General features: G+C 38.4%; 6 protein-coding genes and 1 pseudogene across 8 annotated transcripts; 2 read left to right on the top strand and 5 right to left on the bottom strand.

Annotated features, from left to right (window-relative positions):
* Positions 1-793: 793 nt before the first annotated feature.
* Positions 794-5,767, top strand: LOC122966947 (annotated as a pseudogene).
* A 24,468-nt stretch (positions 5,768-30,235) lies between these two features.
* On the bottom strand, positions 30,236-37,402 carry LOC122966559 (adhesion G protein-coupled receptor E1-like). Its single transcript, XM_044330792.1, has 13 exons — positions 37,328-37,402; positions 37,116-37,145; positions 36,860-37,022; positions 36,673-36,786; positions 36,420-36,595; positions 36,118-36,312; positions 35,632-35,835; positions 35,232-35,473; positions 35,062-35,128; positions 34,145-34,236; positions 33,524-33,683; positions 33,197-33,259; positions 30,236-32,859 (listed from the first exon to the last, which is right to left on the bottom strand). Exons 1-13 carry the CDS (start codon positions 37,373-37,375, stop codon positions 32,779-32,781), a joined length of 1,635 nt encoding a protein of 544 aa, XP_044186727.1. The 5' UTR covers positions 37,376-37,402; the 3' UTR covers positions 30,236-32,778.
* On the bottom strand, positions 37,193-40,357 carry LOC122966557 (adhesion G protein-coupled receptor E1-like). The gene is made up of 6 exons (XM_044330790.1): positions 40,126-40,357; positions 39,906-40,031; positions 39,579-39,722; positions 37,979-38,125; positions 37,711-37,857; positions 37,193-37,625 (listed from the first exon to the last, which is right to left on the bottom strand). Exons 1-6 carry the CDS (start codon positions 40,355-40,357, stop codon positions 37,507-37,509), a joined length of 915 nt encoding a protein of 304 aa, XP_044186725.1. The 3' UTR covers positions 37,193-37,506.
* A 6,261-nt stretch (positions 40,358-46,618) lies between these two features.
* Positions 46,619-54,303, bottom strand: LOC122966472 (adhesion G protein-coupled receptor E2-like). Its single transcript, XM_044330748.1, has 17 exons — positions 53,999-54,303; positions 53,734-53,859; positions 52,449-52,595; positions 52,299-52,336; positions 51,884-51,964; positions 51,391-51,420; positions 51,132-51,294; positions 50,939-51,052; positions 50,410-50,585; positions 50,117-50,329; positions 49,819-50,022; positions 49,402-49,643; positions 49,224-49,290; positions 48,150-48,241; positions 47,842-48,001; positions 47,560-47,625; positions 46,619-47,441 (listed from the first exon to the last, which is right to left on the bottom strand). The coding sequence occupies exons 2-16, from the start codon at positions 53,816-53,818 to the stop codon at positions 47,575-47,577; spliced, it is 1,863 nt and encodes a 620-aa protein (XP_044186683.1). The 5' UTR covers positions 53,819-53,859; positions 53,999-54,303; the 3' UTR covers positions 46,619-47,441; positions 47,560-47,574.
* Positions 54,304-57,396: 3,093 nt separating this feature from the next.
* On the top strand, positions 57,397-63,002 carry gtf2f1 (general transcription factor IIF, polypeptide 1). 2 transcript variants are annotated; one of them, XM_044330756.1, is made up of 14 exons: positions 57,397-57,503; positions 58,102-58,171; positions 58,454-58,500; positions 59,060-59,132; positions 59,219-59,412; positions 59,683-59,853; positions 60,180-60,385; positions 60,711-60,858; positions 60,975-61,030; positions 61,167-61,298; positions 61,443-61,513; positions 61,740-61,881; positions 62,054-62,192; positions 62,404-63,002. In XM_044330756.1, exons 2-14 carry the CDS (start codon positions 58,160-58,162, stop codon positions 62,606-62,608), a joined length of 1,596 nt encoding a protein of 531 aa, XP_044186691.1. In that variant the 5' UTR covers positions 57,397-57,503; positions 58,102-58,159; the 3' UTR covers positions 62,609-63,002. The 2 variants fall into 2 exon arrangements, with proteins under 2 accessions (XP_044186691.1, XP_044186692.1); XM_044330757.1 differs by lacking the exon at positions 57,397-57,503 and adding an exon at positions 57,524-57,611.
* Positions 63,003-63,638: 636 nt separating this feature from the next.
* Positions 63,639-67,140, bottom strand: LOC122966483 (GDP-L-fucose synthase-like). Of its 2 annotated transcripts, XM_044330765.1 has the most exons (11): positions 66,830-67,140; positions 66,483-66,648; positions 66,243-66,357; positions 65,985-66,113; positions 65,713-65,786; positions 65,080-65,213; positions 64,889-64,953; positions 64,636-64,702; positions 64,478-64,557; positions 63,993-64,092; positions 63,639-63,786 (listed from the first exon to the last, which is right to left on the bottom strand). In XM_044330765.1, the coding sequence occupies exons 2-11, from the start codon at positions 66,614-66,616 to the stop codon at positions 63,731-63,733; spliced, it is 954 nt and encodes a 317-aa protein (XP_044186700.1). In that variant the 5' UTR covers positions 66,617-66,648; positions 66,830-67,140; the 3' UTR covers positions 63,639-63,730. The 2 variants fall into 2 exon arrangements, with proteins under 2 accessions (XP_044186700.1, XP_044186701.1); XM_044330766.1 differs by having other exon boundaries at positions 66,483-67,140.
* Positions 67,141-67,232: 92 nt separating this feature from the next.
* alkbh7 (alkB homolog 7) lies at positions 67,233-70,028 on the bottom strand. The gene is made up of 4 exons (XM_044330775.1): positions 69,579-70,028; positions 68,415-68,588; positions 68,185-68,309; positions 67,233-67,960 (listed from the first exon to the last, which is right to left on the bottom strand). Exons 1-4 carry the CDS (start codon positions 69,852-69,854, stop codon positions 67,840-67,842), a joined length of 696 nt encoding a protein of 231 aa, XP_044186710.1. The 5' UTR covers positions 69,855-70,028; the 3' UTR covers positions 67,233-67,839.
* Positions 70,029-70,642: the final 614 nt, after the last annotated feature.

The raw sequence follows: 70,642 nt of genomic DNA, 5'->3' as shown, positions 1-70,642 counted from the left end.
GCTGAATAAAATATTATAACTTGCACCAGAAGTTTAAAGTTGTCACAACTGCTGTCTGAGTTCCACCTCTGCTCCTGCCACCTTTCTAGCACCCATGACCTTTGGCTGATGTCTACATCTTTTGACAAACTCTGACGCATACCCGACATATTCACTTGAGATTGCAGGTTTGTTTACCAGACGAGGTATCTCAGCTGACTGGTCTCACGACTCAAGCGCTGCAAGTGTGTTTCCATGGCAACCAAGTGTAGCATTGAGAAGAGGAACAAAGAGAGTGAGAGGGGGAGAGACACCGAAGCTTATCCTGAGCGCTGTATTCTCTGGTTTTTGTCGTCTCCCTGCCCCGTTATTTCTTTCAAGGGCGGCCATAGCTCAAATATCATGTCAGAGTCGTGGTGGCGTGATTGACTGTAACATTTATGTTAGACACTTTAAAATGTGTCTTGACAACATTTGTGCTTACGCAACTCTGCTCTCAATCCATTAACATTATTGCCTTTCACAGCTCCAGCCCAGCAAAGATGCACATGTTATTGATTTTTATAACAAATTTGCTGCTCTGTAACCCTTTAGAAGTGCTTTGACACCATTCAGTACCCAGTGAAGGAACAAAGACATGGCTTCTGCAAAGAGACTAAATAAGATTCAGTATAAATCAGCAGTAATTGAAACCCTGGGTTTTAGAATAAGATCCTAACAGAAGTACAGGAAACATTAAGTACTGAGTGAAAAGAAAAAAAGATCCCTCTACTGTCTTTTCCTGTGTATTTAAGGAAGTGAAATGAACTTGGTCATGAATGAGGTTATTTACCAAGTGAGACAGAATTCTCTGAAGTCATTTTCTAAGTTTTTCTAAACTGTCATAATTAATATTGCATAGATGCAGTGTTTAAGACACTCTGAATAAATGTTTGCGGACAGGGTTTTTAGAGTGTGAACGCTGGCCATGTCATCGGCGGCCTCATGCCTCGACAGCCGTATAGAGATGTGGGCATCATCACTAGATTCAACTGGGATGCAATCAGTACTCAAGCAGACAGAACGCAGAGTTCCAGCTGATCCTTACAGACGCTGTGCATCATTAAGCACGAATCTGAATGTACAAAGTTTCTCTTTGCACATTCACATACATGTATGTAAGTACAATCACACACAGAGATATTTATTACAAAAATATTTAAAGGACATTCATAAATCTATAAGATCACATTGTTTAATTCATTCTGATTGCATCATTGCAGATGAATATGTAAACTTTTGTCCCTGCACTGGTTAGCTGCCGAAAAGAGTACCTCTATGCAAATGGAATACACCCCATGGCATAAAATATCATTTGCATATAAGAGGAAGTTCAAGGTGGTGAAATGCAAAGGATATCTCACCATTCACTTGCAGCTTTAATGATTATCCTGTGAATAAAATGACACTGGAATGAAAGCTCCAACTTTCTGTTCTTGGCAGCAGAATTGTAAAGATATAATTTGTCTGGAATTCAGTGATGATGCTATATGGGGGACTGCTTACAATAAAGCCAAAATTAGAGCTGAAAACAGAAGCAGAGAGTAGCACCTATGCTAATAGGTACTGTACAACCACGGCTGTTCAGATCAGGAGCTGTTGTTTGAGGAACATGAGAACCAAAAGCTGTCACAAACCCACTCAGTTAAAGGTACAATTAGTAAAATATGGCTCTTTTATAACATCTAGTGGCAGTCATAGGAAATTACACCAACATCACCAAGTGTGTTTCATGCTTTATTCTACAGTATTTTCAGATTTGACTTAAAATTTCAAGGCCAGCCCAGTGGCAATTTATACAGTTCTTTAAAGACACAAGGCTGCTGAAACACTGTTAATAACACAGTCAGTAACAATTATAATATGCAGCCATACAAAAATGTATACGAGGAAGTATTGAGGCTTTGGTGGAGGTTAGCCATCACAGACATCTCTCTCCAGCAAATAAACAAATTAAAGAAGAACCACAAAAAACCCCCACAATAACACCTTATTCATCATCCTATTGGCATGTCAAATAGCAATAAAAAATAAAAATTATAATCATCTGTGCAAAAATCAACATCATCATACTAATGGAAATAGTCAGTGTATTATATTTTAAGCATAATGTCATCATCCTCAATCTAGATCCACCAATAATAATCTATATAATAATAATAATAATAATAATAATAATCATTGTTGTCTTATAAATTGTGCAATATTGTTAATAGTATTCTATTTAATAATAATAATCCTATCCTAATCCTCATCCTACCAGTCTGTCTTTGTAAAGTTCATAACAATAATGATAACACAACAATAGCAACAACAACAATAATAATAATAAGAGGAAGAATACATAATGATGATAATAATGTATCAGAATCAACATCCTCCTTATTCTTATCGTCATACATAATAGATTGTGACATCTGTAAAATTAAAACAGTAACAATAACAGTCATCATCATTAAAATGATCATCCCAATAAACATCTTCATCAAAACCATTTATATCAAAGTTAATCAATATTTTGGACTAGGATCATGATTAAACTGTTATTTAATTAACCAAAATGATGACATAAAAAAAGATAAGAAAACATGACCTTTTCAACCTTCCTTTCATTTTATATATGTATATATTGTACTTTTAAAACATGACATGAATCAAAGTGTAAGCTGTTGAAAGGTGGGAAATAGCATTTTGATAAGGGTTTATAATATCTGTGTGTGTGTGTGTGTGTGTGTGTGTGTGTGTGTGTGTGTGTGTGTGTGCTGGTGGGGTTAGTTAACTGGCAAGTCTAATGAGATGATAAAGGAGTGTGAGGTTTCAAAAAATGGTCTCTACAATGAATGTCTACTATGGTGACTAACATCACACATGAATACAATTTAGGACTCCCCTCCCCTCCCCAGCCCAACCAATCCTCAATAATTATGAACTATTGCTAATAATCAAACCTGCTCCTAACTGAGTCCCAACAGTTATAATGTTCAGTTTTCATTTAATCTTTTTTAGAGAGGTGTTGATAGATTTTATGGGCATTTTGGAGGTTGTAGTATGTGGTGCTGTTGAACTGTACTGGATTATACTGAGAGGTGCTTCTAATAATTTAGCCTACCCTAATTCATATAAATGGGATGGACAAAATATTAGAAACACCTCTGAGTGTACAATGCAAACAATATTATGATTGCCTGTACGCTCTTGTTTTGAGGATACAGAAAAAAAGAAAAAAAAACATACCCAGCATAGCAACAGTAACCATGGGGGCGGGGCTTAGCAACAGGATTCAAATAAAGCTTTTAGAATGTCCATGCATATCTTGATGTCCCCAATCAGCCTTTTTATGTCTGACTTAATAGAAGACCACCAGTGTTTCCTCTATAAGTGCACAACGAAAACCTGCCGCCAGGCCAAAAAAATATTTTTAATGTCAAAAATAAAGCCAAATATCCATTCATTCAGAAATCAATAGTGTTTGGGAGCCTCTGTGCAGCACTGTTCCGAAATGTGAGTTAACCTCCGTGGCGTTGCCTAGGAAACTCTTGGTAGCGTAACTCCTTTTAAGGAATAGGGCAGTACGTGATATGTGTACGTAGCAGGTGAGTGAGTGGTTGAGTGAGAGAGTGAGCGGCAGAAAAGTGATGGTGAATGTGAGCGGAGCAGAGGGAAAAGTTAGTAGTAAGTTGTCAATCAGGCAGTAAATGTACCGCACAGACTACAGTGTGTGCAGTGTGTTAATAAATGCTGCAGCATATCAAGACCAAGAAAAGACACGTCTGTTGTTTCCCCAACTGCTGGAAAAGTGAAGGTTTAGTTAGCAACAATGGGGTAGCCTAACCTGAAGACACTAAACAGAGAAACAGTGAACGGAGAAATGTGTGGCTGCTGAGTCTCCCAACTTTCTGCTCTCTGACTGAGACCCAGAATTAGAAGGAGGTAAAAGCTCAAGGCTTCACTGTGAAGGCCCCCATGAAGAACACTGTGGTCGAGGCTACAGGGTTTTTCGGGAGCACCCTTCTAAACCAACCAAATTTTTCTCATTCTATGAGTGTGGAGAGCTGCCATTGGCACTGCAGCATAACCCAGGAGGTAACTGCTCTGTATGTAAGGTGGATATTGAGAAACTGGACTATCACCCACAACCTGTCTCTGTTCTTTGATGGCTTATATGAGATGGTTCACTTGTACGAGTTCTTCGCATGCCAGGGAGTTCATGAATTGCTCCAGCATGGAGGCCCCAGGATCTGTCATCCCCCAGCTCATCATCCCCATCAGGAATGTCCTGAACACGAGAAACCATCAGGTGATGGCCACCACAATGAAAGTCCTGCAGCAGCTCCCACCCCCCCCGGGAGTGGCACCACCCCTCGCCACCCATAAACAGTCAACCTAGGGGAAAAAACGCTTGTGCCGTACTACAGACAGATCTTCTCCATTTTCAGAATATTCAGGAACACGAATATAAACTCTCAAGGTAGCATTGAATGCCACCTGGCATCATCTAAAGTGTTTACTGGGACGTCAAGTAAAATCCAGAATGACCTGATCCGTGCCACTGCAGATGCGATGAAGGAAGAGGTGAGGATGAGGGAAGAATGGATTTGATAAACATCAAATACATGGTGCCGACTAGAGGTGTCACAATTGCAATTCTAAATCGAAAATTGATCAAAATGAGCATCTGATTTCGACCTTTGAAATCAATGAATGAACGATTCTCCCACTCCCGCTCACTTGCACGCATGTGGCGGGCGTGTCCAAGAAAAAAAAGACATTTCAAAAACGACAGCATAGCTTACTGGTAGCCTGCATCTGCATTACTTTTCAAGACACCATGGCTGCTGCCAGAGTCAGAGATGACAGAAAAGAACTGTAAAATCCTCCTGCTTCCCTGAAGTCACTGGTGTGGAAACATTTTGCATTCCCTGTGAGTTGTGTACAACGAATGCATCGTTGACAGAAAAACTAGAGTTTGTAGGCTATGCTACGCACTTTGGTAAAGTTGGAAATATATTGACACATTCCAACTTCCTGGATCAATAACTCATAAGCGAAATGTTCTTAAAACACAAACGACACCTCTTTCCTACTGTAGTAAGATAGACAACGAGCTACAACCTAATGTAGAATCAATATCTCTCTGCCAGAAGTAACGGCAGCAATGCCATACAAACAAGTTGAATGTAGATATCAGATGTCTCATACTGACTAGCCTACACCTCATGAGGAGAAATGGGAAAAGGTACAAGCTCTTTGTAAGTTATTATCAGCCATTTAATGGCCTTAATAAAGCCATTTATTGCCGTTTCATGTCCATGGCAATAAAACTGGAGATGCAAATTGTAGGTTTACAGTATACTTCTACAACTTCCTCTGTCCTCTCTTTCTTCCATCATCTGGCAAAGTCTGTTCTGTGTGCGAGCTGCTACTCTTGGCTGTGCTGCTGCAGGTACTCTGGGCTGTGTTGCTGCTGTCATTCTGGGTTGCATTTGAATTAACCAGATAACTTAAACAACACATCATGTACATATTCACTATCTGCTTAAACAAGCTAAAATGAATGACATTACTTATGCAAGCTTTAAGCTAAGCAGTCCTTACCCTTGAGAATAATCTACCATCTTCCTCTTCTATCCTGTCTTTCTTCCATCATCTGGCTAATTCTGTTCTCTGTGTGTGCTGCTATTCTGGGCTGTGCTGGTGCTGCTGCTCTGGTCTGTCCTGCTGTTGTGGCTCTGAGCTGTGCTGGTGCTGCTGCTCTGGTCTGTCCTGCTGTTGTGGTTCTGAGCTGTGCTGGTGCTGCTGCTCTGATGTGTGCTGCTGATGTGGTTCTGGGCTGTGCTGCTGCATTTGAATTAACCAGATAACTTCAACATCACATCATGTTGTACATATCCACCGTCTGATTAAAAACGAATCTAAAACGAATGACATTAATTATTCAAGTTTTAAATGTCTTCTAGTAATAATTTATAGAGGCCTCATAAGAACAGCATATGTCAGCAAAAGGTGCGTAATTTGGAGACAGAATGAAAAGCTCACTGTCATATTCAGCTAAGTAGTCCGACAACTCCAAATAATTCCCCTTGTTTGCAGATTCTCTGCTTTCGTCATGGCCTCTGAACATGTTCCTGTTTCCCCAAAAACACCACAGGGTGGTGGAGATATGGGTCACTAAAAATTGCCCCCTTGGGCATCTGGGACTTTTTTTAAATATATTTTTAAGATGTTTTTTAAACTACAGGTAACATAGATATAATGGTTGGAAATCTACTTAAAGTCGCTTGCAATTTAAGGACAGAAACACTGGATATTTATGACCATGTAATGTGTTGTTATGAGAAAGAAATTTATTCAACATGGTTCTTGAGGCGGGATTGGAAAACAATAAAGGACTCTAGTGTCTAGGGGGGAGGGAGTTCCAGAGCCTGGGAGGTGCTCTAGAGAAAGCTGAGAGGGTTGGTAGGGGGAGAGGAGGTCTGTGAGATATGGGATGGGGGGGGGCAGTTGGTGAAGGGCTTTGAAGGTTATGATCAGGATTTTGTAGTTGATCCAGTGGGAGACAGGAAGCCAGTGGAGCTCTTTTAAGGCTGGGATGATGTGGTGCCAGGTTTTAGTGTGAGTAAGAAATCAGGCAGCTGAGAAAAAAAAAGAAAATATAACCTTATCCCCCTTCCTTTCATTTTATGTATGTACGTGTTTTTTCCCTCCCCTATACTTATAAACATGATGTGATATGAATGACAAGACCAAGCAGACAGACAGACAAACATGACAGGACATGACAAGATATGACAAGACCAAGCAGATGGACAACCAGACAGACAAACAGACTGTTTCAAGAACAAGCATTATATATTAGGGTGTATTAAAATTGATGGGGAAGTTTATGTCCTGATGCAGGACTTATGAGATCAAACTAAGCTGTTGAAACATAGGAAATAGGATTTTGATAAGGGTTTGTAAAGAGTGTGTGTGTGTTGATGTTGGTTAGTTAACAGGCAAGTCTAATGAGATGATAAAGGAACATGAGGTCAAATTTTAAAAAATGGTCTCTATAATGAAATGACTACTATGGTGGCTAACATTATCACACATGAATACAATTGAGGACTCCCCTCCTGGCCCAACCAATCTTCGATAATTATTAACTGCTAATAACCAAACCTGCTCCTAACTGATTCCCAAAAGTTTTATGTTGAGTTTTTATTCCTCCTGGATCTGGTCACCAATGTTCTCTCTCTTGTGCTGGCTGTATTCAATGCCACTTTGAGAGTTTGTATGTTTATATGTTCTTGAAGATTCTGAAAATGGAGTCTGTAGTCTGTAGTACGGCACGAGAGCCTCTCCCACCTTGTCTCCAGACATCACCAGCTGCTGCAGGACTTTCATTGTGGTGGCCATCACCTGATGGTTTCTCGTGTTCAGGGTACTCCTGATGGGGACGATGAGCTGGGGGATGACAGGCAGGATCTTAGGGCCTCCATGCTGCAGTAATTCATGAACTCCCTGGCATGCATAACTCACTCATCCTCTTCAGACAAAACTGCATGTCCCAACTCTTTGCACTGCAGAATGTACAGTACATCTGAGTGTGCAAAGATGGAGTTGAAAGTAGCCAGAAATAAGGTTGACATACCCATGTGCACTGCAAACGCTGTCAGCATAAAAGTCCTTGTGATGATCTACAATCATGCACTGTGTTGACCAAGTGAGATGAATACATCCATTATGTTGGAGCAACTCTGGGTAGTTGGCACTGGCATATGCCATCCAATTATTTCGTTCATTTAGGTGAACGCTGCAAGGCCACTGAGATGGGTAAAAAAAGATTTTGCATTCCCTGATCTTTGAGCACCTTGAGACATGACCAAATTCAGTTTATGCGCATAGCAGTGAACGAACAATGCCTGTGGAACACTAGCAGTTTAACGGATTCAGTTTTTCAATACAATTATTCAAGATGAGCAATTCAAATTCAAATATAAATGATTCAAATTCAGTTTCTAATTACATTTCTGCCCATACTCACCTTCTCCTTGTGTGCGGTGGTCTCTCTCTGGTGTTGCTCACTCAACTGCAGGTTACGTGTCTCAAAACGTTTTCAGAGAGACAGTGGCACACAGGTGTCCGGGGGTAGATTGATGTTTCAGAGCTGCTTTAGTTTAGCAACTCAAATTATTAAATCCTGTGATGGAGCAGAGCCCCGTCAGGATTGAAAAGCAAGCAATCTCAGCAGTACAGCTTGTTGGTGCATGGGCTGTCCATTAGCCACGGATAGCGACTTTATTAGCTCTTAGCTTGAAAATTCCTCTGGTAGCTCTTGCTAGTTTGCACCAATCCTGACAAGGCAGGTAATGGTCGACCTTTATGGATTATTTGTAGTTTCTCCTGAAATGGAATCTTGAAAATGGAGTTTCTATTAATTCAGACACAAGGTCTTCCTCTGTAACTCCTGCAATTTCGCTGCTCACTAAAAATCCTTTGCTGTCATCCCGCTCTCTATTTTTTCCCCTCACTCATTCACTGATGACTTTTACAGGTCACATCTACTAGGTATTCGTTCAACAGCAAAGTTGGTCAGGCCAAGATGGCGGCTTGCTAGGTGCTCATTCTTGAGGTTTCGCGCCGGCAGCATGTTTTTTCTCATTTGTTATTCATTTTTAACTATAACTGCTATATCATTCAACATTTAATTACAAGATATTATCCTTGTTTTTATTTCTTTATTTTAATTTTACCAGTCCAATGGGCGGACCGGAGAGGATGCATATGAGTATTTTCCTCACTGTCGATTTTAATGTATTTAACATTTCTCAACACAAAACACGAAGGTGTCCTTGATAACTCAACAATACGAAAGATTATGGCCATCCGTTTTAATTATTATTATTATTTAATTATTTCACCTTTGATTCTGAGAAATCAAGTATTTTTGTCAGACATTAGCCTACCCATGATCCTGAGCGACCATGTATGTTGGCGGCTTTTCTTCCAGCCCTGGAAAATTATTTATAACGGTAAGGCGAACAATGTTGTGGCAAAACAGTATTTAAAGTGGTTTTATGTTTCTTAACATAATTTCAGAAGGTTTTGACTTCCCATTTAAGCTTGCTAATAATATTATATCGGCAACAGCTAGCTTTTTAGCCGGGCTAGCTTACTTAACTAGCTAAGTTAGTTAGAATTAATAATGAATAAACAACTCTGTGTTTGTTATTAGTGATGTTACAACCAATGTTGCCCACAACTTGCTTTTCATCCGCATCTTACTATCTGTTGACGTTACGTTAGCTGCTCATAGTAATGTAGCCAGTAGCATATAGGCTAACGGCTAACCTTAAGGCTAACTGCTAACATTAGTTTGAAACAGCACCATTTGACAGCACAACCGGTCTCTATTTCAGGTTCAGGTTCCCCCAGAGTGCGGCGGATCAGTAGTAAGTTTTTTGTTTGTTTGTTTTTTTTCCTGCTTTGATTTCCCCATCATTACAGTAATTTTCAAATCCAGGCTATAAGTTAGTTAAAGTTTTGCAGTCTTATTGGATAAGTAATGTAAAGAAGTTAAAAATTTCATCTTAAATTGACTGTAATTCATTGTCTGATCGCTGTGTAATAAGTTGCGTAATGCGCTGCAATATGTATTACCATTGAAAAGCATATTGTATTTGGTTGTTCATTTAGTTGTTGTGACTAGCTAAGAGAGAGGTTCACTCACCTCTGTACTTGTAACGTTAGTCGGTTTGTTTGTGGTGTTGTGTTAAATTGCTCTGGCACAGACTGAATAAAAATTTAGCACCATTAACATACAAACATTTTAAGTAATGACAGTACACATAGCCTTTTGTTTTTCCCACAGCACACACTTTATTTTTTGACAGTTTGCTAATTTGTATGCACACATTTTGGTTAACATTCTGTCATTTCTTGCTTGCTTTAAATTATGTTCTAACTTTTTGTTTTTCATGGATCCAGCAAAAGAAGTGGCATGAGGAAGTGGAAGTGACAGCAGGCAGTGGGAGAACCCGGTTGAGTTCATTATGCTGTTTTACTTTTCTCTAGTGATCTTTGTATTTTGAATTTGAATTTTAAGATTAAATTAAATTGTAAATAAATAACAATGTTTTATGCTACACACCTGGTGTTCTTGAGCCTTACTGCTTGGTCCCTGACAATTACATTAGTTCTTCCCAGTGTGCTTTGGTGTGTCAAAGGTCTAGAACTATATCTAGTTCTAGAAATTTATATCCAGAGATACTTTTTTTTAGTTTGAATTTAGTAATGGAAAAGATAAAGGTTAGCCCAGAACTAATTCAGATACAGCAAATATTTGAACAAAATGGCTAGAGAGTGATCCAATCTGGAGCTAGCCGAGTACCAGCCCAGATAAGAATTTTACAGATTTTACAGATCTGGCCCAGAAATTATGGAAGCTCTGGGCCGGATCCAGTACAGAACTGAACCAGATCTGGCCCACCTTCGGACAAATGACTACAAAATAATCTCATCCGTTCTGGAGCTGGCCCAGTGCCGGCCCAGAAGCGAAAAAACGGATCCGCACCATTATTAAGGACACCAGCCCGGGTCCATTTTACAGATCTGGCCCAAAACTTATGGAGGCTCTGGACTGGATCTGGGCCATATCATTTTTGATATCTGGGAACTTATATTCCACGCTATAGTCAGTATAACATTATATAGTACTGCAGGATGGTGGTAACAATCATCATCAACGTACTGTACTGTACATTGAACTGTAAAGAAAATAATGTGTGTATGTATAATAAACTCGATCAGCCATAAACTGTGCAGTAAACAGAATTTGAAGCTTTGCAATTGGCTGACCGGAATACCCGCCAGTCGGAAGTATTTTCCACACTGTCACCATGTTAAGGTTTTCTCTTAATGATATCTTTAACATTTCTCAAAACACAAAAACACCGTGTCTTTAGTATCTGAACAATATGATATGTTTATCTTAAGGCCATCAGTTGTAATTATTTCTCCTTCAATTCTGAGAAATACAGTTTTTTTGTCAGGTTTTAATAACAGAAGGCTAAGGAAGAGCATTGTGTTGTGGTGGATGTGGTGCGTTTGACTACTGTTTTGGGCTGTCTACTGTCAGTGGGCTTCCTTCCATTTCAAATGGCTGCCTGTCCACCGCAACCTGACTCCAAATGCCACTATCTGTGTTAAGAAAAGGCGTTTTATAGCCTGTGATTGTAAAATGTTAAGTTGCTCATTTAATTATATTTTCCCAAGAATATGTGGCTGAGGATATTTAATATAAAACCATGAACAGGTCAACTGGTTATGGGGCGGGAGGTTTATTATAGTCTACAGCCATTGTTGCTTCAGTACTGATCAGCTCACGAAAACCTAAATCTGCACATTTTACAGAAAACTGCGTCTTTACACTCTATTCTATCAAAGTATTTAAACCACTGTAATGGTTGATTTTTCATTCTTGGTCATGCAGGGAAATACATACAAATTTGGTTGTGAATGTGTTTCATAAAGAAATCAGTGGGTGAATCCATAGCACATGATCCAGTTGGAGTTGCAGGGGATGCTGACTATTAAATACCCCCTCTCCAAAAAACATCTGAGTTTATTTAATACCTGCAGAGATGCGACCGCAGCGGAAACGATAAGTGCGTCTGTTTTTGATTGGTTTTTCGTTATTTGAGAGGTTGAATCAAATAACATATTTACTGTTTTTTGGTTTTTGAATTGCAAATGAATTACGGATTATCCAGTGATACCCAGACCTGAGTCTAACAATGGCATAGCTGTCAATTCTAAAAAAAATGGTTAAATCAAAAATTCGATTCGAATTTTGAACTTAAATTTAAAAGTCAAATCAAATTGTGGATGTGGAGAATTGTGACACCCCTAGTGCTGATCTATGAGTCCTGCATACTGAGCTAAGGAAACTGTTAGATCAATGATACACCTACTTTTATATTTAAACAATTTCTGTTCTATGCATTATTTATTAATTTAATAACAGCTTCATTTAGGCTGTCTGAAAGCCTTCTCCTTACATTGATTCAGTTCCTGCAGCCATCTGAAGTCAGCAGGACAGATAACAAGCAGTTTGTTACATTACGCTTACAATTAAACAGTAAACCAGGTTAAAGTTCTGACTTTCAGCTGTAAACTGGTTGAGCAGTGAGGGGTAGTAGCCCTTATACATTCATTTTAATCACACTCGCAGCCTGGCAACAGCAGTTGCTCAGTTGGTTCACCACTTTGGTCCAGACTGAAATACCTCAACAAATATTTGCAGGATTTCTATGAAATTTTGCTTTCTCCCTCATAAAAAATTCAGAATCTTTGAATATGCAAATATGATTAATATAAAAGGTTTAACTGCTGGACACAAGATGTACCATACTTCACTTTAAAGTTTGTTCTAAGTGTATGTGCACTAAAGGATTCAAGTTTCCACATCACTTTTATAAGTTGTATACAGCATTATACAGAAATTATACCACAAAATATTTGCTGTAAATATTGGAAAGGTGAGTCTTATGCATTTTAGAGATACAACTTTTATGATAATGTATAGAATCTTTGGAGAGATTTTTCAAAATGTGCATGTCCATCAGTCAGTAGTCACCAACTCAGCTAATTACAAATGTGTAATACACAGATAAAGTTTATATGGCCGTGTGTCCTTTGTAGTCTTGTGTTTATACAACATACGTTGAGGGTTGCACCGATAGTATCTGTGGTATCAGTATGCAAGGCATTAAACCAAACTGGACAATTATGACCTAAACAAATGGACATATGCAATTGATAAGTGGGTTGAATATAGTAACAAGTAGTTGTATCATGTTATTGAGTTTGACAGTATTGGCCCAGTTTCTGATACCTTCATTGTGTGTGAACTGTGCAGTGTGTAATATGAGACCTGTTTTCTGCTTCTTTCCACATCCTCCCTATCCAGCTCTGCCCTGGACAACTTGACAAGCCAGCACGTAGCCATCAAGAAAATCAGCCCGTTTGAGCATCAGACGTACTGCCAGAGCACGCTGAGGGAAATCAAGATCCTGCTGCGTTTCCACCATGAGAATATCATCGGCATCAACGACATTCTCAGGGCACGGCACATTGACAACATGAGGGATGTGTATCCTTTCATGCTTTACAGGAAGCGGCCCACTGCATTTGTCCATGTTAATGCATGTGCCACTTGGTTTGAAAGAATTTTATATAAAAATTATAGTCTGTGCTTAGTCTTTGACACTTGAAAGCATTTCACTCTGTCAGGTTGTGTCACTACTTCTGACAGACACAACTGTAGTGCTGCCTCGAATTCTGTAGGTTTCATGAAACTGTAATTTTCCCACAAATCCTCTCAAGTCTTTTGAAAGAGAAAAAGCATTGAAATATCACGAAGCTGCTTTTGTAGTACTGCACTTAATGTAAGTGTGGCACTCAGAAAGTGTCAATTTAAGTGGCTTGGGAGGCTACGTAAACAAACAGTAGTAGTCAGATTTTGCTTCTTTTCCTTGTTCTCTATTCGAAATATAAACTTTTCAAATACTTAATCTTAGCAACAAAGGCTGCAAATCGGACCCCATCATGAGGAGGAAGTAGAGGTAACATTATAAACAGCGTTCCAAGCAGACTGAAGCCCTGGCATCTTCACATCACCACAAGTTTTGGAAGTTTTGACCATGTTTAACATAGACATACAACATTATAACAGCATATTAATGACAGAAATTCACAAAAAGCATGATATGTCCCTTTTTTAAGAACTATAGATATATAGATAGATAGATAGATATTAGAGATTTAAATATCTTGTCTCAATTGAACTGGCTGTACTGTTTACTGTTTCTTATTTTAGCAGATAATTGGCCGAATGTGAAGTGGCCACTTGTGAAATATTCCTGGAACATTTACAACGGAGCTTTTTTAATAAGGATCTAAATGAATCACATTTCTTGTCCTGTTAGGTATCATTACCTAAAAATTGAACAGCCAGGGTTTTTTTCTAATGGCACCTATGTGAGGGTTGTGACTCTGGCTTCTTCTATAGATAGATAATAAAACAATACTACATACAATGTAGTGCATCAGGACTGATGTTCAGATATACAGTGCAATCATATGTCAACATAATTGGGCTCTAAAGCAACAAGGTAAGAGTCAAAGTAGTTCCCTGTCTTGGACAAACTCAATTTCTCTCCATCTCACACTTTTCAGCAACATGTGAACACCTTTTCTTCTAAGGATTAGTATCCTTGAAACACTATATTTTAACAGAGCTTCTTTCTCAAGCTACCACTTTGCAATTGCAGTGTGAAATTTGGAAATGTGGTACTGCCTCAACTTGTGGAAGTTGCTGACAACAGAAGCTTTTCATCTATAACATAACCCACTGAAATGTCAAAATATAGCTATTAATGTGACTCAGCCTGGTCTGAAGTATGTTAGATTGATGTCTGAATTTTACAATAATGCTCAGGTGTCACTGAATGTATCCAGGATTTCACAGAAACATCGGTCTGTTCTGTTTGTTGCCCACAGCTGGTGTGTGACAGCTGGCTGCAGCATCACACAGCAGATGAAACGATAAGTGCGTCTCCAAATTGCACAGCAGCGGTAACTTCATTAACACCGGATCAGTTAGGATCTGATGATAATTAATGTTCTGTGTTCTGCTACACATCTACACAGGTCAGCTGTTACAAACACATTCCAGGTTTATACAGTGGACTTGTTTGTAAAAAAGCAGCCCTTATGGATGAATCCTGAGGGCTGTCAGGACATTTTTAAGCCTATCGCCCCATACCCACTTGATCCCCCCATATGGCGCAGTAAAAATATGACGATGTATTTGTGCAAATGTTTGTATTTATTTACAAATAATGATATTTAAGTTGTAGATTAGAGGCTTTTTTTAAGACTGTTGATGCATATTTTCAAGTTAATTTACATTTATTCAAATGATGGGTTACAGATACAAATCATTCTGCATTTAATTGTGTATTGTGTTTTACGAGACACAAGTCGTGACATTTTACAAGACACATGCTCCCTGCATTTGTGGATTTTGTGTGAAAAAGCAAAGTAGCACAGTCTCAAAAGAATCCACACAAGTAGGTGGAGATTCAGAAATATATTTCCATTTAAAAATGCTAAGTTGAGGTACAAATGATGATATATGAGTGGTAAATTAGTGGCACAGATAGAGATATAGATTTACAGATACAAATCACTGCATTTATTTGTGCATTGTGTTTCACGAGTCGTGATATTTTACAAATCACGTGCTCCCTGCATTTGTGGATTTTGTGTTAAAGGGCACGGTAGAACAGTCTCAAAATAATCCAAACAAATAGATGGATATTCACAAATATATTTCCGTTTAAAAATGCTAATTTGACATACAAATGATGATATACAAGTTACAAATGAAGATATACGAGTTACAGATACAGATTTACTGATAAAAATTACTATGCATTTATTTGTGCTTTGTGTTTTACAAGTTACGTAACCTGACATTTATCTGAAAACAGTTGTGAGACGCAACAACGCATCAGCCAGAACATTATCCCTGCCATGGATATGTCTGACTTCCACATTGAAGGCCTGCAGTCGCAAACTCCAACTTATCGGACACCTATTCATGTTCCGCATTCTATGCACAAATACGAGTGGATTATGACCTGTATACACAACCACAGCAGCACTAGACGAGCCGACATAAACCTCGAAATGTTCTAGAGCCATGACAAGTGCCGATGCTTCTTTTTCAATGGTCGAGTACCATTTCTGATGGGAAATCAGAAATGGTACATCATTTTTGACCCTCACACCTTTCCATCTATAAATATATTTATTTTTACACATAGTCTAGATTAATCTAAAAAATAAGAAATTGGGTGCTGTACCCCATCAGAACCATGAGACTACAGTAGAGAAATTTTTATAGAATCCATAGCTAAATAACGGCGAAGCTCAGTGCAGGTGGTTGGAACAGGAAATGCCATAATACACTCCACCTGACCTCCCCCCACCACCTCTCCAAGATAGGTCACTGTGTCCTGCCCAAACTCACATTTAGACAGGTTCACAGTCAAACCCACCTCCTTCAGACTGCAAAACACTGCACACAGATGCTCCAGATGTTCAACCTATAACTCAGAACAGACAACCAATTATTGACAGAAAGACAGACAAGTGAGAACGACATTCACCAAACGCTAAAAAGTGGCTGGCACATTACGCATGCCAAATGCCATAACTGTATATTAGAGAAAGTCATCAAATGTAACAAACGCAAAGATCTCCTTCGCCCCCTCAGTCAGTGGGGACTTGCCAATATCCCATCATTAGGTCTAACTGAGTAACAAACCTGGCTCCCCCCTAACATGATCTACACAATCTTCCATCCTTGGAAGAGTATCACAGTCCGGTTTTGTTACCCCATTCACTTTTCGAAAATCCGTACGGAAGCAATCTTCACTATGAGCCTTATCAGCAACAGCTTTTTTGATCATAATTCTTCCGTTCTCCTTCAATTATTCCCTTCCATGATCACCGGTGGTTTGAGGGACACCAGCAGCGCTCCTGTTACTTCTCTCTTTTAAAAATAAAAACCACTTGATAAAGTGAAACTAAAATACATAGAATGCACACTGAATAATAATCAAAACATAAAATATAACAAGTTAATATAAAAACAAATTAAAGCATACAATACGTAGATTGTATAAAATAAAATAAAATATGACATTTTAAAAGAAGCGCAGTTGAGTATAAGTGCAAGGCTGACTACATTAAACAGTGCAGTAGAGGGCAAGTGCAAAGCGTTAAATGCCTGGGTAAAGAGACGGGTTTTAAGCTTTCTTTTTAAAGAATCTAGTGAGCTGGCTTCCCTGACATCTATGGGCAGAGTATTGATAGTTTGGGGGTGTAACTGACAAAGGCGGTGTCACCGATCTTCTTTCGGCTGTTGCTTGGAACCTCTAATAACTAAACGAATTATGATTGCTAATTTAAGAGTGTCGAATATACCTAGCCAGTATGTGTTTGGAATGTGGGAGGAAACCTGAATACCATGAGTAAACCCACAAATGGGATGAAAAAGCACTCCTCAATGTAAGTAAATGAAAGTAGGGTGGGGTGGAAAGGAAAAAGGGAGAAGGTCAATGTCCATAGATATTGAACCTCTATCTTGCATTTCGAATTGGTGGTAAGCGAGGGATGGTGGATAATACTCTAGAGCCCCGCTGGAGTTTAGGGAGGACAGGTGTAGAAGATAAACCGGTCTGTCTAAGATCTATTATTGTGGTCTGCTCATATTTAACATTACTCCTGTAGCATTCCTGTCGCTGTTTAATTGTCTGAGCACCGGAGTATCTGTGCAATGGCCCCCTGATATCTGCAGGGAGGTAGTTAGGCCCCTCCCTTCTAAAAATTGGACTAAACCCTCCTCTCTCTGCATTTTGTGCAGCTAAGGTGTGCTGAACTGCACTGGAAATGGGAGGGAGGCGGTCTGATCCCATGCTAACTTTATCAATCTCTCTATAACCCAGCTGCAACTTGTTCCGCTCCTGACACAGTTTAACAAACTTGGTTTTAGCAGTACCCAGTTTGGGTAATGCCTCACCGTTGTTCGCTGTAATACAACCAGGCACCTCTCTATTAAACAAACCTAGCCCTCCTTTTCTCACAGCTGGCAAGACCGGCTTGCTCTGAAGAGTAAGGAGTTCCCGCTGAATGTATTGCTGATGTTTCTTTTCCCTCTCAGCAATCTGTTCAGTGTTTTTCACTGCATTGTCATGTTCCTCCTTTTTCTGCTGCTGATACCGGGAACGTTGTTCAGCTGCTAAAGAGGCATTGAAACTCTGTAATTTGATATTTTCCTCTCTTATCCTCTGAGTCTTCAATTGTTCGCGTTTAATAAGCAACCTGTCAGACTGTTTCTGAACCTGAAGCCAGTCCCGGCTGCTCTGGAGCTCTGCATTCTTGCGCTGCTCTCTCTCCTTGATCTGCTCCTTACGGTGAGCTGAGATGGACTCCAGTAAAGCAGCCTTCTTCTCCCTCTCTTTCTGCTGCCTTTCCAGTTCAGCGCGTCGCCTAGCCTCATCTGATTTACACCTCTGCTCCTCCCTCAGAGCTGCAGAGAGAGCCTGCTCCCTGTTAATAGCTGTCAGTCTCTCCCTAACTATCTCCTGTTGGTTTTGGAGCCTCCTAAACCTATACTGCTCAGGTTTTCTCTGCTGCAGCTTGTTCTCAATTTCTAAATTCCCAATTTTATCCCTCCGTCTCTGTGTCTCATGATCCCACTGTAAATGGGTCCTGATATCACTGCTGAGACACTCCTCTTTGGCCCGCTGACTGTTTTTTGCCTCCTGCGCCCTCTGCCATCGGACCTTGAGGAGTTTACCCTCCCCTGTATATCTTTTTTGCAGACCATGTCTGTCTGCCTCTCCACATCCGTACTGTTCGGCTGCCTGCAGTGAGTATTGAATCCCAACCCACTCAGCCCTGGACGAAATACCGACTTTTCTCGAAGCCATTCTATCTGTCTATCTGTCTCGCACTTTGGTTGTGTCACGTTAGCTGTGTGAGTTCGAATTCTCCCTCCGGTCTCTAACCTGTTAAGAGATTCCAGACTTGCTGGCACAACCATCAAAAGAACACTGAAACATCAAAGCCTTCTAAAAACTTTGGTCTTTATGACATCATCACATTCTGCTCCTTTGATCTTGAGTTTGTATTAGTGACATCATCAATCTTCACACACTTATTTGTGACATCACATGTAAGCTGTTTTTTTCCACAAACTTTAATTTTAAAAAAACTTTATTAACAAAACAGATTTACAATCTGACATCTTAGCTTGAAAAAACATTTCAAGATTCAGACTGAGACCTGTTTGCCATTTGCACAAGCGCAGGATACATGCACAGTGGAATTCTTGTGCAGTTCACTCAGTCAGGTTAAAAAAGAAACAATTTTACAATAAATTAAATTTAGATTAAATTAAAAAAAATAAAAGTTACTTTTTTTTTTAATTAAAAGAATAGCAAGGTCTGTGAGATATTACGTCATTTACAACAGTTTTTACAGCACTCAAACAATTATTTACAGAACTTCCAGTGAAGTACAGAACAGCAGTTGGAAGGCGGTATTGCACAAACCTCTTCCACTGATATTGTTGTCTTTCAGAGGCTATAGTGGGCTTACATGTTCAAATGATGTTTCTTTTCTTCTTCTTGTCTCGTGCAATTAGTTGCTGAACAAACCACACACACACAAACGGGTCAGTGACGTGACGCACTGATTTTTTGTTCCAGGAGAAATTACTATTACACACTTGGATTAAATAAGGTTGATATTGTATATATTCATTAATCTCACGTCACATTTCCTCCTCACTATTCATATTTGCATGAAAAATACAAAATTGACTGACTTTTATACCATTAAAGTGGAAAAATGTCATACGGTAAAACGGCAGTCACTTGATGTCAAAGAAGACAACTTCATTTAAAATGATTAAAAATATGTAAAAATCATCCACTTTTGTCTGTAGCATATTTTTTAAAATGTACAGAAAAGCACTGTTAAGTATTAATAGGATAAATCTTGAAGAAATGTCTTTAATATCTAAAACACTTTGTTCCGCAAGGACAGATTTCCCTCAGTGTCATTCGGTAAAACAAATTTTGGAAGCCATTTTGAATTGTAGATAAATGACTCGTGTCATGTGACATGTGATGACATCACTCAGAAGACCCCTGAAGACCACCAGAGTTGGAGGTAAGTTCAAAAATGTACTCCTTTTCCATGTGTTGTACAAAGTGTCACAGATTTCAGCGTCATTTGGTCAAACGTTAAAAAAGTGATGATAAAGTTATAGATTTAAAAATTATTGATTTACCCATGAAATTTAAAGTTCATAGGTCAAGGTCATTGTTAGCAATAGATGGCCATGCAACTGCCTGTACAGAATGAAAATATTGAAATCCGTCATGCGGAAAAACAAAATATGTCATTTGGACAAACGGTTTTACTAAATGACATGTTGTCATCCCAAATGACACAGAGGATTTAACTAAATTATCTGTTTGTTTTTTAATTATTTTAACTATTTGTTAAGTCTGAACAATTGTTCTTAATTACATTTAACATGTAATATGTTTCTGTATGTTTTAAACATTATTTTACATTTTTACAGATGCCTCTTTCCAGTAAAGAGAGGGGTGCATGTTTTCGTGCAAAGATCAGGGCAGATCCTGTTGCTAGAGAGGAGAGACTAGAAAAGAGAAGGGAAAGGTATTACTGTGAAAGTGTATGATGGTAATAATGTCAGTGTATGTCAGTTGTGTCAGTACAGGCAGCAATCTATAAGCCTGATTTATAGTCCTTAACAGAGGCACAACTATAAAGTGCCTTTGTTGACGTGCAATAAGTAAATGAAGGAATAAATAAATAAATAAACGAATGAATTAATATGATATTTAGCTATATTATTCATATATTAAATTCATATTATTAATATATAAACATATTTATTTCAATTCTTGCAGGTATCGACAAATGAAGCAAGCTGGGCAATATGATTATCAACCCATCAAACACTTGACCACATCTGCAGCCACAAAAAGAACAGTGGAGGCTCAACCAGAGGAAATGTAGGGAAAGACAGCGACAGGCAGAAGCTGTGATGAACCTCACGCCACTATCAGTGGATTTGCTTGCAGAGCCTTTTCAAGTTGACCATCCTGGAACTCCTCAGCATTCCTCATCACCACAGTCACCGCAACACTCTGCACCACGAGGGCCATTGCAACACTCTGCACCACTAGGGCCGTCACAACACTCTGCACCACTAGGGCCGTCACAACACTCTGCACCTGATGAGACAGCATTATCTTGGGAGGGACCATCTTCATCTTCCACCCCTTCACATGGAAGCAAGAAAAATAGCTCCCGTCACAAATCAGAAAATCGTGTTAGGAAATGGAGAGAAGAAATTGGGCAGTTAAAAAAGGACATTTTGAGAGAAAAAAGAAGAGCTGACAGGTTCCGCAAGAGCTTAAAGAAACTTAAGAATACAAACTTCAAGGCAGCTAGAAAAAAGAAAGTGGAAAAAGTTTTCAGGAAAGGTACACAAAGATCATTATCATTTGGGGGGAAGTCGAAGACAAGCAACAGTCCACACATGTAGGGTCTACACTGCAGAAAGATCAAAAGCTTATGCTACCATTTCCACTTCTCTCAGACATGATGAGCGGGCAGTATGGGCACACTTGAAGCCTGTGTTGGATGAAATACAGTCAAATGCACCAATATCTACAGTGCACTTCATGAGTGATGGCCCTCTGACACAATATAGAAATAAGACAAATTTCTTCTTGATGTCAACCTTACCTTTCATGCGTGGTATTGAGGCTGTCACATGGAACTTCTCAGAGAAGTCCCATGGAAAGGGTGCACCAGATGGTATTGGTGGTTCATTAAAGAGAAAAACAGATGCATTTGTCCAGCAAGGAGGGGATATTCAGCACCCAGAGGAATTGTTTTCCTTTCTGGAAAAGTCCAATTCTGACATAAAACTCTACTGGGTAACAGAAGAGGGCATTGCTAGGGTGGATGAGGCTGTGCCCACCGCCTTGCCAATAGTCAAAGGTATCTTGGGCATTCACCAAGTGATTACAGACACCCCTGGAAAGATCTCTCACAGAGAGCTGTCCTGTTTTTGCAAGCGTTTTGGAGTTACCTGCGAATGTGAGCCACCCATGGTCTTCCCTGAGCCACCCATTTTAACTCCGAAAAAGCATCCTGCACCACCAATAAAGAACAGGAAGACATGGCTGGAAAGATGGTCATTGTGTCTTATGATGACAAGCCTTTCGTGGGGCAGGTACTGAAGATTGTTGATGAAGAAATTGAGGTCTCTTGTATGCAACAGTCTGGGGGGAAGAATTGCTTTGTGTGGCCCCAAATTCCAGATGTGATCTTTTACTTTCAATCAGATGTGAAAGCTGTTATCTCAGAACTAGAGCCATCAATCAGTCAAAGCTCAAGATTGTCAGCTGAGGACTGGGAAAGATTCTTATCTGTCTGAAGAAAACAGCAGTGACCAGCCACAGGGGGAGGGCGTTAGAAGACAGATATTTTATGCACACTGTACTGATTTCAGGTTACCCTGACAGATTTGTTTTAATCATTGTTCAAGTGATAGATTACAGTTATAGGGGTTAGACAGAGTGTTACGTTTTTTTCTATGACTAAACTAATTCTGAGAATTAGTATTAGAGATTAGAACTGTTCGTAAGGTTTAGATATAAATGTTACTGTGCTGTTTTTAACTGACTGTTGTGTTTGGAATCAAACTGTAAATATGTTTTACCAAATAAGAAAGTTAGTGCTCTTTTTAAATTGACTAGTGGTAAAAATCTAATTTTAAATTGGATTTACATGTTCATATATTGTATAAGACCTCAAACTGACAATGCATTCATTCTTGTATGAAACAAGAAAACTGTTGCAAGACATTTTAATGTCATTAAAAGGTTTACTTTGGAGGCTCTGTGTATCTTTTGCATTATTCAGAAGTAGCCAACTTAACTTATTAGGTATATTGTATGTGCCATGGTATTTTGCAGTTGTGCTATGTCATGCGGTAAAACAAAATGTCATATGGTAAAACACTTAATTTTGAAATAAGTATACAAAATACTCTATTAAATGAGTTTATGAATGAGCATAATGAAGAAGAGCTAATAAAATATAAAAGTATGCCTGATTTTAAAGTAGTTTTGCCTTTCTACTTGAAAAAAAATGTAACAAATATTGACAAATGACATGATGTCGTCTTTAAAGGCAAAATATCCAAAATTTGTAATTCTAGTGTTGACATGCTGCAACTGTGTATAACATACTTGTGGATCAATAATTGCATTTTGATTGTTTGTAACAGTGTCATTAACATTAATTTTAATATAATATTGAAAATTAGTTCGTTTTACCGAATGACATTTTTCAGGGATCTTTACAGATAAATGCATTAAAATGTCATATATCGTAGCCTTTTACAAGGGGCAGTAAAAAAAATGAAAAATACACTTGCAGATTCACACATAAAAAGCTGAAACTAACACATTACTTCAATTTTATTTTTTTGCTATTTTGATATTCTAAAATGTCACTGACCCAAACACACTGTTAATAGTTTACACAATATAAAATTACAGTATGATTAATCAATTAACATTATCTTATAAATTATTAGATTTAAGTTACATGTTAAATGATGTTGATTTAAGGCTTCTTGTTGTCTGGTTGAATTGGTTGCTGAATTTGTTGAATTTGTTGTTTAAGTTATGCGGGGAAATGTTTACAATGATTTACATTGTTTTCAAATCAATTAAATTTAGCTTTCTACAAATTTACCAGAGTTGTGTCTATCAATCCTCATGTGTTTTAACATTTCAGTTGTGCACAGCCATTTTGGACCCCTGCCAAGTCACTTAATATACGCAATTATCGATTAAAAAATGTAGAAATGCTTAAAAATGATAAATAGTAAATAAATAATAATAATTGATGGTCATTCATCAATAATGTGTGTTTTTATAATAATAGAAAAGACTCTTTCTTGCCTGTCCAGGATACCGTGGGTAGAAAAGCGCAGCCATCCGAATATCCGTGAGTCCTCATTGTAATCCGGATATCGAATGTACCCACTATTTTATCCAAAAATTTCTCCCAAACAATTGGCCCAAACTGTGTCAATCAAACTTTGGTATGCATGTAAGACCTTCCTCCAGAGACTTATCTAGCTGCACATTGATATCTTATGGGACTTTTTACTGTGCTTAGTGTGTTTAGTTTCCGGAACACTGTGAATCTACGTTATATTTTGGTGAGGGAAAAACTGGCATGGCCATTTTCAAAGGGGTCTCTTGACTTCTCACCTCAAGATATCAGAATGAAAACGGGTTCTATGGGCACCTACGAGTCTCCCCTTTACAGACATGCCCACTTTATGCTAATCCCATGCAGTTTTGGGCAAAAACTATGCAATTGTTTGCATGCAGTATAATGTGTTATTTTCGTGTTTTATTTCATGGATTCAATGAGCCCAGTTGTATTAATGTGATGATGTTAGTCCCCATAGTAGCCATTTCATTGTAGTGAGACCATTTTTTCAAACATGAGCTCACGATAAAATGATCTATTGTGACCTCTAGGATAATCACAGCCTCATAAAACTTTACAACCACAAACTAGAGACCTAGGGTATTCAGACAATGTATGGCTTTGCTAGGTGTATTGACAATAAGGGGGTTTCTGAGCAATTTCCAGAACGTAAGTGTTCACCATCTAATCACTGTAAAAAAGCCATTTTTACAGAAATCTCCAAATGTCAAAAGTTTTTGATGTTGCTGCAGCAAATTTGCTGCAACAAAATTAGTTTATTAAGAGAAAAACTTGACACACAGTGCTGAGCTGCATCTCATATTACATCTTCACGTTCCCTGACGTATACCACTTCTATGTGACATATACTGTTGACATGCTAGGGTTATGTTATTTGCAATATGATGAAGTTCAGGATGGGATGTTGAAGCCAGGACTGTTTAAGGCTGATAGCTAGTGCGGTTTCTCTGGTAAACACAGCTGCCTCATCAGCTCTGGCTCCAGCAGCAGCTCAGCACTGACCGGACAGATTCAGCTCAACAAAGACATGAACTGTTCTGTTAAATTCTTGTTTCTAATGTTTTTAACTTCCAAATCTCGAAACCTTGAATTGAAAAGTAACGTCTGACGAGTGTTTATCGTTCGTTAGGCAGCACAACTAACCTGTAAAACTACTAGCTGACAACAGATAATGCTAACGTTAGTTAGCTAACACTGTTGGCATCCTGTTTTAGAAACGCAGTTACTGTTTGAAACAGCATGACGTTAAGTAAGTTGTTACGTAACGCAAGATCCATGTATCTAGTTGTATAACTTTGTGACTTTCTGTTTGCTCAGGTAAAACATTTATATTTTTTATTCTCGGTGTTGTTATGTAGCTGTTATTTTTATTTATGTATTATTTAATGTGATCTAAATATTTTTATCTCCCCCTGCATATGCATCAACCCTGATGGAATCTTTGAAGGAGGACTACTCGAGGTCAACATTGACTCTACAAGACAGCGATGCTGCCCTGTCCTCCACTCGCAACAGAGTCGCTTTCCAGATCCTGCCACCAGATCACCAAACACGATGCAGTTGGCCTGTAACCTGCACAGCTTTGACAATTTAACACAGTACTGAGTGTAAAACCCAGCATGATGTTGCGGTTCTCAGTTAGCAGTTTGACACTAATACAAGTCAGATTAATTCTACAATTCATATTTATACATAATATAACTAATAACATAATATAGCTTTGGTGGTATCCACTCTCTGCTTTCTAGTGGTTTTAAAAGTGGTAAATTGGTATTTTTTCATTTGACCATATGTTTGAGATGCATCCAGCTACATCATTTAAAAACTTACACTCAGTATGTTTGTGTGTTTTGTGATTATAGTCAAAAATAGATGTAGTATATTTCATACCAGTGTTTTATAGATTTGTGGTTTTCTACTGTGTTAACAGACTTATTGATCAGTTTGATGGTGATAGTAACTTACAAGTTAGTGTTTTGAGTTTTGTTGGTGGGATTAAACCTTGGTTTACATATGTATTACATGCATAAATGCTTTAGTTTAGTCGATGCAGTTGGAGAATATTACAATGCACTAATAATTTTATTTATATAGGTTTGTTAGTATTAGCTGCTGATGCCTGCAGGCCTTAGCAAGCAATGCAGCATCTATTTGTTATACATGAAGCTGCTCTTAAGTGCATCAAATGTTTAAATACATCCAAACACTTGGTTGTTCTTATGATTACTTTTATTAATTGTCACCTCAATGAGGCCATTTAAACCTTTTGTAATGTCTTCTGTTGTTCCATTAAAAGCTTAGATTAGAAACATCTCTCTTTATCTACCTCTCTCAACTTTCTTTATCTGTCTCTCTCTCCTGTGCGGTAGCGCTGTAAACGTCGTGAGGAGTTAAATCAGACACCGCAACATGTAACTGACCTAACAAGCTGATCTTTGTGCATCAGTGTCTGTTGTGGGTAGGTATCTTGCTATCAGACAGTCACTACTGATGCTGGTACTGTCTGAGTGTGAGATGAAACAACACTGTGTTACGTGCTGCACTGGTTCTCACGCTGTAAGTTATGGTATAACTGAATTTCTGGCCAATGACCATTATTTCTCTTAATCCTTGTTTGTTTCTGATCCTTTTTGACATTTTAGCAGGATCAAAATTGTGCATTTGTAGTCAGTCATATGCGTATGAATAAAGATTTACAACCTCTTCAGTGTCAAAGCCAGCCCTGAGATCCATTCCTTTCTTACTCAACTTGACAGTGCTCCCTCCTGTTATGTCACTTCCAGTTTAGCCTTTTTAGATGTGGAAGTAAAACTCTCACAAAAACAACTCCAGAAGTTGCTGTAATGTGTATAAATAAATGTAGTCCCTACATTATTTTCCTACACAGTGATTCACTGGGGTCTCCAACCTGCAATCTGCTCTTTAACTTTTCTTTTCATGCTACTGTTAGCTAGCTAGCTAATTTTAACAAGCCTAACTTAGGATACATTAGCTAGCTACATTTATGGTTTGTTGCTAGATAGGCTAGACTCTTTTTAGCTATTTCAGAATGATTTGGTCTTTTAATCAAGTAACTTAAATTTTGTGACAGAATACTTTTTATTTCAGAGTGATTTAATCAAGTTGCTAACTGCAGTGTAGCAGAGTTGGAATGCTTCCACTTGCCATCACCATTATACCCCATTTTATTTTATTTTATTTTTTACAAAGTATTTTTACTGTTTCATTCAACATTCTTTGCTATTATAAACTGGGATTTGTTTTTCTGTATTTATTAATTTTATGCATTGGCGCTCCCTCATGGAGCCCATACGGACTTGAGTCTTGCAACCCAGGGGTAGATCCCATGGATGTATAAAGAGAACTGGATACAGAGACGGGGGCCCCGTTCATTCCTATGAAAGTTGCTCAGTGGTGCATGAAGCCAAAAAAGTTCGACTTCAGTATAAAATTACCCGGATCTTCTGGGATAATTGGGCCCATAGAGCAAGCACGCTAGTGATTTTTGCTAGCCGAGTTGGCTACTTCCGGTTTAGTCCTCTGGCTAACTTGAATAGGGATAAAACAATTCAATCGTGCGGCTCTTCTAGACTATCGACATGTGATTGGACCGAACAGATCAAATTCTGATAGTGAGAAGAGTTATTTCGCGGGGGTTGTGATGCTCAAAAAAATTATCCACTGATTTACAGACGTCTCTTTCACAATGTAAGTCTATGGGAAAAAGTCTTTTTGGGCCTACTAGCATCGCATGACATTGTAATTACAGTTTGGCTGCTTGGTAGCTCTTACTATTGTATTTAAATGTCCTTTTATGTGTTTCTTTTGCACTTTGTCTTAATGCTTTCAATGTTTAATGTTAAGCACTTAGAATTGCCTTGTTGAAATCTGATATAAAAATACACTTGCCTTCTCATGTGGGTGAACATTTATTTTTTAACAACTTGAACAGACAGAGCAGAGCATTTTTTAAATTAACTATTTATACATAAAATTCATTTTTTTGCTAGGAGGCGCTCCAACCCTAGCAGCCATCTCTCTGTCTCTCCTCTCCTCCCTCTCCCTTATCTCTTTAAAAAAACACTCCCCCCTCTCCACAGCCTCTCTGTGTCTCCTCTCCTCCCTTTCTAGATCTTCACGCCTTCTCCTTTCCTCCCTGTCCGCTGCCTCTCTGGCTCTGGCCTCCTCTCTCTTCGCCTCCATCTCTCTCATCTCCATCTCATATATCTCCTCCTTCTCCTGAAGCTCCTTCAATGCCTCCACAACATCCACCCGCCACCTTTTTGGGGTGGATGTTGTCGAGATGTCCTGTTCTGGGGTCACCACAGTTGTGGTTCAACCACCACCGCATCCTGGGAGGATGAGGCAATGAGGACAGGCAGTGTTACTGACGGCCTGCCCCCATTTGCCTCATCCATCAAAGTGTACCACTTCCAAGATGCGGCAGTGGTCTCATCCCCCTCTGTGCTGACCCCAGTTTTGGGACACTTCAGATCCTATGGAGGAAGGACAGCAAAAAAACAGAAAAACACTACGGTTTTAAAGCAAACATTTAAAATGTCATTCCTTGCACATTCCTTACAGTATTTAGCGTTTCCCCTATGTTTTTTGTTCAACAGCAGTGCTGTTGTGTTTTATAGAAATAGTAAGTAGGATAAAATGTATGACAAAAATGTAAAATGTAGGCTAAGTGATATAAAATCATCCTCTGTTGATTTGTGTTATGAGCACTGTATACTGAGTGTGCACCAAACATCATGAATAATGATGTGAAATTTCAACAGTATTGGTGGTCCACCACTGCTGTTGAATGCATAACAGGGAAACACGGGTATTACATTTTCTGGGGTTATTAACTACTTGCACCAGCAAAAACTAAAATAATAATATAGAGTAAATGCTAGACTAAGTGCTTGCTCATAGGGGAATCGTTGGGTCTCTCTAAATTAAAGAGTACGGTCTAGACCTGCTCTATGTGAAAAGTGCCCTGAGATGACTTTTGTTATGATTTGGCGCTAAATAAATAAAATTTAATTGAATATGAAATTTTAAAAATTAAATATGAAAGTCTACACATAGCTGGAGTAAGATGAATGCACTGACATATTTTAAAGTTACCTCTTCATCAACTCAAAGAATAATTGACAACTTTTCGCATCCTGATTATCTCACTTGGATAGTGACGTGTGAAATAGTGAGAAGACAGCCAACCAACCTTATATTTATCCTTTTTTCGCAATGAACGCCCTGATTGAAACACAATTTCACAATGTAGGAAAGGTTTCATACAGTGTATAATGTATTACTCGTATCCATTCACTGCTGCGTTACGCCTCCCCGTGAACAGGGAGGCGTTGGCAACCCACCACAAGATCAGGGACCTCGTGTCTTCATCCATCCCTAGTGAGACCAGAATATATATAGACATCAAATCAAAACAGAAACACAAAATTTGAAATATACTGCCGATACACCGTGTCCATAGCTGACACTGGCTCTCACTGGCTATCTGCGGAGCTAATGCTAGCTTCCGCATTTTGCAAATATTTACAACTTACCAAGCCTCTGACCAGACATCAAATACTAGAATCCTCTATATGAGTGAAAACTACAATTTATCACACATATACAATACACACACAAAATGTGCAGCTGTTAGCTAGTTAGCAAGCTAGTATTAGCATTCGCATTATCGTTTGCGGTATTAAATCATTACAGACTGCTAAATTAAGCCAATAAACATTTACTTACATTTGTATAATACATAGAGATCCCTCACTATTGCTTGTATATATGAGTGAAGGAATATTCTTGGTAATCCATTAGATTTTTTTTTTTTTTTTGTCATTTATGCAAGTCACTGTAATGTTTACCTCAGCATTCATTGACGGAATGATTTTGAGAAAACTGTGAAGGGTGAAATTTAAAATATAAAAGCACGCTGGCATGTAGGTAGAATGAATAGAATAGTTTTGAATTACAGAGTGCCTCCATGGAGCCTAACACAAAAAGGGCTTCATTTGTCAGATTACAATTTAAAAGTATGTAGCTATGACATGAAACTACAAAAAACACTATTGTGATCATTTATCCATTAACCAGCATACTTAGTCCAGTGGATTTGGTCTACAGGAAATGTTAGCAGGATAACCATTTCAGGTACAGTGAGCAGCCCCCTCTGTCTATGAGGATAAAATCATCAGTGCCTGAGAATTCTTATTAAAACACAACTCCGAGAGCTTTGTTCCGAAATAAAAAAGGAAAATTATTCTTATTTTCAATTAAATGAAAAAAAATGTGGGTGGGGTGGGGGGTTCCTTTATGGGGATCTTATTACACATGACATCACTGTGTGTATCATAGAGGTTAGACAACAATAGCCAGAACATTTGAAATCGTAACATTTTTTTCTCTTTTTATTCCTCACAGTAATGGCAGACAGCTATTCAAAAAGCAGTCATTATGCACAAAACATCAGATGTCAGTAGAGATACAAGAAAAAAAATAGTCACAGAATAATAATAATAATAATACTTTAATAATAGTAATAAGACTAGAGAATGATTGTTTGAATTAATAACATCTCTGCAAGTGGTCAAAGAAAGTAAAGATATGATGATTAGAAATATATTTGTAAATCATCACAAAGAAATGTAATCCAGGACAAAATACGTTTCCGTCGAAACATATTTGAGAATGCTGTTTAGTTGTGTGGGAATTTAATTTTGAGGAGACAGGGTTGCTTTTATATCTACTCCACTCAAAAGTGGACTTGTGCATAGCCAAGTGTGGTTAAGCGTGTGGATTAAGGCCAAGTTGCAGTTGATGAAGCAGTGGAAGAGAAGAGAGGACATTATTATTTCCTCTCTTTGCTCAAATTTCCACAGGGGATTTCAGCAGCTTCTGTAATCTGCGACCTCAGCCACTCCACTGTAGTTCTATTTGATAATTGGTCAGTCCTCGTTATCTTCTAAAGTGGGTAAGACTGAGAAGTGTCATACAGGCTTTTCAGCCACCAGCTATTTCCCATGATTACTCCTCTATTTTGTCAACTGTGCCACAGGCCATCCTGAAATTGTACAAGAACTTATAATAGATAATGAGGATGCAGCAACTGTCCTGATGAAATATCTTCTCCACCCTTCTTAGACATTTCCTCTTTATCATCATTACTGCAAAAAAATCACTCTATACCACAACTAGCATGGCTACAAATTATAATACATTTTTACCATCACAAAGAATTTCAGAGGGACATAAGGGTACAGGTCAAAAGGAAACACTGGATTTCACACTTACCCCAATATTATTTGAATTATCTTTAAAAAATCACACTGCTTCCTATCTGTGGCATTGTATGTGATTACACGCTGCAGCCTTGAAGTAGACCTATGCATTGCAACAGCTTCAGATCATGCAAGCTTTAGCACTGCAAAAAAGTGTTGTCTGTATCTGAAATATAAACACACTTTACAGACAAATTGAAATATGACGTTACAATTCTAAGAATAAACAATGATGCACATTTATTTGTGTTGTTCCACATTTCTGATGTGCAGTTGGTAATCCCACTTAAATAATCAATACATTTTTTCACTCAGATCAAATTCTGTTTTGACTCTATACATATTGTCTAATCCCACCACGATTCCATCAATAATATTACATTTGCTGTTCTTAACCTCTGGTGCAAACAATACCATGAGCAGAGATATCTATCTTTTTTTTTTAATAATTTATGAGAACAGGCAAAGAACAACAGAAATGCAGATGTCAGCAATAGAAATTCCAGAGAAAAACTTTTCAATTTGCCAATACTGCCACAGTGATATAGAGAAATGTGCTTCATCCCTGTAAAAATAAACTCTTAAAGTAAACAGATCTATGATTCCAAGGACAAAATGATGCTAAAAAGGAAAGTGACTCTGTCAGGAGTGGAGTGCACATCAGTGTTGTCTTGTAAAGATGATAAATAACCCCACATTACAGGAAGGGAATGAGGAGTGATGCAGATATAACATCTAACATTTCATACAGTACATTGCATTCATGTCTGAAAACAACCTCTTTGAAGTACAGAGAGACTCCTGGCTGTTTTTTTTCTGCCACCAATTCAAGTTTTATACACTTTTGTGCCCCCTGTTTGTTTCTCTGAATTATTGTTTGAGGAAAACGTAGCATAAATACACACAATGTAAATGAGAGAAAGTATGCTTGACATTTCCCCGTCCTTAAAATTTGTCTTGTAAAGTTAGACACACCTTCAAGTGCCCTAACTCTCATGTAAATAGAATACAAATGGAAAGATAGAAGAAACAACTTGACATGAATGTTTTACCTTGTGGTAAGTTTGTTGTTTTAGACAGTGACTGACTGAGGATGTGAACAGTGACATGTTTGTAGAAGCTCCCACACCCAAACAAATGAATTAGATGGTAAGATGGTGACAATTTCCACAAGTCTTCCTTGTGTTTCATAACACTGTGAAGACTTCTAATATTATGGGCCTCGTTGTATAAATATTCCGGATGATACTGTGTAAAAAAATAGTTTTGAACTGTTAATGTCTTGTGTAAGCCCTGATGTGTGCTACATTAATCCGTTATTAATAAGTAATTTACTGAAGGTTACAAGGACAGTGTAGAGATTATGAGAAACCACCAGATTTTTAAAAGCTTTCAAATACACTAGTAAGAGTTTCTAACTTGTGAAATGCTACAGCTACATCAGCTGTATCTCAAATGTATTCAGCAAAATAATATGAATTAATGGCATTAATACAACATGAATTGTATTATATTACAAGTAAAACCTAAATAAACTTGACTACTAGTTAATTTAAAACATTTTAGTTTATAACGTTACAAGTCTTTGGCCAACTATAACAATAAGAGAGATATAATGATACATTTTAAGTGTAGACATTTATATTTGAAATACAGGTCACCTTTTGCATTCATGTAACTGGAATTTATGAACATAAATCATAGATTGAAGTAGATGATTTGTCTCTGGTCTGTCTCTCTTCTCCCTTGTTCTCTGTTCACTTCATCATGATTACTCATCATCCTTTCTCCCCTGATCCGTTTGTTCCTCAGGCTTGTCCAAGTCCTCAGAGACTGATGGCACATCTTTCTCCTGAAATAAATGATTATAAACAGTATATGTGTTGTTGAAATGGATATACAGGGTTAAGACAAACAATAACATATAAAACAGGACCCTGAATTAAAATTGTATTCAATAAATCATGAATACATTAATATATGTGTGTTGTGGTTAAATTCCGCACTGTTTACATCAGTCTGTAGCGTTGGGGATAGCTCCTCCATATCACATACAAAATCAGTTGAAAGAGTTATTTGAGATGTACAGTAAGAGATGAAACTCTTCAGTAATACAGTCTTTCTTTAATGACTGAACTTGAGATGTATAATATTTATTGAGATAATTTGTTGTATATCCTGGGACTCACCACCACCACAGCGCTGTCCTTTCCACAAGAGCATGTCAGCCATCTTTTGTACTCCTCTCGCACCTGGAACACACAAATCAACAATTCAGGAGGAAGAGGAGATGTAATTGTAGGCATTTTTAATAAGGTAATTGAACTTTCTTGTGGAAAAAAACTCTATCACACAAATTATTATTCATAGCCAAGTAAACATGTCTGGAGGGGATCTTGGATCTTTATTGTTCCGTTCATATTCCCCTCATATTTAGTTGTTGATACTAGGCTAGTTATTGGACTTTTGCAATAGGGCAAGATATAGAAAAGAGGAGTGATGGAGCTAAAGATTACCTCTTTGTTGAGCAGACAGTGTACAATGAAAAGGAAGGTTCCCTGCTGGGAATTCATGAGAATGAAGAGGACGTGGAAGAAAAGGTTCGTCTTGTACAGGCCTATAATCCAGGTACAACCCAGTATGACAAACTGGGCCAGGATTTTGAACACAATCAACCTGTAAACAATGATAATTTTATGTGTTTTTATCTTAAGAATATATAACTTTTTAAACATAGATATCTATTCAGCACAGTCTCCTTTTAACACTTATTAACACTCAAAAACAACGTGACAAAAAATTTAACAAATAACGCTATATAGTATTAGTAGTATAGAATAAGTAGTATACACTACTTTTCACTTTTGGTGTCAGTTTGAAGAGGATCAAAACTATGTATCTGTATGTAGAATATAATATGACCAATATCATATGCATTCAAATGAACATTATGTAGTAAACTCAGTGATATACAGCACATGTATTGTTATATGTGCATTATAAATTGTCACCTTCAACTTTCCACCAAGCAATTAGTAGGAAATACATCACTGCTATTGGAAGAATCAAACTGGATAATCCAAACACAAATTTCATATTTTTCATTTAAATGCAAAGACAATCTTGAGCACTCATACCTGGTGTCTTTGGATTGAGAAATATCACTTTTCATATTGGCCAAAGTGGGTCTCAGACTCCATAATGTTGCACAGAACACCATCCAATTAAGCTTTAAGAAAATAAAAGACACAGAGGCAGAGCTGAGATGGAAAAGAATATTTCATAAATTACATATTTCATAAAACATAATTTTGTTCTAGTTGTATGAGGTGTTTATAACTGATGTAAGACCAGAGAGTATAATGTGTCTTCATGTGAACTTTTTTGATATGAGTTGAAGCTAAGGATGAAGACCCACTGGAAGGGAGCTAATCCCACAAAAGAGCCTTTGGGCACGTCAATACTCTGGAAGAGTGCTGGTTAGCAAACATTGTGTAAATAAGCGATTTTATTCAATAATTCACATGACTTTGTGCCATGCAGCATACCAATTTTGTCTGTATTGCAATGTTGGCATTGTGAGTACAAAAGAGGAATTTCAGAAACTACATTTCTCCTGTACAGAATTGTATCCACTGCTGGTAAGAACTAAACTAAACACACCACTGCAGCGCTTCCAGGTGATTTTTCACCCTAATTTGCATAACGTTTCCTTTTTTTCAACCCCTCCCTTTTTTAGTGTCTCTGGTCAGTTCCCCCATCTCCTGCTATCCCACAATGCTTTGACAGGTGAATAGAATAGAAAATTAGGGGCAAACTTGCAATGCACCATGTTCAGTGGGTCGTCATGGTAAAGCATTACACATTGTATCGTCTTCAACATGCCCAACAAAGATCTTTTGGAAAAAGTTAGTCTCAAAGTCCATGTTGGATTGTATTTCTGGGTTTTGTGTTGGCTAAAAATTGTTCAGACAAGCTAAAGTTTAAGAAAATCCATCTGCTCTAATTGTACTGAAAAATATAGCATGCAATTAACAATATGCAATATACTCACTCCAATGACAACAATCACAGGGCCTGTTAAAGCCCAATTGAAATTGCGACGTCTCGAAAGCAAGCACCTGCAACATAATCAAAATAATAAGCAATAATTTCAAGCTAGTTGCAAATCAGACATACAGAGGAATATGAATGAGAGCATGTATTACTGTTTGTCCTACTCACACCCCTGCCTCAGTGGCACCATATCCATCAGAGTACACCAATGCAGAAATACCCACAATCACAAATGGAACACCGTAGCCAATCAAATAGAGAAGCGGTTTGGGGAGACCATCTCTCTGGATGACCTGCACCTTGGAGAGCCTTCGGACCAGCAGATAAAGCTGTACAGCCTCCAGCTGCATCCACACAAAACTTGCAATAAGTAAGAAGTGGAGAAGTCCTGCCATGACAGTGCAGGCCAGCTGTGGAGATACATAAGGAGTATCTTAAAAATACTATCAAATGTTTCCTCCTTGCTTTTAAGTTTTTTGTTCCATGCAGAGAATGGTTAACTTCCTTTTTGTCACTTTTAAAACATGTTATGGCCCATGTGGTATTCTGCATCTTAGTGTTACTGTACCTCATGTTCAACATATCTGTCACTCCACAGCAGCAGCAGATGGGACAAGGAGAGGCTGAGGCAGAGGTGAAGACGGGCTGTGTTGTTGATCTTGGCGTTCCAGCTACAAAGGAGGAAGGTGAGGATGGCCAAAGCAAAGAAGAAAAGTCCGACAATCACACACATTCGGTTTAGCCATTCCAAGAAAGGTTCCTCTGGTGGAGGCTGAGAAAGCAAAAGACAAAAGAGAGCAACGTGTAGATTGGACACAGACACTAGAAGATTTGAATGCTCATTTAAACCAGATGTTTAATCTGACATCTTATTTTAAGTCCATCCTACCTTAGCCCCACTTTTCAAATCATGTGATGTTAGCATAATGAAATCTGACAGGCAAACATATGCAAATATGTGAAGTCCAGTATGCATCATGTAACTCATCCTCAAATCAGTGTGTCCCTGACCTCAGAAACACACTTTTACCAAATACATAGAAATCTGATATACCTCCCCGATCTGCATGATGAGGGCAAAGGTAGAAAGGTGAGAGCAGCTGCACACTGTGTAGTTTTCATCAGAGTATGCAACCCAACAGCCCTCTACTGACCAACGCATTGCCTCTCCCTCTTTTCCTGCCTCTCCATTGTTCTCGCATTTGTCTTCCCAGTACACACAAGTCACTATTCCAGATTCAGGAACTTTCTGAGAAACCAAGAGAAACCGAAAATTTACATTTAATACATTTAAAGTTAGCTTCTTTATGGATTGATGGATGGATAGGTGTACAATCTTTGTTGATGCTGCTGCACCTTCTTGTGTTGGATGGTGAAGTTGACAGGCTCGGTGAGGTTGGTGTTGTGTATTGAGGGTAATATTACAGTGAAAACATCAGAGTACATCTCTGTCTTGTTTTCTGTTTTAAAGTATTGATGACTAAGAAGACTCTCCATCCCATTTAGTATCATAAAGGCAGCAGCTGCAGAACCTAAAATCAACAAACATGAATAAATAAAATTATTTATGTTTGTAATCACATTTTCTTTATAATCTAATCTCTCTCACCATTGTTGTTCTTGGCCAGAGACTGCAAGTTGATATCCATGGTCTGTCCTTTGGCAGACAGGGCGACACTGATGTCATCATGACTCCCTGGACCAATGGCATGTAGACTCAAATCTTGGAGATAGAAATTAAAGTAAGTTTACTTTGATATTCACTGAGAATCCAAATGTAGGGGAACTTCTCTTACCCACTATTGAAGTCTGCATTGCTTTTGTGGTTTGGTTCTGAGTTGGTGACACCATTGCAGAAACTAGACGGTCTGAGATGCCCAGGATCACACTGCCAGTCTCCCCGTCTCCTTTACTACTAACTCTGATTGACTTGGCTATTGGTCCAGCACCAGACACTTGCTGCAAGAATTGAAGTCATTATAATGGATAAATAAACAGGCTATAAAAACTACACATCAGAAGGGTTAAAGAATTTTGTTGGGTGTTAAGTACCATAGATGCAGAAAAGCTGTTGGTCACCGTCTGCAAAACACCAAGAAGGACAGAGTGAAAAGCAAATGTAACTGCAGTGCCCTTAGCACAAGTCATTACATCACTAAAACAGCAAAAAAAAAATGGTGTGATCTGTCTCTATGTTTAATAACATGAATATTAGATATTACTGAGAGTAAGTCATGATTTTAAAAAACAAAAGTTCTACATACTGCTTCTGGTAAGACAACACCTGTGTTGTTCTTAAGTTGTTGATCCATATTGTCAAGGAACGCTCTCTCTTTTGTCTGACCCTGCAATAAATGTGTATGTTGTATATTTGGTTATATTACTGCACTGTATGCTGATGATTTTTCACTTCTGTGTTGACAGCAAGGTACAGTCCAACTTTCTATAATCTGAAAAAATCACATTGTTTTGATTGCACAATAGAGAGATGACAGTTTAAATGGAATGTGTCAGCGGGGCTTACCTCTGTGGGTACTATTGCATCTAGAATGTCTTGAACACCTAATAGAATATCAGCAAATATATTACATTAATCCATTTAAATTGTCATTTTTCTTTAATTAATGTTTATAATTGATTTACTCACTTTGACAAAATGAGACACCCATCTTCCACAAGATTCCAGTTGAAGGGTAAAATCCATCAGGACAAGAGCAATAGAAGGTCCCCAGTACATTAGTACACACAGTCATTTTACCACATAAACCCGGTGTTTCGCTGCACTCGTCTATATCTGTAGAGGAGAGAGCACACACAGGCCAATGATTTTTATATTGGCCTATCTGTTCTTCCACATATATGTAAATATATTAGAACCACTGTATGTCACACAGATGCCGAGCAAGAGCAGGCACCTGTGCATGGGTTAGCAAGGCTGGCTATCACATGTGGGTTGTTCAACTGAAAACCGAGGAAGCAGGTACAGATGTAAGAGCCGAATGAATTTGTGCAGTTGGCATTAGGTCCACAAATGGTAGCATCTTCGACACACTCATCAACATCTGTAGAAATCCATAAATGAAAATTAGTCATAGACACTTTTTCAAAACATCACAAAAGTATGTTTGACCCCACTACCTGTGATACTTCCTCTCACAGTGCACCTTTTAATCTGAGCTAGTTTTCCTTTGTTTTATGCTGCAGCCTGCCTTCTATTCAGCACCCTTTTCTATTCAAACTGCTAGCAGTGTGCATTTGGTGCACTCCATTTTGCCTTGTGAACATGCCATACTGGAGAGTGGATGACCTTTTTTAATAAAATGCAGGCGTTACATTAAATTTCCATTAGCTGAGGATCAAACAGTGGCATGTTGTGAGGCTGAAGATGTGGTAACACTACTTTTAGAAGGTGTATTGGACTAAGTAGCAGTGGAGCCGAATCCGAATACAGTATTCGGAAAAGCACAAATAGTGGGTTTTTATGAATATTTATTTCATACAAATATTATTTATATTAAATTACAAAAATAACAAAAATTATTTCTTTTTGGGAAGAAAAAAAAAACATGCCAAATAACAGCATGCAGGCTGGGACTTGTAGTGTAGCGAGGTTACATTGCTGTCTGTCCCTGTGTAACGTTTGTATAAATGGTTGCAAATCTGTCTGTTTAGCAAAGCTTAGGTTTAGTGAGTGGTCAGCGCAGACGTCTGTGGTGTGGGAGACTGGGGTTTGAGACCTGGTGTGGGAACCCATCTCTCAAAATAATTTACTGAAGAGCAATTACTTTAATATCCTAAAATTAGAAGTTTAGTAAAAACAAAAACTGGATTTTTTTTTTTCTTTTATTCTAATACAAATATAAATACAAATATTTTTACTGCATCAACAAATACAGATACAATACAAATACTCGGCTCTCTGCATATCTTTAGTACTAAGACCTAGGAGGGTAAATAATATAACACATTAAACATTAATCACTGTCTATTAGATGATACAATATGTAACCATAATTCTGTTTTAAGTTCATCTTTGCACAACTTCAAAGTCTTTCCAGTACAATAACTTTTAGGTATTTGGATTTAGCCATGCCATGCCATGAATATATATTAACTTTGTTTACTTCTAGCACAAGCCACAGAACTGAACTGGCACATGTACCATTTTCAGATGTGTCCACCCGGTACAAACCAGCACTGTGGAGGTTAGGTTTTGGAGTGCACCCTGTGATTCCTCTGACAGCCTCTCACTTCATCTAACGTAACTCTCTCCTGGTGTAACATAGATCGGAGCTTCCAATACCAGTCAAGACAGTGAAATTGTAGTTTTTCATTGTCTACTGGATACCTAAAACAATATTTCCTGCAAAGAATGTTGGCTATTTTGCTTAGATGTTTCCCTCTAAAATGTTTATTTGCTTCTCTCTCTCATACTGAATAAAATGTACCCAAAATGTCCAATGGTAAGAGACATTTCAACCTGCAGATTTGCTATGCTGTTGTGTTTGCAAATACCAATACAGATGTTGGTCTCGCTGGGGTCTTTGGCTGGTACAGTTGGTGTGAAACCCAGTTGACATGCACAGCTATACACTCCAGGTGTATTGGTGCAGACAGAATCAGGACCACAGACAGTTGAGTTGAAACACTCATCGATATCTAAGGAGGGAACAGTTACTATAAATGACAATTTTCTGATTACACTAAAAATTGGTCTTTTAGCTATTAGTACAGGTTTTGAATGTTAGATTATATTCAAATTCCGTCAAATTCCCACTTTGACACAAATATATACCCAAAATTCAACCTGCTCATGGGAACCCAATTTGGTATAGTACAGACCTTGGCAAACAGAGGTTACATCAGGTACAAGGTGGTAGCCTTCATGGCATTCACACGTATAACTTCCTTTGTTGTTGTGACAGGTTGCATGATTACCACAGACATCGTCAATGCACTCATCAATATCTGTAAAGAGCAATTAACAACAGACTCATGTAAACACCTGCATAAATGTGATTACAACAAAGACAGAGAGAGACAGACATCTTTTAAGTGGTACCTGTACATTGGTTGGAATTTCCAGGCGGTAATGCTGGATTTGTTGCATTGTATCCAACCAGACAGGAACAGATGTATGATCCATTTGTGTTGGTACAACTGGAGTAAGAACCGCAAAGTCCTCCAGACTTCTGACACTCATCTATGTCTGTCAAGTGATAGGCAGGGCAGGATTTTAAAGAAGACAGTCCACTTTGAACAAACTGTGAAGGCTTGTAGCATATGCTATACATTTCTCCACAAAGTCCCTACTGTAATGCAGGTGTCTAGATGCCATAGATCTATTCTTATTTTGTTGAAAAACTATCTATGTCTTCTTTCTCCATAAAATACTGAAATTTAATTTTGTAAACTTCTGTAGCTTCCTAGACATTCTTGCTATTCTGATTGTTTGAAATTTACCATATCCCTGTTTGCAAGTTTTAAGAGTCTTACCTACAAATCGTTTATAAATATTTGCAAACTTCTTGTCTTGTTTTTTAGCTTGAAAGTCTAAAGCCAGCAACTGTCTCATATTGTTTGTTCAGCATTTAAAAGATTGTAATTGATACTAGCCACCACAACATGCCCAGTAGTGACTAATAATTCCCATTACACTACTTTGACTTTAATTCACACATTTTACTACTTAGTTTTAAGATGAAATAAAATGTACTTACCAATACAACCATATGAGTCTGCTGTGGGTAGGTGTTTTGGAGGGATTTCATACCCAGAAACACAAGTGCAGCCTCCATCAGTGTTACACTGTGCAAGTGGTCCACAGGAGTCTGATTTACACTTATGATGATCTAAACAGAGATAAAAATTATGACAATGTAATTTTAAAAATGAGTTGTGCAATTCTCCAAGTACTGTTGTCATGTTTAAGTATGAGAAGTTAAAACAACTTTGGTATTGTATCATATGTGGGCCCAGATATGAGACATTTTATTTATCAGTTCTTTCCACCTATTCAAAGTAAAGCAATTATAATGACACATCTCATAGAATGGTTGTGAAGGTGTTTAAAGTCACTGTCTGTATGTAAGAAAGTATTAACGACTGATCAGGTGACATGAATACAAAAATATTATTTATTGTAGCCATAGACAGTTGAAAATGCAGTTTAAATAACCCAGAAAAACTTTTTCATATACAAAACCATTAGAAATGAAATAGCTGTAAAATAAAAAAGAAAATTCACTGAGTGTCACACACACTGAGAAAACTACTTTTTGTATTATCACTAATTGAGCCATTAGATCCACTGAAAAATAAAAGCTACAAAGAGTCAAAGTTGAGGTGCATTTGCATTGCATTATATTACATGTATTTTACACTCTTTCTATAATAACTGCAAGCATTAGAGTAAGATTAAACTAAACAGTACAGCAATAATAATCACATTGACAAAATACTTGGTATGTGTACTTTGGTTAATTATCGTCTTAAAATTTCTGTTGAAACCAGAGCAGAAAACAGCCAAATAACTTCCTTACTAAACCCATACTAGCTTATCCCTGTTGTCTTCTGCCAACCACCGCAGCTGTAAAACCTTGACTGGTGTCTTCACTAGTCTCACTGGGAGCTGTGGTCCTGAATCCGCTCTGATTCTCTGGTTCTAATATCTGTTGTCTTTAGCGCCAAATGCATTAACTAGCTATTTTGAAGCATTTGGTTGCTCCTGTTTTGGGGGATTTTAACTTCTTTTTCCTGAGCTTTTCAGCCCTAGCTTTGCCCCTCTGGCAGTGAAATTTCAAGTAACTTGCAGCATCTTCCAGGATGACGGGATGAGGTAAACACCATTGCCTGGGCCCCAACTATTGTGAAGGGTTTATCAGCTTAATTTGGGTAAGATACAATTTTAACAAGTTAGTGCACAAGATTACAACAGTTTAGGATTACAAGAGCTGGCTGCTACTCACAGGTCAAGTAACCCAGAGGAGTATATGGGTGATCTAATGGTTTGTACACATAGAATCCTCCAGGACACAGAGCCACACTCACTGAAAAACCTCTGTCAGCACAGTAACTAACATAAGCGTATGCAGTCCCTGTTGTTGGGGTCACCGACTCAGTAGATGGATATGAAAATGGAATATAAATCGAATAATGTGTGCCACCATGATTATTTGATATACAGCTTGAAACAACTCTGTCTCCACCGATCCCTGTGAAGCGCCACCAATGGTTAACAAGATTTGTGTCATCTTTAGGAAAGCCAGTGAAGGAAGTTGATGTAAAGTCTCGGTTGCGCCATGGTTCAGTTATGTTGGTGTATCCATCACAAGAACCTGCAATGAACACGGAAACAATAACATTAAATATAATTTGATGGTGATTTCACCCATTGCTAGTTTTTTGTTTGTTTGTTTGTTTGTTTTGTTTCTAGCTGTTTTTTTGTTGTTGTCTGTATATAAGTGGAAGTCATCCGTACCAGGAGGAAAATCACAAGTGACAGGGATGAAGAGTAAACCTAATGAAAAGAGACACAATGAAGCGTCAAGGAGATGTTGTCAGTGCCCTGAAAAACTTTGGAACTTTGCAAAACTTTGGTGATGTATTTTTCAACCCCAAATGAGAAGAATAGATTAATCATCTCAAAATATCAATTTAAAAAATTGTAGATTTAGAATAAATTTGAGAGGAACCTGCCAAGTTATATTACTTTTAAAGGTTCCTTGAAATATCAGTGATGTCTTTCTAAAATGAATATTAACACATTAATCATAAGAATATAATTTATTGATTGGAATTAAATCTTGTCAGAACTAACAAACTAACTATACTACTTAACACAGTTAATACTTTTGGGGATACTTACATCTATATGAAAACATGAATTCACTCACCCAGGAGAAGTGACGAGGCACAGTAGTTCATCATGACGCGTCAAATCAGTTGTGACTCTCTCAGGTCTACATCGTCTAATTTGCACAGCATCCAAAAATTGTTTTTAAAAGCGCTAATGCAAATGAAAAAACAAACCCAATGCAAATTCACTGGTTCGTGGTGTTTAAGGCCTCTTTAATAACAGAGAAAAAGGAAATAGGAGAGGAGGAAAAAGAAACTGGCGGTTACTAAGCACCTCTATTATCAGCACTGCAATTGTGGTACAAAAGTTTAATAAACTGATGATGCTTCCTTTATTTTTGCGTAATTTTTTTGATTGTGTCACATCTGTATTGTACAAATAATGTTGGTACAGGTCTATTTTCTATGTAGTATCATGTAGTATCTTTTGGCATGTGTTCAAATGAATCAACTTCAAAGTTTTACTTTTTTACCACATTACTGCTTGTGGCATTCAGTTTATCCAAGTTGTTTTTTCATACTAGTTTGAGCATTGACCGTTCGGTCTTCATTTATGGCCACTCACCTGAGATGCAATCAACATACATTTTTGCACACGTTTACAATGTTTGCTATTTATTTTAAAGATATTTCCGCCCCATAATCTTAAAGTTGATAACAGCCTGTCAGCTCCTAACTGGTGGGAATGAATGAAATTCATCTACATCCATCCATCTACAGTGTAGCAACAATAAAATGGATCAGTAATGACGCTCACAGCCAACAACGCCAAATATAGCAACTCTCACAATTAGATTTAAACACATATCTGACTTTCTACTTTCAGTGTTCTCTAAGACTTGATTGATGAGGACACAAAACCATTTTCATACACAGTTTGTTGCACTTCAGTCTTACTGGGTAATCAATATACCCAATTTCCACAGATACAAACTGCCAAATCAGACACATAATGTCTGAAAGGTACAATGTTAAGACCTTTAATTAACATCATTGACATCCATATGGCCCTTAGTGTAAGTAAGGAATTGAATTGAGGTTGTCAGAATTGTACTGACCCATCCATCACACCAAACACATACTTTACACCACATTATTTCACATGGCTTTCACTGTATTCAGTGCAACACCTGGGATGTCACTTTTGAAGATTATTGCATATGAATACATCATGCTTATTTCTCAAATTTTCATTAAATCGAGATTTATATGTTGAAAGGGAAATTAAAAACACAGGATTACAACAATTAATAACTACTCACAAGTCACGTATCCCATGTTGCTAGCTGGGTGACCTAATGGTTTGTGCACATAGAATCCTCCAGGACACAGAGCCAAACTCACTAAAAAAGTATTACCAGAACACCCATGACAATGACGATATGCAGTCTCTGTTGTTGGGATCACCGACTCTGTAGTTGGATATGAAAATGGAATATAAATCATGTAGTTTGTGCCACCACGATTGTTTGATAAATAGCTTGAAACAACTCTGTCTCCACCGATCCCTATGAAGCGCCACCACTTTTTAAGAAGATTCTTATCATCTTTAGGAAAGCCAGTGAAGGAAGTTGATGTAAAGTCTCGGTTGCGCCATGGTTCAGTTATGTTGGTATATCCATTACAAGAACCTGCATGAAGGCAAATAATGGTAACAATTAATGGTTATTTCACCCTCAGTTACAAGCTTTTTGTGTGTTATCTGCAAGTAAGCATCTTTCATACCAGGAGGGAAAGCACTAGTTACAGGGATGATGAGTGAACCTAAAAAACAAAACAGAGCCAATGGAGAGTTGTGGAAAATAAGAATAGCGTAGAAGTTAGCAATATCCTGAAAACAATTGCATCTCTACTTTTTTTAAATTTATACAGCTTACATTCTTTCTCCTCTAAAAATATCAGCAAAAGACAAACTTTTAAAAAATGTTGAGTAATAAATACTTAATTTTTAAGGTGCTAGTAGTAATGTCTGTCTAAAATGAACAAAACATGACTCGTGTAATAAAAGCTGATTCTAATGATTTACCTACGTGACATATATCTCTTTAGAAGCTAAAAAAGACTTTGATAAAACACGTCTAAATGATGTTGCTTCTCCTGTCAAAAACTTATTACAAACTGAAAATTGATAGTACCTTTTGAATTGAAATTTTTGATTTTCTGGGAACTAGTCTAATAAAGTACTCTCAGCTAATAAGTTTGGAAATACTAGCACATCAATTATATGAAAATATTAATTCACTCACCCAAAAGAAGTGAGGCACAGCAGTTCATTGTGTCAGATCCCACGTCAAATCTGCAGATCAGTTCTGAGTATCCGAGATTTAGATTGTAAAATTTGCACCAAAATTTGGTTATAAAAGGTTTGGTTAAAAAAAACAATGCAAATTAATAAACACGTGGTATTAAAGGCCTCCTCATTAACAAAGCAAAAGACAAGATCAGAGGAGGCATGAACAGGTTCCACTTAAATTGTGAAGGACGCCAGTCCTCACTGTGGTATACCTATACATTTTATGAGCACAGCAATCAAAACTTGCTTTTAAAAAGGAATAGTACAAGTGCGAAGAATGCAAACTTGCTGTCTCATAATATGAAAAAAAGTGAGCCAAGCTGAGGGAAGAGAAATCTGCAGCCACCAAACAGCTCTTTTAATAACATATGCTAACAGTGGAAAAAACATTGATGTGTTGTGATGCATGACGGTGCATCCATTTTAGGCTTGAAAGGTTGGGAAAGGGTGTGTAATTGATGTATGTAGGTTCCACATGACCCCCATGCCATGTTGTGTTACAGCATTGCTTCAGTGTCCTTTTCTGATTCTACTTTCAGCCTGTTTGTCAATTCGGATTCAAGTTTGTCAGAGTCGTACTCTCTTACCATTTAACACTTCGATAAGTTCTCTCTCCCTAACTCTTCCAGCTTTCCTTGTGACAAGTCATCTGGAATGCATTCAATTTTTTTACTGATTCACAATTTTGCTATTGTTTTTATATTGGAAACAATGGAGGTGGAGGCTGCACCAGCTCCCTGTCTGCAAGTAGCTTATGGAAATTTACATATATCTGGTATACCATAAAAAAGGAAATAGTGATTAGAAAGGGGCATCTACACACTATATATGGCCTCACACCACACAGTTTATATAAATTTCTGATTAAAGCCATGTTCACATTTTAACAGAAAAACAAGACTCTCGCACTGCAAGTGCTGTTTGCTTGGCTCAGTACAGGATTCTTGGGGAGATTGAGGCAGCCTTACCATTAGTTTCTAACTATTTGCAAGTTTTCTAACCTTTTGATCTGTTTTGCGAATGAAATGACATTTTCAAAGACTCACAGGCTGCAATAAACACAGTAGTGAGATCTAAGAGTGAGGGCTGATATTTTACCCACCAGCTGTTTTTTTAGTTTGGTTAGTTATGAGTGAACATGAAAGTTATTTTTCTGCAATAATATGAACACAGCTTGAGTTGCATCTTTCAGGTCAGGTCAAAAACATCTGAAATTATTGCCACACATTTATATACAGAATACCACAGAACTCATAGCTGAAGTATAGGATACATATACTATATACACATAAAGTATATACATGGTACATAAAGTATATACATACTACATGAGAAAAGGTGCGATGCCTATTTATTAATGTTGGATACATTTCTATTAATAACTGGAAGAACTCAAAAGTTTAATTTTGACTCAAAACAACACAATAGACAAATCATACAAACTATACAAATGAGTTCACAAAAATACTGTGGGTTTTCATAGCACAGATCTGGAGCATTTATTCAGAGATATGAGAAAACACTCCTGCACTCTGTCTGGGAAACATGGGAATTGCCTACCAGATCACAGTATGTTCATATGAATGCAAAGCAACCCACTTGTGCTACGCAGAGTAAAAACAAGTAACTTTCCTTTACACTGATGTTAGCGAAAGCATTTCAATTCCATGTGTAACAGATGAAACAGTTGTAGTCGGAAAGGATGGACATCTGATTTTAGCTATTTGAAAGAACATCATGGAAGTAGCTATTAGCCTTGTCAAAAACATGCATCTATGCAATGTAAAGATCAGTAGTTGATATTTTTCTTGCTGTTGTCCAAAAAGCAACATACTGACATGCCTATGCAGTTCACATTCCTGGATGATGGAAAAAGTGGTTTATACAATGGAAATAATGATGACTTTGTATAGTAGTATAGTATAGTATGTATAGTATTTTCTGCATTGTTAAAAGCTTTTTCTGTTGTCTCCAAGTGAACATCAGAAAATGGCACAATAATTAATAGTACAAAGAAGCAGTCATACACATATACATTTAATGACAACAACAATAATAAAATAATGACATATGATGGTTCAGAGTGGACATGGCTTTCATTCATCTTCATTGTCTTCTATCTCTCTTCTGTCATAGTCATTTCATCATCATTAACCATCTTTGTTTTTCCCACTGTGTGTCTCTTCCTCAGCTTTGTCCAGGTCCTCAGAGAATGATGGTACATCTTTCTGTTGAAATACATTGATCATATTCTTTTCATACGCCATTAAAATAGGGGGGTGGAGTTGCATGCAACATTACACAAATCATTAACTTAATTTTTTTCACTGTCTTCTAAAAACTCACCACAGATCCTTCTTCTCAGTTCTTATTGAAAGAACAGGTCAACCATTTCGCATACTCCGCTCTGACCTAGAAAATACAATGAAATAGAACCACTTTAGAGTTAGGTTGTACTTTTTTGCAGACATAGTGACACTCTCTTTCTACTAAACACACAAGAAAACACTATCTCAAAGACAGAGAGCTGTTGTTGTTATCAGTAGTAGTGACAACAGTGGTAGTGGCAGTACTATATGAATTCAACATGTATAAGAGAGCAGCTTAAGGAGAGCGGAGTGAGTCTACCTCCTTGTTGAGCAGACAGTGGACGATGTAGAGGAAAGTGCCCTGCTGAGTGTTGAGAACTATGAAGAGGACGTGGAAGACAAGGTTAAACTGGAACAGGCCTAGAATCCAGCTACAACCCACTATGACAGACTGGGCCAGGATCTTGAACATAATCAACCTGCAAACAAAAAGACAGAAGGATTTTTTTTCTGTTTCTATCATTAATGTATATTAATTTATACAATTGTCAATTAAAATCACTTACAATTAGTATCATTTATTAACTATTTATTAAGAGAGAAATAAACCAGAGAGCACACACTCACTTTGTGTCTTTGGACTGCGAGACCTCACTCCTCATGTTGGCCAAAGTGGGTCTCAGAGTCCATAAAGTAGCACAGAACAAGATGCAGTTAAGCTGATAGAAGAGACATAATTAGAGTGAGTTTGACCCATTTATTCCACTAAGAAAACAATTTGAACATTAACACTCTGGGATAGTGATGCACGGAGCAGCTCTGATGTCATCTGAATCTGCATGTATGCATAAATCATCCACCCACCACCCACCTGAATGAATTATTTTCTCCGATTTAGAGACTCGCACCATCACACATTACCATTATTTCTCAGTGGGAAATATGTAAGTGTGATGATATGCTAACATATTACACTGGCTGTAAATAAACATTTATTTAAAGTTGAAGTTCCTCCCTACACTTTACATGATGTGCTGTCTCTGTGTTATGGGTGTATAAATATGTAGAGGTCTGTCTGCAATGAGGCAATGAGTAAAGTTTTAGCTCAGTAATCAGCGCAGTCGTCTATGATCCGAGAGAGACTCCAGTTCAAGACTCGGTGTGGGGACCTCCTTCATAAGGTATTTTATTCATGAACACTTATTGTAACAACAAAAAAGTATTTTTGTAAGCCTCTTCCCACTTTTATCCGTATATGACATAATGCACCCAGCATTTGACTCGTCATGGTTGAATATTTCACTAAATTGCTCCCACACTGAACTTTTCTGCCCTTCCTTTTTTTTGTTTTTAATTCCTTTTTTAATTTTGTCTTGGATCTTTTCTTTGCCTCCATTGCTGCTTAAGACAAATAGACCCCACAATTGGCGTTGTAAGGGTCTAGTCTGCTAATTCATGCCTGACAAAAAAATGAAGCTTTAAATATGTTCACGTTTTAGTGAATGTAATTAATATTTTCCTCATTAATGATGTATTATTTCATCCACCTGCAACCCATCTGCTATTAAACATAATGTTAATTTTTATGACTCGGCCCCAACCGATCCGCCAATTAATCATTGTGCCCGCAGATATGACTGTGATCTGCGCATCACTGCTGTGGGATAAAGATTCCACAGTATGAAACACTAATATACTCACAGCCAGCAAAGTAATCACTGGTCCTGTTAAAGCCCATTTGAAGTTAAGTTTTTGTGGTAGCCAGCACCTGAAATTTAATCACACATTACACACCATTATCCAGTCTTATTATTAAGTAATATTCCATTTAAATAGATATACATTGATCATTCTGTGTATCACTGTTTGTCCTACTCACACCCCTGCCTCAGTGGCACCATATCCATCAGAGTACACCAATGCAGAAATACCCACAATCACAAATGGAACACCGTAGCCAATCAGATAAAGAAGCGGCCAGGGGAGGCCTTCGCTCTGGATGACCTGCATCTTGGAGAGCCTTCGGACCAGCAGGTAAATTTGTAGGGCCTCCAGCTTCATCCACACAAAACTTGCAATAACTAAGAAGTGGAGTAACCCTGTCACAACAGTGCAGACAAGCTGTGGAGACACATAAGGAGAAACTAATAAAAGGCTTCTTTCTTTCATTCAAGCCCGAAACACCCCCAGCTGAGAATGGTTAGCTTCCTTTTGGTCACGTTTAATACACATGTCATGGTTCATGAGGTATTTTTTTAAAGCAAAAACAAAAATCTGCATCTTAGTGTTACTGTACCTCATGTTCAACATATCTGTCATTCCACAGCAGCAGCAGATGAGATAAGAAGAGGCAGAGGCAGAGGTGAAGACGGGCTGTGTTGTTGATCTTGGGGTTCCAGCTAAACAGGAGGAAGGTGAGGATGGCCAAAGCAAAGAAGAAAAGTCCGACAATCACACAAATTCGGTTCAGCCATTCCAAGAAAGGTTCCTCTGATGGAGGCTGAGAAGATACGACACACGGGCAATGATCAACCTAAGTTCAAGTATGGGAACCTGAAGTGGCAAATGCACATTCACATACAAATCTATAATACCTCCCCTATCTGCAGGATGAGGGCAAATGAAGAGAGATGGGAGCAGCTGCACACTGTGACGTTTTCACTAGAGTATGCAACCAAGCAGCCCTCTTCTGACCAGCGCATTGTAGTAATATTTTCTCCTTTTTTTTCACCTCCTTCTCCCATTCCTGTCTCCTCTCTTTTGTCCTCCCAGTACACACAGGTCACCAAACCAGACTTGGGTAATATCTGATGAAAAGCAAGGCATGTGTTATCTTAAAATGTATTTGTCTCAAAAAGTAGAGATGGATAGATGGATTGAGTAGCACCTTCTTGTGTCGGATGGTGAAGTTGACAGGCTTGGTCAGGTTGGTGTTGTTCATTAAGGGTAAGATTGCGGTGATAACATCTGAGTACATCTCTGTCCTGTTCTCTGTTTCAAAGTATTTATTACTCAGAAGAATCTCCATGCCGTTTATTGTCATGAGGGCAGCAGCTGCAAAACCTGGAAATGTCCACAGGGAGGCGATAAACACTGCTTTACAGTAAAAGGCCATATGAGTGTTTTGCATGTTTTAGCCCATATCACATCACTTTCCACAGTCCTGTGTTTATATGTGAATGTGTATGTCCTAACCTCTAGGCAGATGCTGATTTTCTGATCATTATGCCCCTCAGCACACAATGATAATGTACATTTTGGCAACATAAAAGTAGGTTAAGTCTGTACAGGTTGATTTTCCTACCATAGTGAAATGAAAGAAACCAACTGCAGTGCGAAAGGTGGGAAAGACACAGTGAAAATGTACATGATTTGTAGAATATGAGTAAGCAAAAAAAAATTGAGCTCTCCCTTACCGTTGTTGTTTTTTGCCAGACTTTCCAGGTTGATTTCCATGATGTTTCCTTTGGCTGAGAGAAGAGAGTTGTTTGCATTGTTGCTCCCAGGCCCAACAGTTTCAAGAGTTAAATCTAGCACACATATGAGAGTTACAATATCATTATTTGGTATTTACCCATGTAAACATACAGTAAGATGAGCATCTCTTACCCACTGTTGAAGTCTTCACAGTTTTCCTGGTTTGGTTCTGACCTGGCTGAATCATCGCAGAAACTAGACGGTTTGAGATGCTCAGAATCAGACTGCCAAGCTCCCCGTCTCCTTCACTACTGACCGTGATTGAGCTGGCCTGTGGTCCAACACCTGCCATTTGCTTTAAGAGCAAATATATGTGTAATGAGCAGCTGACCTGGCTGATCGTGCAAACACAAAGTAGTATAAAAACTTCCAACAAAAAGTGCACAAGTACCATAGATACTGAGAGGAAGTTTGCCACAGTCTGAAAGAAAAAGGTAGGGGAAAGAATTATGTAAATGCAGTCGTAATGTCATCCACACTTAAAGTGCATCAAAGTTGATGTAAAACCAGTGCTGTACACTTTAAGAGACTAATGTAAGCGGGAGAGTATAGAGTTCTCCATCTTAATGAAACAAGTTAAAGCTGGCAGATTTTAGCAGTGGCTGGTGCCCTTCTCTAAAATTTCAACTGCATATATTTAAACTGACCAAAGCATCGGATGGATTGCCATGAAATTTTGTACAGATATTCATGGTCCCCAGAGGATGAACCCTAATTTCTTTGGTGATTCCTTGACTTTTCCTTTAGCTTAAGAGAATCCAACTATGCATAATGGCTGAGTCAAATATATGTAGTTGCACTCTAGATCTGTCATAGAAGGAATTACATTTTGTGTTTTGTAAATGTTTCTAAAGCAGAAGCACTTTTCTGTTTTCTATACTGACCTGTTCTGATATAATGATGCCTGCACTGTCTTTAAGTTGTTGGTCCATTTTGTGAAGGAAAGCGATCCCTTTTGTCTGGCCCTACAACAAATTCACAAACTTCAACTTAAATGTTAGTAGCTGAAATTTGAATAGTGTGTAATATCCAAACTATGGCATATGTTGACAAATTATAGTAACATTTGGTCAACAAGACATAAAGCAAGATGCCTACTCACATTACAGGTGTAGTGGTTTAGTGCATATGTGTGGAGAATGGCACAGGCAAGATTTGTACTCATCTTTGGCTTGTTTAATTTTTCAGGCTAATTAACTAATTAACTTAAAATAAGAGTGATATATTGTAGATATAATGTTATTAGCATTTGTAAAATTGTCCTGTCCTTGACAATTCCACCCAGCAGGCAATACATACCTCTAGGGGTTCTATCACATCTAGAATATCCTGAAGTCCTGTTGAATTATTGTAGAATAAAATAAAATTAAAACACATGTAAAGGTCATTGACCACATCAAGATATGACAGCATACTCTTTATAATGTATATATTGCATCCTAAGCTTACCTTGACAAAATGAGACCCCTAATGTCCACAAGATTCCAGTTGAAGGGTAAAATCCATCTAGACAAGAACAAGAGAAGGTCCCCGGTACATTTGTGCACACAGTTTGGTTACCACATACACCCGGTTTCTCATTGCACTCATCTATATCTGTAGAGTGAGAAAACATATTAGTTAAACACATAGTAAAATGTATGATAGTAAAGTCAGACTAATAGTGAACAGTTGTACGCATTTTGACATCAAAGTACACTGATACGATTTGTCAATGTAAACTACGTAAAAAGCTGGTGACGCCTGTGAGTTCAATTGTGCACGTGCAGTACTCAAGCATCAGCGTCTAGCCTGCCAAATAGCAAAAGAAGAAGAGTTCGACCAATCATAGCACCAGATTCATCCCCCCCACTCCGTGTGTGTAAAAGGAGGAATGGGCCTGTGGACAGCTGGGTGTGTGTGTCTGTGTGTTGGCACTCTAGTCTATAACTTTGCCTACTCTAAGAAAATTTCAAGGAAAGGAAATACCCCCATTGCAAATTTAGTCCAATATGTAAAGAGGGATGTGATTACTTCTACAGTTTCAACAGCCATGTTCATATTCAGCCTGCATTGTTATTAGGTCATCATACCATTAAGCCTACCTATAATGACAACTGTTGTATTAACCAGCTCTTAAATATTTATTTCACCATAGCCACAAAATAGTCTGTTCAGGCTGGTTAGGGTTTTACAGCTACAATGTCATCATCTTTTCAAATTAGCTGAAAATCTAATTTTCAGTCAAAGTCAAAGTCAAATTGGCTTAAAGTTTGATTATTGTGGAAGTGTAAATAGTAACTGTATAAATGCAGCAGTAGTGGTAGCTTAGTGTGTAGCCTGAGTGAAATCGTAGGCGATGTTTAGAGAAGTGATAAATGGACTTTGCTGCATGAATGCAAATGATGCACTGTTGTGCGAATGAATGCAAATTGTGTATAGTAGTTCACTGTGTGGACAGCAGCAATTTGCATCTGATGCATCTAGGTTGGGGCAGTAGTACTCAAAAAATTCGTCCAGGCTTGGCAGGTCTGGTAAAGTTACAGATTTCAGCTATAACTGTGAGACTTTTGTGCACATTTTAAATACACTGGTTTAGATTTTCTCCAAGAAAAACATGCTTTCAGGCAAAGAACTCTGAAGTAAAAATTAGAACTGCATTTAGTAATAGCTTAGAGAACATGTAAAAAAAAAAAAAAAAATTACAGCTAGTCCTGATTATGTGGTGATGTGAAACATTACTATTGTAACAGACCTTGGCAAACAGGAGTTGCATCGGGTACAGTGTGGTAACCTTCACGGCATTCACACGTGTAATTTCCAAGGTTGTTGTAACACATCCCATCATCACCACAGACATTGTCAAGACACTCGTTAATATCTTAGAGGAAAAAAGAAAACACTGTAGTGTAAACCTCTACATACGCCTGGTACCTAAACAAATTGCAGCTCATCAGAAAGACACAAGTTTGAGATTGACAATGAAACACTGAGAGCAGCACATTTTTTTTAAATGTTACCTTCGCATTGGTTGGACTTTCTAGGTGGTAATGCTGGATTTGTTGCATTGAATCCATTCAGACAGGTGCAGATGTATGATCCAATAGTGTTGGTACAATTGGAGTAACGACCGCAGATTCCTGCAGTCCTTTGACACTCATCAATGTCTGCCAAGAGATGTCACAGACATGATTTTAAGGTGGGAAATACAGTACATGCTCACAAAATGCAGACCTTAAGTGTGCATGAAGCATCTTAATGTATCTCCAGCTGAAAAAGATAATTAGTGTCACACAATCCTATTGTAATTTACAACAATTACGATGAAATTAATGTACTTACCAACACAACCATATGAATCTCCTGTGGGTAGGTATGTTAGAGGGATTTCATACCCAGAAATGCAAATGCAGCCTCCTTTCTTACACTGAGCAAGTGGTCCACAGGAGCCTGGTTTACAACCACTGTGATCTAAATAGAGATAACACACACACACACAAACAAACACACAAGTGATATTCACGGTGAAAATATAAAAATAGGTCTCTATAACTGCAGTTTGCAGCATATCATTGAGTGGGACTTGTCTACACTTAAGTATAAAGAGAAGGATGACAATGAGTAATCATGCCTTACAGGTCACAAAACCCATACTGCTGAGTAGTGGACTTGATGGTTTGTAGACATAGAATCCTCCGGGACAAAGGGCCAGGCTCATTTTAATAGTGTGTTTCTCGCACGCTCCAACAAAACCATGAGCAATCCCTGTTGTTGGAGTTTCAGATTCAGTTTTTGGATATTCAAATGCAACACGGATGGTATATTTGGTACCACCACGAGGGCCTTTATAGCAACCCCAAAGGACTGTGTCTCCACCAATCCCTGTGAAGCGCCACCACGACCCAACAAGATGTTTATCATCCTTGGGGTAGCCTGGGAAGGACGTTGATTTAAATTCTAGGTTGCGCCATGGTACAGTTATGTTTGTGTATCCATCACAAGAACCTGCATGAAACAGCAAAATCAATAATAATGAACAAAAATGTTATTTCAAATATAGCCAGAATTTATATCTGAGGTTTTAAACATCGTCCATACCAGGAGGAAAAACACAATGGCCAGGGATGAAGAGTGATCCTATAAAGCACAGAGTCAAAGAAGAGTTATTGCTTCTAAGAAGAGCAGTCAACTGTTGAAAACAGTTCTTCTCAAGATAATGTGTACAATGAATCTGCACAGAAGCACGATTTCAAAGTCTAAAAAGAATTTAATTAAAAATTCTGTGTGATTCATATGCAAAACTATAATGAAAAATAGTTCACTGCTGAACTGGTAATGATGATGTTGATGACGAAATAGACATACCCTTAAAATCGTGAAAAAGCCTTAATTATAACAGAATTTGTTAGAAAAACACTGTACATTATAAAGTTTCAGTCTATTTGGTTAAAAAACATCTCAAAAGCACAGGTACCCTGTTAGATAGTAAAATAAGAGGGCAGAGGGATTTAGCAGGGCTATACTAAGTGGAGGTATATGCTCTCTGAGTGTTCTCTTGTTTAATTCAGTGTAATAATTAATTATCGGTTATATGAAACATTAACTTACCCAGGAGAAGTGAAAAGGCACAGCAGTTCAACATGACAGGTCTCACTCCACAAAATATCAGTTATCACTGTTTAAGCTATGTGCAGGTACAGTACCTTCAGAAAATTTGCAAAGCATCCCAAAACATTTTTCATACTTGGCACTGTTACGAAACACAATGCAAATTCACTCCTTTGTGATGGAAAGGCTTTAAGAGTAACACAGTTCATGAAAAGACACAAGGAAGGAAGAGTGAGACACTGTAATACATTTACATGACTCTGAATAAAATGGGTTAATAAAAACCATGTTACATGTTACAAAATGTACTACTGAGCTTTACAAAGTCAAAAATAAATATATTGTTTACAGAGAGAAGGTGTTCTTCATAACCATAATGGAGACACAATTAGCTTTAAAATTCTGTACATTTCATTTTCATATTTAGAATTTTTTTTTTTTTTTTGTTATGTTGAAGTTTTATTTTATATTAGATAGGTTTTTGTCAAACCAAATCATAACTGGTAAATGTCAAATATGTGGTTAGGGAAATTCATTCAAAAAGTAATGTTATTGGACAAAGTAAACATGTTTCAGTGGCTGTGTGTGGCTGAAAATGTGTTTTGCTCAGTTGAGGCTGAAAAATAAACTGTAAAAAATGTGGAATCACATGCACAAATCTGTTATAGTTACTGTGGATACACAGAGTGAAACACCTCAGGAGAGAAAGTGTGTGCTTCGGCAGGACATAATTTTGGCAAATCACTGTAAAAAATAGTTGCAGTTTATGGTGTCACAACACTGGGGTTAAGATCTGGTTAGGTTTAGGCACAAAAACCACTTGGTTACAGTTAGGGAAAAATCATAGTTTGGGTTAATGTCAGAAGGCATACAGCAGTAAGATGATGGACCTCAAAGGAGTGAGATGAAAGAGATTATTTCTTGAAAACATATCATCTAGAGAGGACCTAATGTGGCTATCACCATGTAATTATGTAATTTATATTCAGAATAGACTAATTAATATAGCAGCAAAGTGTCACAGGATATTACCAAATAAATACAGAAGGGAACATCAGAACAGAAGGGAGAAAACTAAACATATTTCAAATTACTAATTTCAATGGAGAGTTATTGATTTTTTTTTTTTTTTTTAATTCTAGCAAATCACAGATAGACTGAAATAACGGACAAAATTTGATAAGAGTTGTATATTAAGGGGACTTTGTAGTATACATGTTGTTTTCAAATGAACTTTTCACCATGCAATGCCTTCCAGTAATCACACCTGCAATAAATACTACCTCTGTGAATGTCTTTTCTCACCTAAATTTACACTTCAATGGACAGAATATAAGATACAGCACATCTGTTTTGTTTATTTATTTAATATTATAAAAGCAGTCTTGCAATTTGGTCATAGTGAGGAACTGCAACAGTACATTAAATTAAATGAACGGCAAACATTGTTACAGTACATCGATATTAATATCAGTGTGGACAATTCAATATTATGACGATTACTAAACGCATCAACAGAAACATCAGCATTGGTAATAATGTTTTAGTGATAATTTTGTGGATTGGAGACCATGTCCTGCTAGATGAGTGCAGTGGCCGGTTTACCCTGCGCGAGATGTTTATACGCTTATACGTTTATGTGTTCTCTGTAATACAGCCATGGTTTATACTCGATACCCATGGTAAGGCAGACATGTTCATTGCTCTATGGTGGTCATAAGTGTAGTCTTTTTACCGTGCACATACATCTATGGTGCGCATACTACAGCCTGGGGAGCCGCCATGAGCCAATCAAAAGAAAGGACGATGGAGCGGGTTTGCTAGGAACCATAGTTCTCGTCAAAGTTTCCTGTCGACTACGTAAACCAACGGAACGAAGAGGAGGCGTACCGGTAAACCAACAACGAGTATACAAATGTAATGTTTAATGTGTTAATATCTGAGATTAATGGATGTCTGTACAACTTTGTGTTCCTTTGTTCCTTCATTTCACATAATCGTCATGTTAACGGACAGGTGCTAACGGTTAGCACTAGCCGCACACTGCAGCTAAACAGCTTGTTAATTGTGTGGCTGCCGTTTATTTAGCATTAGGAGCTAACGTTAACGGTGCTTCTTTTGAGAAAATACTGCTCAGTGAAGGGCGTTATTAAGTTTTATGTTGCGTTTTCTGACTTGTGTTGTAATATTAATGTAGTTTCCTCGTCGAAACAGGAATTCAGTATCAATGGCCTACAAAAAAAGTTCATTAGAAATATGTTTCAGCTGTGAAAAATCAAAGTATTTAGGTAGTTATTGTGCAGGACAATGACTTTTCCGGCAGACTTTAATGTGCTGCTACAAAGAAATACATTAAATTTGTAGTCGTTAGTTCGCTTTGTGTTAACTTACTGGTATTCCTAACAACAACAACAACAACAACATACTGATAAGTTAGCAGTTGGACCATTTTGCCTTTAATTCACGTTGAGCCAGGTTAAGCCTCTTATTAATGCAACGCTATTGTTTTTAACAGTGATCCTAACTAGCCTGAAGCAACTGTTGATGTGCAAAGTCAACACGGGCGACAAATCATGACGTCACTGGTAAGTTATGACTATTCTCAGTTACAAAATGCATAAAAAGTCTGGTCTTATGGCATGATGTGCACTGCTGTAAACGTATGAAAAGCAAACTGCATAGTAGCTTTCAGCTCATAGCCTTTCATACATCATGTAGACAGTTTTATTCTGTGATTTACCTCAGCCCATCATGCAAATACTGTGGGAAGTTAGAATGAAGCTGTGGTCTTTTTGGTACTGGGAGAAAACCCAGTGCTGAGACAAAAGCCCTCTAAAATAAATCCTGTGCATGTGTTTGTCTTACAGGGGAGCAGCAGTTCCTCAGGCACTGAGTACACCGTGCGAGTCCCCAAGTGAGTGACATACATGTTATAGCGACAAAGCATGGACTGACATGCAGATACGGACAGAAAAGTGTCTGGAGCGTTGTCATGTATCACTACTTTGTGGTGTAATAGAAACTGAAAAGGGATTATTTTTCTAAAAACAAGGCTCTCAGAAGCACTTATTTTTGCTTTGCAACTGTATGTATTGAAAATGTATTTATCACTCCAAGCTTCACTTATTTCAATGTATGTATGCAACATCTGTATGCAGATGCTTCGTTACTGGATCTAGAATTCTTTTTAATGTCATGCACCAAGTATATTAACTTCAGTTTAAACAGATGTGTAGTCTAACCGTTACATTCATTGACATGATTGATTCCGTGTTCATGTATCTACCTTTTGTTGAAGCCCTTTATACTGATGCTTAAGTGAAATGTGCCTTGGCAAATGGAAATTGATTTAGTGGACTGTATGATAAATTGTTTATACTGTATGTAGGTGTATTTCTACACCCCATGACCCTCAATGGGAACAAGCATGTTAAGTTAATGAATGATTCGTATTTATGTTTTTTATCCCATAGAAACACCAGCAAGAAGTACAACATCATGGCTTTTAATGCAGGAGACAAAGTCAACTGTTCAACCTGGACACAGGTGGGTTTCATGTTGGCGTGTCTACACATGACAGATGTGTAGATTTTTCAGTCTTCCATATGTTTACATGCCTCCTTCCCCACCAGGCTCGTATGGAAAGAGACATGAGTGCTCGGCGGATATACGGGGAGGAGGAGACGGTGGAAGGCGCGGCTGGCAGTGAGTTTGGCAAAAAGCAGCGCGAGGAAGCACGGAGGAAGAAGTTTGGTATTGTGACACGTGAGTTCAAAGCGGAGGATCAGCCCTGGATTCTCAAAGTCAATGGCAAGGCCGGCAGGAGGTGAGAAGAAAGATACTTCTTTACGCTGTGAACCATTCTCATTTACAACAACCTCACAAACCCAAAAAAGGCTTGTAACATTAAATATTTCCTTACTGATACATGCATAAAGTTATCACATGTTGGCTTTGCACTTTTGAAAGTTGAGTTCACAATACATACATTTGTAGTACTAGGCATAATTTTGTCAAATTACCTCCATGAATGGAGATCCCTATTGTTTACAATACGGCTACTTTCTCCCTATGTCTGTGTACATGTCTGTGTCAGGTTCAAAGGTCTAAAGAAGGGCGGTGTTACAGAAAACGCATCCTACTACATCTTTACACAGTGTCCCGATGGAGCTTTTGAGGCCTTCCCTGTACAGGGCTGGTACAACTTCACACCGCAGGCCAAGCACCGAACTCTCACTGCTGAGGAGGCTGAGGAAGAGTGGGGCAGGTGAGAGAGGGGAGGAACAGAGGGGGATGGGTATTTGTGGTCAAGGCATAGGGACTGGAGAAAGTCAAGGTTAAAATGAGAAGAATGTAAGCATTAAAATGGGGGAGTTTTAGGAGATCTAGTGAGCAGAAAGGGGAGGCCAGGGTAAGAGAAACTGGAAAGAGGAAGAAAGGCAGTAAAGAGGGAACAGCTGAGTAGCGAAGGAGTCAGCAGTCAGGGATTGGATGTTGAAGTTAAAAATGGCACAAAAAGAAGAGGAGCAGAGAATGTGAACAAAGATGAGTAGGGAGATGTGTCAAAAAGTAAACTTCGGACTCCTTTTACAGGAGGAACAAGGTGGTGAATCACTTCAGCATCATGCTTCAGAGACGTCTGCGGGAGCAGGAGCGTGGTGAGGAAGACGAGGACGAGAATGAGAAATCGGGAAAGAAGAAAAAGAAGGGGGGTGGGAGAGGGGGTGACCTACGCATTCACGACCTGGAAGACGACCTGGAGATGAGCAGCAATGACAGTGACAGCAGTATGGGGGATGGTAAGGAAAAAGATGGATGTGATAAATGCCTTTTTCCTCTGTGTTGAAGAAGTGACCAAAATTTAAGATTAAAGTATTATGCTGAATTATGGTTAAAAAGAGGACTTGGCTACTCTGTCCCCTCACACCTGCATATCATAACCTGTTAGTTAAATTCACAAAAAACAACAATGCAAACTTCTTCTCGTGTCTCCTACCACTTTGAAACTTTTTATTAGTATGTAAATATATGTGGTGTGGGAACATGAGAGGGCCATTTACATCCATAGTTTCCTTCCATTATTCATTTCCTTTTTTTGCGGGCATCCCTCTTTTCATTGGATAGATGGAGAGAGCAAGGCAAAGACAAAGAAAGACACGGGGAAAGGAAAAGGAAAGAAGAAGAAAAAGAGCAACGACAAAGAGGCCTTGGAAGACAGTGATGATGGTGACTACGAGGGTCTAGAGGTGGATTACATGTCAGATGAAAGCAGGTCAGATACTTTGCTTTGTCGCACACAAAAACCTCTTCTCTATAAACAACAGAGGTAGGTTTTTGATGGTTTTGTTTCATCTTTTACAAGTATGTAATTTTGTTTTCCAAAAACAGTTCAGATGAAGAGCCAGAGAAGGGGAAGCCCAGCAAAGGAGAGGACCTCCCTAAAGGTCAACCAGAAAATTATGAACCTTTCCTGTAAATTGTCAGCAGCAATGTATTTTTAGTTGGTTTGACTTATCGACTTGATTCGATGAATAGCTGGTATTTACATTGTTGTCTTAACCTAATATTCATCCTTAACAGGGATTGATGAGGCATCTGAAAGTGAGGAAGAGAGTGAGGAAGAGAAACAGAATGAGGAGGAAACAAAAGAGGAGGAAGAAGAGGAAGATGGAAAGAAAACTCCAGTCCAAGTGGACAAGAAGAAGAAAAAAGGTACAGACCTCATGAAGACAGATGATGACAGTTTGACAAAATACATCGACGAATGAGTTCTTAGTAAACATGAGCAGCACTAAATGATACTTCTTTCTGTTAAAAGTGACATTATGTTAAATTGTATGGATTTGTGTGTCACAGACAGCAGCGGCGAATCAGACAGCTCAGACGACAGCGACATCGAGGGAGAGACAGCCTCCGCTCTGTTCATGGTGTGTGGTAGAATAAATAGACATTTATGCATTTCCCTGCTAAGTCCTGCTAGAACAAAATGTAGATTTTCAGTCTTACCACTTGGTATTTTCTTGTCTCTTCCTCTTGATCATAAGTAACTAGATGATTAACAAGTATTTAGTTGTCACATGGGCTATTACTAAGACTATTTACAGTTTTTTTTAAATCAAACATCGTCTGTTTCTCTCTCTCTCTCTCTTTTAGAAGAAGCGCACACCTCCTAAACGTGGAGGTGGGCGTGGCTCCGCAGGGAGCTCCAGGACTGGTAGCCGCCCCGGAACACCATCCATAGACTCTGCCTCCACCTCCAACACTCTCCGTGCCGCTGCCAGCAAGCTAGAGCAAGGTGTTTGCTCCTACACTAACAAACATACCCATGCAAAAGTATAATTTAAACAAGACGCATGACAGATGTTTTATATACTTATGTAACACTCTCAAAAGTTGCTGTCTGAAAACTCTGAAACTTAAAGTCCAGCTGCCATTACTCCACACCAACAAGTCTCACTTTCCAACAGGTAAAAGACAGACTCCGGGTCCTGGCACTGACTCACCAGCTGCTAAAAGGCTGAAGATGGAGCCCAGCAGCCAGAGTCCTGTTCCCTCTGGGAAGAGCACACCTCAACCCCCATCAGGAAAATCCACTCCAAGCTCCAGGTACTTTGTTAACAGTCATGCTTTATGCCTCTAAGAAATATGAAGTTATTTCTTCTTTTCTGATGTTACTGCAAAATTGTAAAATACTAAATAATTTAAAAAGCTGACATCAAAATGCAAACAGACATTTAATTTAAGCCTTAAGAGAAATAGTTTCACTGGGCATTTGTGAACAAGGTAAAAACCATATCCCTTTCTATCCATCTCATAGTGATGTGCAGCTAACAGAGGAAGCGGTTCGGCGCTACCTGATCCGTAAACCAATGACCACCAAAGACCTGCTGAAGAAGTTCCAGACAAAGCGCACGGGATTGAGCAGTGAGCAGACTGTCAACGTGCTGGCACAGATCCTGAAGCGGCTCAACCCCGAGCGCAAGAATGTTAATGACAAAATGCACTTCTACCTCACTGAATAACCAATGAAAGTGGGGGACGGAGCAGCGGTTGAGAGGACCTCTATGGGTGAAAAGTTTTGGTGTTTTTCAGAAACCCCCTGACCCTGCCGGAGAGGTTTTGTGTTCGTTTTAAAACAGGTTGTGCTGTGACATGCCACGAGATGAAAAGCTGAAACTGTCTCACTTGGTGTTTATCAAAAAGTATTTTGTTAAGCATGAATTAATTTTTCATACCCTGAAGTTTCATATTAAACAATGAAAACCTTGTTAATGTTGAGAGGGAAAATAGCTCAAACTCTGTGTGGTTTCTCTCCATGTGTAAACTGTTTAACTTAGAACTTAATGAATGAAAAAAAAAAAATCTTGAACTTGTTTTTCTTTGGTAGAAACTTTTTCTAATAAAACTTCAAATCTGCTGCTGTGCAAGGCTTTTCTCTTTGTACCCCATCTGTCATATACACTTTGTTTTATGGTATGAAAAAAAACATCTTTTGTCCTCATTGGGACCTACTAACACAGGCTCTTATTTTAATGAAATTATGATACAAACACTGGTGTAAAAATCTAAATAGAAATCTGTTTTCAAATCTTAATCAGCAATCCACAAATATGAAGTAAGGTTTTGTAAACAGGCTTTTTTAAAACTTGGGTTGGAAGAAAAAAAATATTTGCATTCTTGATAAATTCAAAGAATTATAACTGAAGATATTGTCAGCCTTTATGATATACAATCCATCCACTTTTGTATATAATTGTCTATGTACACACTTGTGGAGGGGTGCTATTCAGCTAACTGCCATTTGTTTGTGTTTTGCTTTGAGGGAAAGTCCCTATTTGCATATGAGGGAGAGTGGGAAGGGAGACTAGAAGGATGAGTTCCTTGTTTCTGTTAAATAATCGGTAGATTATGGTCCTTATTTCTCAGATTTTTTTTCTAGATTAATTTCTTTAGATTCATTAGATTCTAAGTAAAGCGTTGCTAAAATGACCCCTCATAAAACTTGACTGTGAAAGAAGCTTCAGTACACTAGAGAATATGTATTCCATTATTTAATGAGGCACTTAACTTCCTTAACACCAGAAGTAAAAAAAACAAACAAAAAACATTAAAGTAAAGACGATGCAGCTCAGTGTTTGGTCACTTCATGTCCTGGCGATGTCATAGTTGGCCACAAACCAGTCGCAGGTCATCTGTATAGCTAGAAGGACAGAAAAACAAGAAAGGGTTACCTTCACCAGGCTGAGCATGCATGCAAATATTCATTCAAACCACTCATTTGTATATAAGTTGAGAGACAGACTTATCTTGAAACAAGGCTATTTGTTATAGTTTATTGTGCTCGTTGTAGTTAGACAGCATTGTATAGACTTCTTCTGTTTTTGCCATCATGAAGTGAACTCTGACCTTCTCTAAGGGGTGTGAAGGTGAAGTCAGGGAGGTAGCGTCTCAGCTTGGCGTTGCTGGCCGTCTTCTTCATCTGGCCGTCAGACAGGGTGGTGTCATACTGATGTGAGGCGTCAAGGGGAGAGCGGGTGGTAGTTCTAGTTGCTTTGAGCTATTACCAAAACAGCACCAATTTACTTCCTGACTCCCTGAAATTCGTAAAGTAGCTGCTCAAGAAAAAATATGGTTTCCATCACTCAAAAATGAAAAATTGTTCCAACAGCCATACAAGCTTTAAACAAGTAACCTCCTCTTAAATTACAAGAAATCCAGTCTGTGGTGTGTAGAGTGTTAATCCATGTCTTTGTCTCTGTTATGTGACCCCTGTAATCCTCTATTTTGTAGAACTCTGTATAAAAGAACTTCTTAAAGGTAGGAAGTAAATGAAACCTGTCATGATGACCCATATATGGGGACAGGATCATTGGGGAATATTGAAAGGATACATGTATTTTGCCTTTGAAGCCCAAAGCATGTGCAATCATGTCCGCAGCCTCTTTGATTGAGACCTCATCGTCTTCCCCCACTGAAATGAAACCAACAGTGACAAATGAATGTAAATAAAGCCTCAGAGATGCACACAAAGGATGAGAACTGTGCTCACCAGAGAGGATAATGGGATCAATCTCTTCATATTCTCTCAGGACCCAAATGATTAGACGACCCAAGTCCTGAGAATAAACAGACAACGGGTTTTGGTTGACATGATTCAGTGTTTTCATACTGTTTTAAGATTTTCACCTTAATTCAGTCAGACATACATTTGGCCAAGATAGTTACAGAATACCATGGGATTTTCACACACGGTGAAATCTAAGATCGAATATATATATTAAATATGTGTAATAATACCATACCAGAGAAAAGATGAACTGTCTTCTAGGAGCTCCAGATCCACACACATTCACAGGAGTTCCTTCATCTATGAGTGAGACAAGAGGAAATAGACTCTATTACGTGGTTATTGTCTGTGTTAGTGTGTGATTTTCATCGCTTGTGGTCTGCACATGTGTGTATCAAGATGAATTAAGGGGTCTTAGTTAATCACTTTTGGCTTTGTATGTCTTGTTAACAAGCGCTGACAGCACATGACCCTTTTCTATGTTGAAGTTGTCGTTGGGGCCGAACACATTGGTGGGGATGACTGCTGTGTAACGATGTCCGTACTGCTGAAAGTAAGCCCTGTAAACACACACATCAGACATACACTTCAACTTCAGATAAAATTCTTAAAAGCCTTTCTGCAGGTCATTGTGGTTAGTTTTTTCTCCTCAAATCCATGAAAGTCGTGGTTGATGCATGTTTCCCACTTTCCACCTCCAACCATAAACACAGCACTAAAGTCTTTATATCATAGGGCTTTTTAAGTAGAAACTTGATCCCTCTCAGAGTCCATTTTGCTTTATGGCATTCACAAATTGAACTGCTCTGAAAACAGAGCATCAAATGGCACCGTGCATGCGGCTCAGTGAATTACAACTAATTATGGATGTTTTCACAGAGTAATGGGTTGTATTCACGCATGTAGGCACATCCTCAGGTCAAATAAAGCTACAAAAGCCTAAACAGAAAGTACTTGCCTCATCAAGCGCTGCCTCCTCAGCTCTTTGTTGAGGATGAATGCATGTCAGATTCACCTATGTGCCTGTACCACGCCCCTGTTTGCACTGCAGCTGCTTACCTGTTCTGAACATCAATCATTCTTTTGGCATATGAGTAACCAAAATTGGAGTCATGCGGTGGCCCATTGTGTATCTGTGAGAATGAGGGATTATAGTAAGGATAGAGTTATACCACAACCAAAATAACCTTTTTTGATAATATGTAAAATTATTCAAATCCCAAATTACAGGTGGTTAGTCAGCCCAAAATAACACCCTCATATTTAATATTGAAAAAAACTTTGTTCCAAGGACCTAAACGTGGTAAATCAAGGTAAAACAAAAACCCTACCATGGTCTCATCAATGGGGTATGTGGTTTCATCAGGGAAGATACAGCTGGACAGGCAAGACACGACCTTAGTGACACCCATCTCATGGGCTGTTTGTAGTACATTGTCATTGATCTTGATGTTGTCTCTCTGTGAAAGTGTCAGACTGTCACTGTGTTGGCCATCACAGTTAAAAGACAATGTAGATTTGGCACGCTGACCCCACTTTTATTGCAGGGTTAAAATAAATTTTCCTGCAACAGTTTGCAATTGTCTCACCAAAAAGTGTAGGTTTTCCCTCATGTGCAGATAGAGTCCTCCCACTTTTGCAGCCAGGTGGATGACATGAGTGGGGCGATACTTCTCGAACACAGCCCTGGTCTGCCCGATATCTCTGTTCATATTTTAGTGCGCAGTTTTAATGCCACATGTATTTAAATAAAAAACATAAAAATAGAGTCATGCACAAATTTGTTTGTTGGAACGCTCTGGTTCAACAGAGGGATTGAAGCAACTTACACAAGATCAGCATCTTTAGAAGAGAGGAAGATCCACTCTTCTCCCTCACGTTTCCCCCCCTCCTGCTGCACCACATGCTCAATGGCTTTGCCTACCAAACCAGATCCACCAGTCACCAGAACACGCATTGGCATGCCTTTGATCCCGTGGCCAAATAATCTATATACTGAGTGAAAGTCACACGGAAAAGAGCTGTCATGATTCAAATAAATATGTTCCTCGTTGGATTAATATAGGTACATAAACGCAGTAGTTCACGTCCTCTAATACAAGTAGGTGAACCAAATGAAAACACAAATACAGATAATATAAATGCATCACATTTCTAATGCCTTCGTGATCCTCACCTGTGTGTTAGAGGGCTGAGGTAAGTGTGGACATCACCAGAGAGTGTTTGTCTAATCCAGGCTTTCAGTATATGTTTTAGCAATCCTGTCTTAAAAGTACTTCAGTCTTTTGTATGGCTTTTTTCACTCAGCTTCTGAGTGATGAACAGGATTTAGGTGTGTGAGGCAATCTGAGACTCCTCCTTCGACATGTCTCCGCCTATGAATTGATGGAAAAGATGAGCTGTTTCCATCTACTGGTCATAATGGACCTGTAGATTACATGCTATTGATTGACCCATGTTCCCTTCTGTTTTAATATAAAAAACAATAAAGATTAAACTTAAAATAGAAGATTCATGACAGCATTGTGCTTGTGTACTAAGAAACTTCACACACTAAACCAAGAAGAGTCTTTCTCACATCCAAGTTCACTTTGATTTTATTCGGTAAAGTGCGCTGCAAAATGTTTCACAAACACTGTCTCTGTGATAATATATAAAAACTTTATTTAGAATCAAAGAACTCTCTTGCCTTTTAATGTGGAACTAACATATGTATAAACAAATATTGTATACATTTAAAGCTGAGATTCTTAACTTTCTGCATGGTGCTCTCTTCTCCAGCAGTGGGAGGTAATTTAAATGATGTTAAAACTACAGCAAAGATGGTGCAGTTGTTGTGGGCGGATGTGTAGAAACTTCAAAAAAGCTCCAGTGAATGAAGACTGATAATCAAGGGCTCATTCAGTTGATTATGATCCATGAAAATGTGAACACTGTGATGCCGCTTCTGTTAGAACAGACTTCTTTAGTACTCTTGGCTGAGGCAGGTGTGACCCCGACAACCCAATCAACATTTCCCTATAGCACAGTGTGGAGAGTGTCTCAACTACAATAAATATCCCCAACACTTTATCATAGATGTATATAACAACTGTATATTAACTAAAAGACATGGCGGTCATTGACACAATCCTCAGAGCTCAGGTTGTGCTCTGTTAACATCCCAGCTGAGTCAATATGTGTGTGTTAGCCCGGAAGGTTCCGACAGATGATGGAGATTCGGCGCTGCCGAGGCACTTTCTGTCCATTGAACACAGACTCTTCATCTTTTAGGATCTCATGAGTGAAGTTATATCTGGCCTGGTTCCTGTAGGAGTGTGAGGAGAGCACAAGGAAAGAGATTACTGCGCTGTTTATTGCTAGATGTAAGTTACATGTTGTGCAAAATTATTGCAGTTGATTGAAACTACCTCTGTAGCACAGCCAAAACTGTCATGGGAAGGATCAATTAACAGTATTTTTGAGACATAAACCGTTCAGCCTCAAACTATCGAAATATATAATTTGAGTCAACTTCAGTATGCACTAAACCTCAGTATGTAGAGGGAGCGTCGTGGCAGCAGCAGGTCCAGCCATTCACTGGTGGCATCCTCCTTTACCAAGCGCATGATGCTGTCTGACAGCAGACTCAACCCAGCGATGGTGCTGCCACAAAACTGAAAAATTGGTGGGACAAAATGAAAGAATGAATGAAGCTGGTATCACATCTCACACAAAAGACTTTTCCAAAGGGAAAGATGATGAGCATATTATCCACTTACCTTGACACTGTCAACGTGAGGCTTGATGTAGCCAGTCTTGTCCAGATCTAGGACGTGCACAGGCCCAAGGAGTGGGCTACCCTCATCGAACGCTACAGATCGGACACGAGTCAAGACCTCCTCACATTCTGCCCCCCAACTCAAACGCTCAGTCTCTCGGTACCCGTGAATAGCCTGAACGTGGGAAGGTGAAGACAGCACAGATAAAGTCAGCATCACTGTCACTTCAAACACAACCTTGCTCCATCTGTGGAATAAGAAAATAACTGTTTATGTGGACAATTAAAGTTTGTCAAGAGTGTGAAATTATGTACGGGGATCATTTTATCTAATAATCTTGATCAGTTTACAGCCTGTGGTTGTACTAGGCTATATGTCACCCCGAGCTGGTAAAAACATCAAAATTTCAAGCATGTAAACATGCACATACACATCTATGGCATAAATGTATTGCATTTCTGTTTAATTTCAGATTTTGTGACCAATATTTACAGTAACTAAATCTTATTGCTGCCAATATTTGCCAGGACACTTTTGAAAGACATTTTTAATGCTTCTAATTGAATAAATATAGCCTAAAGAAAATCAAAAATGTCAAGTGGAGAAGAACTTTAAGATATAAATCATTAAACCAAAAACTGGACCCACAAACAGGGAAAACAATTATATTCATGTAATTAAAGCGACTTTTTGTTGCTGGTCATGATACATATGCATACCGAATTCTGTTCTTCTACGGCAATTCGTGTCAAGGGGCTAAATTTTCTTAATTTTCTAGGGGGCGCTGTCGAGCCATTTTGCAAGACCCATAAAATATTACATTTTTCACCGCTTTTGATGTATGCGCAAAGTTTAACAACTTTCCGTGCACGTTTAGGCCCTCAAAAATGCATTTGTTTCGGAAGAAAAATAGTAATAGAGAAAAATTCCTTGAGTTATTTTTCTCTATTATTAGGTGCAGTTAAAAATTACTAAATCATCCGGTGAAGGATTTGGGCAAAAAATCTGTTCAAGTGTAGATTCATCGTAAAACCAATAACAGATGTGCGTTTGGAGCGTGACCCTGCACCTCCACATCCACCTCTAATATGTCAACACGACGTGACATTTTGTAGAAACCAGTTATAATAACTAAAAAAATAAAGCATGTGTTTGTTATCTTACATCGTCCCAGTGGTCAAATTCGTAGCGTTTCTTCTTCAAACCTAGTTCCAGCTCTCGCATAAAAGCTCCCTCCTCCTCCTCGGTGATGAAGTCCGCCCTCACCTCCACCTGTGAGCCGAGTCTTTGCAGCAGCTCTCGGCTTGACCCGACGATCAGAGTCGCATCTCTGCCGGCTAACAGGCCGCCGCTGCTGGCGCAGGAGCTCAGACCGCGCCGGGGACTGGTGCACACAGCTGGTTTATGGAGGTGTTTTACTACTGTCAGCAGCAGTTTCATCCTCCTGTTTCAAATAGATTTGGTCAACCTCACTACACAGTTCCGAGTTGCCTTTTAGAAACGTTTTCGTGTTTTGTTGACAGAAGTCAAGCCGCAATGTGAGACGCCATGTTGAGAACGCAATGCATTGTGGGGGATGTATTCTTACAGCAATGTCACGCGGTTGTGTGTGACAGAGTAGGGTATCCTTGGCAAGGAAATGTGACATTGATGTATGAGACAGTATGTGGATGTTGCACATGTTCATTTGAAATAACTTTTTGGATTGAGGATATAATATTGACATATTGAATGATGACTGTTGACTATTTGTGGCACAAAGTAAAGTTTTTCTTAATATTGCTTGATATGATTTGTTGATTATTTACTCCTCTACCTCACTCTTGCCTAGCCTCTGTCCAACCTGACTTATATGGTTTGATTTTGGAATGAAGCCCCTTGTATACACAGTGTCTTATAAAAAAAAAAAAAAAAACAGAAATACTCTAATTCTCTATTCATACAGACACGCTTTCTTGTCTCAGTTTGCTTTTCTAATATCATATGATAGTGAGCATTAAATGTGAATAAGAGAAGCAGACAAGGTGCTATATTTTAACAGCTGTCAATAACTGTTACCTCCATTATTGTCCAACAGCTAGCCTCAGCATATGTGATTGTATATTATTTTTATGTCTAGGCTTCCAGGCCTGCATGCAATGCTCAGCTACAAAAGAATACTGAGTACAAGCCTGCTGCTCGCTCTCTGGCTCTCATACCTTTGGGATATGAACATATAAAAGGTAGAG

This window comes from Thunnus albacares, chromosome 17 (genome assembly GCF_914725855.1).
Source record: "Thunnus albacares chromosome 17, fThuAlb1.1, whole genome shotgun sequence".
Classification (NCBI taxonomy): Eukaryota; Metazoa; Chordata; class Actinopteri; order Scombriformes; family Scombridae; genus Thunnus; species Thunnus albacares.
This window is presented reverse-complemented; position numbering and strand designations above follow the sequence as displayed.

Coding starts and splice junctions, on each gene's coding strand:
- LOC122966557 (XM_044330790.1), bottom strand. CDS start 40,357: ATGTATAGCATATGCTACAAGCCTTCACAGTTTGTTCAAAGTGGACTG. Junction 39,723..39,905: donor TGTAACCTCTGTTTGCCAAG/GTCTGTACTATA, acceptor TTCCCTCCTTAG/ATATCGATGAGTGTTTCAAC. Junction 37,858..37,978: donor CCTTGCTAACCCATGCACAG/GTGCCTGCTCTT, acceptor TCTCCTCTACAG/ATATAGACGAGTGCAGCGAA.
- LOC122966559 (XM_044330792.1), bottom strand. CDS start 37,375: ATGGATCAACAACTTAAGAACAACACAGGTGTTGTCTTACCAGAAGCA. Junction 36,313..36,419: donor TCACCATCCAACACAAGAAG/GTGCAGCAGCAT, acceptor TTGGTTTCTCAG/AAAGTTCCTGAATCTGGAAT. Junction 35,836..36,117: donor TCATCATGCAGATCGGGGAG/GTATATCAGATT, acceptor TTGCTTTCTCAG/CCTCCACCAGAGGAACCTTT.
- gtf2f1 (XM_044330756.1), top strand. Junction 60,859..60,974: donor TACATGTCAGATGAAAGCAG/GTCAGATACTTT, acceptor TTCCAAAAACAG/TTCAGATGAAGAGCCAGAGA. Junction 62,193..62,403: donor AAATCCACTCCAAGCTCCAG/GTACTTTGTTAA, acceptor TCCATCTCATAG/TGATGTGCAGCTAACAGAGG.
- LOC122966483 (XM_044330766.1), bottom strand. CDS start 66,616: ATGCCAATGCGTGTTCTGGTGACTGGTGGATCTGGTTTGGTAGGCAAA. Junction 66,114..66,242: donor GGGAAAACCTACACTTTTTG/GTGAGACAATTG, acceptor ACACTTTCACAG/AGAGACAACATCAAGATCAA. Junction 64,558..64,635: donor TGATCCCATTATCCTCTCTG/GTGAGCACAGTT, acceptor GTTTCATTTCAG/TGGGGGAAGACGATGAGGTC.
- LOC122966472 (XM_044330748.1), bottom strand. CDS start 53,818: ATGTGTTACAACAACCTTGGAAATTACACGTGTGAATGCCGTGAAGGT. Junction 48,242..49,223: donor CAGTGATTACTTTGCTGGCT/GTGAGTATATTA, acceptor CTCTTCTATCAG/CTTAACTGCATCTTGTTCTG. Junction 47,626..47,841: donor ACTGTCTGCTCAACAAGGAG/GTAGACTCACTC, acceptor TGTATTTTCTAG/GTCAGAGCGGAGTATGCGAA.
- alkbh7 (XM_044330775.1), bottom strand. CDS start 69,854: ATGAAACTGCTGCTGACAGTAGTAAAACACCTCCATAAACCAGCTGTG. Junction 68,589..69,578: donor AATTTGACCACTGGGACGAT/GTAAGATAACAA, acceptor TCCCACGTTCAG/GCTATTCACGGGTACCGAGA. Junction 68,310..68,414: donor CTCACGTTGACAGTGTCAAG/GTAAGTGGATAA, acceptor CCAATTTTTCAG/TTTTGTGGCAGCACCATCGC.